The sequence below is a fragment of the Phragmites australis genome, chromosome 10 (assembly GCF_958298935.1).
Source record: "Phragmites australis chromosome 10, lpPhrAust1.1, whole genome shotgun sequence".
Taxonomy (NCBI): domain Eukaryota; kingdom Viridiplantae; phylum Streptophyta; class Magnoliopsida; order Poales; family Poaceae; genus Phragmites; species Phragmites australis.
Genome location: NC_084930.1, coordinates 10,922,353 through 10,994,441, shown reverse-complemented (window position 1 = coordinate 10,994,441; position 72,089 = coordinate 10,922,353). Strand labels below are relative to the sequence as shown.

The following is a 72,089-nucleotide window of genomic DNA, read 5'->3' as shown; positions in this document are numbered from 1 at the left end:
CTTTTTTAGGCTTGAGACAGCAACAAATACCTCTCTGTGTGATGTCACTGCCCACCATACTACTGCATCCTTTATTTCAAAACGATTGGGGAACACCTGATTTAGGTGAACCATACTTGAACCATATTCCCAAGGGAAGTCACGGTTCTCCATAACTTTCATCCTCGCTTTGTCAGGCAAGTTCCATTCATCTGGGATGACAGTATTAGAGTAGTCATCGTCTTCATCATCCTCATCATCACCATCATCTTCATCTATATTTACAAATTCCAATAAAGCTTCTTCCTCATGAATTGCGTTACGGTCCACATTCTCGAGCTCCACAATGATTTCTTCAATTTCCTCCCCTGTATCAGCCTGATCCTCCTCAACCTCTGTCGCACGCCTATGTACAACAACATCTACCTCAGTCATCTGCATTTGTTCAACTTCCTCCATCGACACTGCATGCCCACGTGTATCCTCTTCTTCCACTGGAGTTGTTGCACTACTACTATCATCTGCTTCTCTTGGACATGGTTGCACTAGGATATTGAACTCAGCCTGACGCCGTCTGCACCACTCCAACTATTTCAACCATTTGTTCATTCGATGCACCAGCTTTAACTCCCAACAAACTGGATTTAACATACGAGTCCACATGCATTGCACCGTAACAGAATAAATCTGAGGGTCAAGCTGAAAGTATTGGGTGAACCACATTTTCATCTCCTTCATCCTTGTACCCTCAGGGTTTGGGTGCTCAAGGATGGTAAATGGAAAATTGCTCAAATCAACACTTGCTGGACCGTTACGGATTTGACCATTTCTATAGAATACTCTAAAATTTATAGAGTTTGACATAACTATCACCTAAAAAATATATCAATTAAAAATAAAAATCAATTACATTCATACATTACGATTACCTTAAAATTGACTAACGCAATAGCCATGCCGACACAACATTGCTTGTCCTACAATGAAAAATACTATAGTCTTCGTTGCCTAAAATATAATCCATATTACTGTCCTAAATCTACATTGGAGATATCATTATTAAATAAACATATTACTAGTACCAACAAATTTAATATAATTAATTCATAACAACTTATTAATTAATACCATTTGATATTAGGAGTCTTGCGAATTTTCAAAAATATAATGTTCATTGAATTTTAAAATTTTAACACAAATACTTCGGTGCTGCATTGCTTTTTGGATCCTCAATTTGTTTTTGTAGCGAAAATAGCCCTATTAGGTTATGATTGTGATTTTGGTGATTAATGACAACATAGTCATTGGGACTAACATGTTTGTCAAGTATATGCTTTAGTAGGTCTCATGGATGCAACAAAAGAGAAGTCGCCGAAGCCGGAACAAAGAGAGGAATGAATTAGACTTGTTCTATGAATTTTGATGTGATCAAATGGAATATATTTCTGTATAATCTTGTAGAGATCTTCACAAGCTTTCCATAGAGCCAAAGATCATCAAAATTGGAGTTCGGAGCGAAAAGTTATGCCCAAAATGCATAACGATATTTTGCTGAAATTTGCCTCACAGGATGATCCGGTGCTCACATAAAAATTAGTTCGGTGCATTTGTCCGGTGTTCAGTGAGCCATCACAGGATAATTCGGTGTTCACAGAGACTTGAGTGGGGGTTCCAACGGCTAGTTTGTGAGAGTGTACTCACCGAATGATCCGGTGTTAGTACTACTGTTCTCACCGGATCATCCGGTGTTAACAGTTTTTTAGAGCCGTTGGGTTAACGGCTAGTGCGCAAGTTTGAGGCTATAAATACCCCTCCACTCAGTCATTTAAGAGTGCTGGAGTCTAGAGAAGTTGACAAACACCTGAGAAGACATCCAAGTCACCAAAGTGCTTAAAGTGATCATCCAAGGCGATCAAGCACAAGATTAGTGAGTGATTAGTGCTTATAGGCCTAGAGAGTTAGTTGCTAGGTGATTGCTGCCTAGAGAGTGGATTAAGGAGTGATTCAACAGTGTACCTCTTGGTACGTCGGCACCTTGGAGTCTTGGTGACTCGCCGGCAAGCTTGTTGACCCTCCGACTTGGTGTGGAGCGGCGGTAAGGCGATTGTGCGGGGACGCGGAGACCCTTGTCTTTGTGGCTCAAGCTCCGAAGTGATCACGGCGGCAAGGAACCGGAAGAGAGGCTAGTGGTGAGATCTTGCCTTGGTGGCTTGGTGGCTCATCCAGGGGAGGCCTTGTCTTTGTGACTTGGTGGCTGAAAGGCCGTGACCGGGTGCCGACCGGGAGCATATCCTTTGTGGAGCTCCAACGTGGACTAGGGGTGGCATTCATACCATCGATACCACGGGAAAAATCCTTGTACCGAGTTTGCTCTCTCTACCTTATTTGTGTTTCCGCATTTACTTACTTGCAATTTACATTCTTAGATAGGTTGCAAGCGCTTTGATCGGTAGAGTAGACACACTAGATAAACCTAGAGCACATTTAGATAGAAATTGATATAGGTTTATGTTGTGTTGTTTTTGGAGCTAAAAATAGTTTTAGATGTCCTAATTCACCCCCCTCTTAGGACATCACCAATCCTTACAGTTTTATTGTTTTTTGTTGCAAACCACTAGTTCTAATTTACAAATAGTTCAATAAATATCGTACTTTAGTGTAACGCATAATAATACAATCCTACAATATAATCTTGCATACATCATCTTAACTAGAGTACCGATATCTAATTTTTTACGCACATAAATTTTTTTCTTAACCTAATACTAAAATAATTAATACAAAGATTTCTACCTAAAATAAATATTTACAAACTCCAAATTATTTTTCTAGTCTCTAATTCAATCTAAATAAAAATAGATCGATAGACATACATCTAAAAACACATTAAACAAGAAAAAAATTACCTTAACGATTATTTTTCCTCCTCCTCCTCCTTCTTTTCCTACCTCCTCCCTTCCTCCTCTCTTCTTTCTCTTTTCTCTTTTCTCTTCTCCTCTCTGCTAGCGTGCTCCTCTCCGCGCGTTCGCAGATGAGATGTCGCAAGAGCAAATGAGATGGCGCGGTGTACGGGCGCAGGGCCACAGTTATATCCGAAATTCTCGTCGTCCCGAACGGTGAAAATACAATTTTCACCATACGGTTTGGCAAAAACTAATTTTCGCCGAACCGTATAGCGAAAATTGTCTAGTAACTACAGCCATACACCCCAGTGCTGCCGCTGGTGCCACGTCAGCAATTTTTGCCATACCGTACGGCGAAAATAGTGTTTTCATCGTACGATATGGCGAAAATAGTGTTTTTACCGTACGATATGATGAAACAAGATTTCATCATACGGTAGGGCAAATAGGTATTATTTTTAAAATTTTCTCATTTTTGGTACTATTTCTGTAATATCCGTACAAATATGTAATATTAAAAAAAATTCGAGAAAAGCCTAATCAACTAGGCCTTACTCTTCTTGCTTAAAGCTGTCTTCCCTGGCAATACTTTATTTTATTTATTTATAGCAGGGGTTGGATCTGGTGCATCTTATGCTTTTTCTTGCTGGGAGGCGGATATGCCAAATATGAATAAGGATAGGGTGCTTTTGATTACGAATGCATGATTAATATAAATTAAATTAAATATGATAACGGATATGTAGCTAGATAATGTGTAAAAAGGCATAAAGCATAAATTAGATCACAGGCTTGTAGCACTCATCAACCATCCCCCAACGTAGTCGCGAAAAGAAAAGAAAAAAAAAAGCACCATGCTCCTTGCGTGTCAGAAAAACAACTCAAGCTCCTCAACCATAGCAACTCCAATCACGTATTCAGGCCGCAATCTTAAAGAACCCAGCAAATTAATCGCCACAGATATTTGATTTTCCTGACTCCGGATTTGGACGAAGAAGATGATAAGCAATAAAGATATCAAATATATTGATCCCAGGTTATCCGGTAGTTTGGAGCTATTCGAGGTTTCCCGTTGATACATCTCTCCACAGATATTTGTCGAAAACTAACGACCCTTATTCCAAATCCGACAAATGATCGAAATAAAAACTGTTCAACGTAACTTTCTGAATCATCTTTCTCCCACCACAGGGCATGTCCATCAGATCATCAACCACCATTAATTATTGCTATTCCGCTGCAATTAACACTTCGTCGTGCCTACCACTCCTAACTTAAGACGAAGAAGCACAGAAGAGTGCACTACGCCCTTTTATTGTTAGTTTCTTGAAGAAAGGAGATTACCTCGATAGCTAAGTAGTACGAATGGTTACAGTGTATACATATTTTAATGTATTCCCTTCTATCCTAAATATAAGTTGGTTAGGGCATTGACACGTTCCAATATACTATTTTGATTAATAATATCTATTAAAAAAATTATTTTAAATGTGAAGAGTTACATATTATGATAGTTTTTTTCATGATGAATATAGTAACATTAATCTTCTGTTGCCAATCTATATGATATTTTTTATATTAATAGTTGAAGCTTAAAAATATTTGACTTAGGACAAACCTAAATGGACAGTACATTATTAGAATGATGTTATTGGATTGTCTAAAGCAAACTAGACTTACACAAATGCTATGCTTATCAGCTGGAACCTCTATAAATAGATAACTGAATATTACAGTACTCTGTTTATGTTTTCCAGGGCAGCACCGTGTTTATCTGATAATGTTACTACTAGAGTAGATAAACATATTTGCAGACAAAAAACTGATCCCACTTTGCAAGGAGTACTGCATTGTCAGGTCCATTCCACCCTGCAGAAAGTTGCCAATTATTGTCCTAGCAGCTCCTTTCATCAGTGGCTCACGGCTGAAACGAGTGTGTTATCCAGACCAGAATTTATGGCGTCTGGTCTAACCACAGAGCAGTGATTAAGCCTTGACCTTGACTACAGAATCGTGCAATCAAACATTGACACTCCACATGGGATTTCATTGGTTGACGACCAATCGCCATATGATACAAGTACTGGTATTAAAAATTAAAATGCATCAGCTTGTAAACCTTTACTTGAAGAATTAGCTGTAAGAAAATTCAAATTTTCTGAAGGAATAACTTGCACATTGATTTTGCCACGCTAAAATTTCTAATAAAGGGGTGAATGAAACACTCAGTGACAACGTTTTCATTAGTATGATACGCTCGGTTACGATAACTTGATTTTGAACTGCATTATGTGTTAATCCGCTACCTAGCATACAATATTTTTTGGCGTTTCAAATGATCGACAACATCGAAAGTATAGGTAAAAAAACTGTAAATTATCAAAATAAAACCAAAATGTCGCGAGAACAAACTCCTCAGGAAATGCATTATGGAGTATACACCCATTTCATTGTTCTTGTGCTTGTCTTTTTCACAGTTTCCCAACCATGTTCTCCAACTGAATTGGCATGTGGAACCCACAATGACCAAAGAATAAAGAAAACTGAAGATATGGGGTCCAACTCACCACCAGATTGCATTTTTTGTTTCGTTTTCTTAGGACTCAAGAGTTCATATTGCATTAGGACAAGTACATAGGTGCCGTTTATATGTCACCTCATGTATTCATACGCAATATTGAGATAATTTAATAGATAAACTCTACAATAACTTGTCTTTTAGTTATCTCGTAGTAATATCATAATTCTTTAATTTGTGTAGGTAACAAATAACTGTTACGAGTTGCATAGCAATGCCAACTCGTACAATAATGTTGAAGTAGTCTTTTAATCTTAAATTTTAGCTTATTAGATTACTACTTCATGAAACAACGATATTTTTCTCGTTTCCTTTCTCTCTTCCATATTACTAAAATTCTATATGGTATTGTATGAGACGACCTGTGAGATGGCTGATATGTATGATGTACTTGTCGTAATTGATTGTTGGAAGCACTCAACTTGCAAGCCGTACTTTTCCATGCTAATCTGGCAACAATACTTAATTCTGGCCTGACTAATGGCCCTACACCTGTCCTTATCATTAAACCATGAACCAAACATTCTTCCAAACCAAGCAATCCTACGTGGATTTCTTGGGGAAATATTAATAGAGATGTTTTTTCAGTGCGGTTGTTACCTTATCACTTCATTTCAAAAGGAGCTTATCGTAGCATCAGTATATACTCCTTGGAGATGATAAAGGAGCAAAGTGAAAGCAGTGTGCAGTGATATTCCTTGCGGAAACCATGTGGTTGGGAAGTTTCCTGCCACCTTTTATTGGTTCGAATGGAACTCCCTGGGTTTAAAAGTGATGACTAAAGGGAAAAGATGGCATTGGTGCATGCCACCTTCTGACGGTAGGAATTTAGATGGAGTAAAATCTTAACCTACGAGAATTGTAGTGGTTTGATAAGATGGATTGATGTTTGATCACAGCTACAAATACTTCAAGAACGACAAAGTATCTTAGACTGGGCTTGTTTAGTTCACAAAATTAATATCATCAATGTTTGCTAACAATTTTGTCTGACTCTTCTAACTTCTGTCACAGGCTACGCCACAACTCATCTTGTCTGAAGGAATCTTGCCACAACGCCATGGTTATGTGATGCATGCCTCTTCGAAAGAAGCTTGTCACGCTAAGATGGTGTTTGGTTCTTGTGATTGTAACGTGACTTGATTGCAGAGGGTAACACATCATATTGCATGAGGTTTGTTTCGGCCCTCTTGTAATAGGATCACACTGTAATGAGATACGGGCCTTTACAAAGCCGTTACCATTCCCACTACAATGTAACGGGATATCATCTTCTTGGCTCAACATGGTGCCACAGGTCTGCCTTTGCTTGCGTGGCACTGGGAGCTACTTCGCTCGTCCGTGGCCAGGGACTAACTCGTCGCCTCTGCAACAGTGAGTCTCTTCAGTTGCTTCCTCTCTTATTTATCAGGAAAACCGTTCAAACAGTATTCTAGTTAATTATTAAAAGTATTATTATTTATAATCATAACCTCGATGATTAACAAGAATATCATTTCGGTAGTCCTGCACATATTTACTTCCAGATTAGAACAAATATCTTTACAATATATAGCATCACAACACAGCTTAAGCAAAAGCAACTAATTAAATTACATTACAAATTCTTAAGGATTTAACAATTTATTACAATTTACAGCAAAAGAGAGTTAGGAGAAGACTAAAACCTACTCAACTCCTAACCTGCAAAAAAACTATGCAACGGAAGACTAAAACTATACAATAAAAGTAGGATGGAGCCACATACCCTTAGGCTCCATCACGAAAGCACGCCAATAAAATATAATGCACTACTCATATCCGTCACCATCCTCGGCAGACGTAAAGTAGCCAAAGACCAGCTCCTCCTCACCTGCAAAACCTGTAAAGCAGCTGAGCACGAAGGTACTCGTAAAACTTAATCCATAATGAACAACTTATAATTAGCCCGACTCTAATGATTATGCATTTAGATATTAGCAAGAAAACGACCATATGGTTAAGTAAAATTGACATAAAAAAACAATTTGATACATACATGTGTGAGCACCTAAACTTAATTAACAACAATACCGCTATACCCTGCAAAGACCAAATGTACATAATTGTAACTGGAACCATAACGAACATAAATGTAACACGAATCATCTCCACCATAACCAACCACAATCTACAACGAAACTCTACGATGGTGCGCATGGACAGAAGGCATATTCATGACCGAGAGGGTGGTATTTTGAAATATTTTTACACCCTATAGGGGATACTCCTTTACCCACATGACACGAGGATCATTGGGCTTGTGCCACCCGCTAAAGTGCACACAAGGGGATACTCGTGATAATATTTTCCAATAAGCCCCAACCATTTGATACATGCATCGCTCGGCGTGGAGATATCTAGAACTACTCCGGAGCAAACTAGATACCTCTTCCATGCTCGTCCGCTCACATTGTTGATGTTCAGGACTAAATGATCACAACTACAAATGTATTTGGCTTGACCATTAGATCGGTATGTGGTGAATACGGTAAGTGCTTAAGCCAACGACGACCAATGATCAGTGCTTAACCGATGCAAAGCGGTCTACGGTATCCGGGCTCCTTCCCCGAACTGCCCCGAGAACCTGCTTCAGGGCAGATGATACTCCTAACACCACTCACATCTTGTCTCATACCCACCACTCATCAACTCATTATCAATATCGTTGTGTAAGTAATTATTAAGCCTATGCTCGCGAACGATGAAACATTTCACCGCTCGATTTCTACCGTAAACCTATGCAATACTAAGTAACTCGTATCACATTTTAAGTTAGACATTAACATGATTATGCCCGGGCTATAAGGATATAGATCAACAACAATTGAAGAAAAAGATTATGCATCTACATAGGTTCTACCCACCATATTCTGATATCGACTAAAACTCATGCATACATACATAAGGTATATTTATCAATTTATACCATATAAGATCCAAAGTATTGGGATAAGTATACTTAAATGCTTACTTTGCTGCTCTGGAGTTTGCCTTATGCTACCCGCGCAACACTCGCAAAATTCGGGGATACGGGCGTCGTCTTCAATCACCGCCGGGTCACGCGCTGGTTCTCCGCTCACTAGAGAAGAACGCATGCAATGACGAGTATGATTGAAGGGCAACAATGCATGCCACAATATGCATAGAAACATGTTAGATGTGCAAGACACACGAATTAATGTCACACTAAGCGATCTAAATGGAGTCGGAAAAATATTAGGAGGTCGAAGTATCCGGGTTGACTCGGAGCCTCCGGGTTTTGGAGCCTCCGGGCCAACCTCCGGGAGAAGGTTCTCTGTTAGCCATTTTCGATTTAACCTAGAACCATTGGGCTTACCCGGATTATCCGGGTGGGGTAGACTTAGACATTCTAAAAAATTTCTCTCAGACGATGCAACTCGCATGACAGATCTATACTATATAAACATGTATATGCTCTATCCAAAGGATTCTAAACCCTAAACCCTAATGATTTTTTAATACAATTCAATGGGCTTTCTCTTGTTGAACCCAGAGTATCCGGGTTTACCCGGAGTATCCGGGCTGTCCAGAAACATCCGTTTTTTAGGGGATTTTAGGGTCGATTTAATTTGCGAGCCTCTCCAAGACTAAGGGAAACATGCTAGGGATAGTTCAAGGAGTCTGGAACTCACTCATCAACCTAGCAACACGACTTCATAGCTCAAATTCGTCCAAAACTATATTTTGCTCAAAAACTCAAGAACATCTAAAGAACTCAAGAACAACTCGCTTCCTCCATGAAAACGAAAACGAATTGGATAGATGAGTAGATCATGAGCTTGTGATCATGTGGATACCACATGCATACCTCAAATCCTTCTCTTAAGGTCGGATTTTAGAGAGAGGGAGAGAATGCTTGAGAAAGAGTGAGAGGGGGAGCTCCTCCCTTGCTTGGCTAGCTAGAGAGGGAGAGGGAGGCGTGGGGGAGTGAGGGAGAGAGGGAGGGAGCATGTGGCTGCTACCTCTCTAGGTGGTTAGGGTGGTGGGCTCACATGTTAGGCATATTGCATTAGCGTTTCGAAATAAATTTGCACAAAATTAAATATAATACTTAGGAAGTATAATTATGCTTAATTGCGTAATTAAGGATTTGGGACGTGACACCCATCTGCCTCTAAGCAAACCCTCTTTCCACATATTCCTAGATTTGAGGAGAAGACCAGTAAGAGCAGGATGAAGCAGACGATGGCGCCATCTGCAACAACGGTAAGGCCCTCTCCGTCTGCGTGGTGGTTCCCTTGTTTCCTCTAGCTTTGCTTGGATTCATGTTCCTTGATCTTGCTATTGTTGGATGTTGCTGGCTATAGAGATTGGGGATTTTTTTGTTGTTGTGTTTCATCATGTATGTACTTATTGATTTTTTTCCACAATTACCAGATTAGTTTCTCTTGACATTGGATCGGTGCTTCCTTTCAAATCTGGATCTTTTCTTGTTCAACATTTTGTATCCCAGTTCTTTTTCGTTTTGCAAAATGAAACAAAGCATGTATCTAATATCGTTACCGAGTGCAACCAAACAAGAGGGTAATCATCCATTATGCTAGCAAAACATCGCAATCTGATTCTATTTGCGTTTATATAACTGTTCTTGTATTACCATGATTACAAGTAAATGAATGTGCAACAAAAATTGGGTGAGCATTGTTCCTCGGTTAGGTCATTCTTGTGGCCTCTGAGGTGGTACTGCTCCTGATAAGTTACACACAAACAATAGAACATAAATATATAACATAAAATGCAAGAAGGTAAATTTTGAAAACACATAACATGGTGTTTAATTCAAACAAGCAAAAAAATAATCATACTTACCACTCAATCCATTTCGAAATACTTGTTTATATAGTCTGTATGGAATGTATCAAATTTCACATGAAACAATTCAAATCCTGCAGGACTCAGAAAAATTCCTAAACTCTAAATAGTGCCTTATTTTATTAGGACTTGTAATTGCACATGTGTTTTACACACGTGAAATCAATTTAAGATATAGTAATCTGAAGAAATAAAAAAAACATAGCATAAAAAAAGAGATTTGCATATTGGATTTTCTAAAAACACATGTGTGTGGTTGTTAAAAAGAGAGTACAATTACTGTTAATTCCTTTGATCCGGGGACAACGAGATTAAAAGTATTTTTAGAAAGAGGAACGGAGTTCAACTTTACACTATGATCATTTGATCAACTCGGATGAACTATAAAGATCATTCGGATAACTCGTCAATTTTATAGGAGTACAATATTATTTCAAAACAGTTGTCCATAGAGAATTAGTGGTTTCCTATCCCATGAGTTTTAATTACGCGAAAGAGATCGAGGGGTTGAAAAAAAACTGAAAATGCCTCATGTGATAGGGTAAGTATGATCAGTTTTCAAACCCTTTTCTAGATTCTATGCCGAGGCAACTTCATGCTTGTCCTATTTTGAATTGAAGGATGTATACTAGTGAAGTCCTTTAGAAACAACACCAATTTTGTAAAGAGCAAAAGGTACCATGACCTGTATTTACGAAGCATTATCATTTTATATCTATTTTATTTATCCCTTTCAAACTCTTCAGTTTGGTGTTTCGAAAAGACTCCCTTTACACACTATATCATGTTGTCGTTTTTATCTCTTCTTACAACTTTATTTAATAGGGTTTTAGCTCTCAATTTCACATCAGATATTGAATTTGTAGGTTAAAGTAAAATGATTAAATCTATATTTTAAACTAAAATAGAATCAAAATGACTCATTTAAATGCTTTTGATATAGCCATAGCTCCATAAACTTCCAAGTAAGAAATACTCAACTCTAAGAATATTTAAAGCTAAATCTCTGCTAAATAAAATCTTAATGGACTGCTTGTTTTGGTCTAATTTACAGGTACAACAACAATTACGTATGCGTTCTCACGTGTATACGTGCCCCTTGCGGTCGCTGTGCTCCTACCTGCCGCTTCCTCCACGTGCACACGCCTCGTTTCACCGTATAGACGTGCAACGACTGCACCGCACATGGACTAGCGAGGGTTTTGCTTTGCTTAGACGGAGGCAACACGTGCACGTATTTTACAGCAAAATATTATCCAATTTAATTTAATCATACTATACTGGCACAAGTGTTAAAAAATACAAGTATTGAAAAGAAAAAATATATTTACAAACAAATTAGCGAATACGTGTGGAGGGCGTCTTGTAAAGCGCACCCACGGTAAATAAATATGGTTAAATTAACTACAATATGGCAGGTTTAAATTAATCAGAAATTAGATTAATTTAATCTCTCTCAGCACCTCCCCTGATCTAAATCCTCTTATTTCACTCCGGTGAAATCCGGTGTGAACAATATTACTGTTTATATACTACTATAGTAATAACAGTATTATCAAATTTTAAGTATTCACCTATGATCCAGCATTTAAGGTGAAATGAAATCACCTGGCTTCACGGTTCCCTCCCCCTCTTCTCGCTAGTCGCTCCCCACCTCGTTACCTCCCCTCCCTCCTCGCTCCCGCCACCATCCCCACGCCCACACGCGTCGCCGGCCGCCGCGCGCGAATCCCGAGGCCGGGATCGAACCGCCGCCTGCTCGCCGGAATCGCCGCCCCGCCTCGGCCCCTCTCCCTCTCTATTTCCCCCACAAGGTAGGTGGGCCCCGCCGGCTCGAGTAATGCATCAACCAGTTCTTGGTCCTCTGTGTTCCCCTCTCCACTCTAATATTTGCTTCTGCGCGTTTGCTCGCGTCTCGAAGTTTTTCCCGTTCCCTTCTGGTCTGTGTTCTTTTTTGGGCCTGTAATCTTTTTGTTTTTTGTTTTGTTTCTGCTGTTATTTCCATGGGTGAATTCGCGATGCCAAATGCGGGTGAAATGTGTGCATTCTTTCTCCCCGCGTTTTGCGGGATTCCAGATGTCGTTGTCGTGATATTTCTCTATTTATTCTGGTTGAGTTCTTGTTATATTTGTTCTTTCGGCTCGCAAGATCACGGCCTGGTTCCCAATCTGCAGGTTCAATTCGCCCGGGCGGCGCAGGAGCCCCCACCAATCTTGGAAAGATTCGATCGACGACCGGCAATGCCGCGCTCCGCGTAGCCAGAATCGGGCACGGTCACCGCGCGCCGAGGGGCCGCCGAGATGGGCCGTGCCGGCGGGCGGCGGCGCGACCGCCTGCGGTGGAGCAAGCTCTACACCTTCTCCTGCTTCCGCGCCCCTGCCACCGACGAGGCTGTCGGCCCCTCCAGCGCGGGCGGCGCCGTCGGCGGGCCGGGGTTCTCGCGCGTCGTGCACTGCAACAACCCGGCGATCCACCGCCGGAAGCCGCTCAAGTACCCCACCAACTACATCTCCACCACCAAGTACAACATCATCACCTTCCTCCCCAAGGCCATCTTCGAGCAGTTCCGCCGCGTCGCAAACCTCTACTTCCTCCTCACCGCCATCCTCTCGCTCACCCCGGTCTGCCCCTTCTCTGCTGTCAGCATGATCGCGCCGCTGGCCTTCGTCGTCGGGCTCAGCATGATCAAGGAGGGGGTGGAGGACTGGCGGCGCTTCATCCAGGACATGAAGGTGAACAACCGCAAGGTTGCTGTGCACAAGGGTGATGGCCAATTCGAGTACAAACACTGGGAAGACCTTTGTGTTGGCGATGTGGTCAAAGTCGAAAAGGATCAGTTCTTCCCCGCTGATTTACTGCTGCTGTCCTCGAGCTATGAGGATGGCATTTGCTACGTTGAGACAATGAACCTGGATGGCGAGACGAACCTCAAGGTCAAGAGGTCACTTGAGGTTACGCTGCCATTGGAAGAGGACGAGTCCTTTAAGGATTTCCGGGCAGTGATACGCTGTGAGGATCCAAACCCGAGCCTGTACACATTCGTTGGCAACTTTGAGTATGAGAGGCAGGTGTACGCCATCGATCCGTTTCAGATACTTCTCAGGGACTCAAAGCTGAGGAATACAGCCTTTATCTATGGAGTGGTCATTTTTACTGGGCATGACAGTAAGGTAATGCAGAATTCAACTGAGTCACCATCCAAGAGGAGCAGGATTGAGAGGAAGATGGATTTGATCATATACATTCTGTTCACTGTGCTTGTGTTGATATCGCTCATCAGTTCAATTGGTTTTGCTGTGAGAATCAAGTTAGACCTGCCCCACTGGTGGTACTTGCAGCCACAGAACTCTAATAAATTGGATGATCCATCACGCCCTGCTCTTTCTGGGATATTCCATCTCATCACAGCACTCATTCTTTATGGGTATTTGATTCCAATTTCGCTGTATGTCTCGATTGAACTTGTGAAGGTATTGCAAGCACATTTCATCAACCAGGACATTCATATGTTCGATGAGGAGACTGGCAATACTGCTCAGGCTCGTACATCAAACTTGAATGAGGAGCTTGGCCAGGTTCACACAATTTTGTCGGATAAAACTGGCACTTTGACCTGCAATCAGATGGACTTCTTGAAGTGTTCAATTGCTGGAATTTCATATGGTGTGGGTTCAAGCGAAGTTGAACTTGCTGCCGCAAAGCAGATGGCCTCAGGTGCTGATGACCAAGATATCCCTTTACGAGATGTATGGGAGGAGAGCAATGCGGATGGAATTCAGTTGGTAGAAGGTGTTACCTTTAGTGTTGGAAATAACCGAAAGGCCTCCATAAAAGGCTTCAGTTTTCAGGATGACCGTCTAATGCAAGGGAACTGGACCAAGGAACCAAATTCTTCCACAATTCTCCTGTTCTTCAGGATCCTTGGTCTTTGTCACACAGCGATTCCTGAGATAAATGAGGCAACTGGTTCTATTACCTATGAAGCAGAATCACCTGATGAGGGGGCCTTTCTTGTGGCAGCCAGAGAGTTTGGGTTCGAATTTTTCAAGAGAACACAATCAAGCGTCTTTGTCAGGGAGAAACACACTTCATCAAAGGGCACAACTGAGAGGTTGCATATTAGTATTTTTATTGCATTTACCCTTAGTTGTTTGTGTTCCTTATCACTCATTTTTCTTAATACTTGAGTGTGATTTTAGGGAGTTCAAGATTCTCAACTTATTGGAATTCAACAGCAAAAGAAAGCGAATGTCCGTAATTCTGAAGGATGAAGATGGTCAAATTCTTCTTTTTTGCAAAGGAGCAGATAGGTAGGACTTTCTGCAAAATATTTTCTTTGCTGATGCTTATGTTTCAATTTTTTCACTAAGTTTGTGCCATCAAGCCATGTGCATTCAGATTGTGACATTATGGCATTTTCTTAGTCAAAATGATAACTTAAAAGTGTTTCTTAAGGAGAAACTTTTACACTTGATTACTTACTAGGTTCTACTGCCAGCACGCTTGGGTTGTTCGTTCTATCCTTGCCACCATTTTTTATTTTATTTTTTTGCTTCAGCTTGACTATCCTTCGTTGTTCTTTGTTCCCAACCGAGCAGCATCATATTTGATAGACTGGCCAAAAATGGACGGATGTATGAAGCTGATACGAGTAAGCATCTGAATGATTATGGTGAGACAGGCTTGCGAACTTTGGCCCTATCATACAGGTTGCTTGAGGAATCAGAATATTCTTCTTGGAGTTCTGAGTTTCTTAAGGCAAAGACCACTATTGGGCCTGATAGAGAGTTGCAACTGGAGCGAGTCTCTGATTTGATCGAAAGAGAGCTGATCCTTGTTGGTGCAACTGCAGTAGAGGACAAATTACAAAAAGGGGTAAAAATTACTGATTGATTTTCGGATGGTTAAGATATGGTTAAGATATGCTGTTGGGTCGTGCTGCCATGCTAGTAACTGTTTGAACTTGTTCTATCTTCTAAGTCATGTCTTGTGCTCTATCAGGTTCCTCAGTGCATAGATCGTTTGGCGCAAGCAGGTCTCAAGATCTGGGTTCTGACTGGTGATAAGATGGAAACTGCAATTAACATCGGGTATGCTGTTGCCAAATGGAACCTTTTGATACCTAAAAGTAATAATTGTGATTGATATTTTATGATATTTCTATTTCTTTGCAGATATGCATGCAGTTTACTGAGGCAAGGCATGAAACGGATATGTTTGTCCATACCTACCGGTGACCAAGTAGCCCAGGATGCAAAAAAGGTACCTTTGCACATCATTTTTCTCTGGTACTGTAGACAGCTTTAATCTACACAGTAATTCTCTTTATGGTAGGCTTTGCTTTCATCTTTGACAACTAAGCAGGCTGCAAAAGAGAGTCTCATGTTGCAAATCGCCAATGGGTCACAAATGGTCAAGCTGGAGAAGGATCCTGATGCCGCATTTGCTCTGGTTATTGATGGAAAAGCTCTGGCATTTGCTTTGGAGGATGACATGAAGCATATGTTTTTGAATCTGGCAACAGAGTGTGCTTCTGTCATATGTTGCCGAGTGTCTCCAAAGCAAAAAGCGCTGGTAACTTTGCTTATCACCAATCGACCATCTGTACTTGCTACATAGAGCAATGCTGAGTTTGCTCCTCTTCATTTTGTAGGTGACCCGACTCGTCAAAGAAGGTATTGGGCAAACCACTTTAGCAATAGGTGATGGTGCAAATGATGTAGGCATGATTCAAGAAGCAGATATTGGAGTTGGCATAAGTGGGGTGGAGGGCATGCAGGTCGGCTGTTCAGATTTATTATAATTCACCCCCAAATCTAATGTAGTGCTACTTTTAGATACCACAGTAGTGATTCAGTGATTATGTTATGGCTAACAGTGGTTCTTTTCCTTCACCAGGCGGTGATGGCTAGTGATTTTTCAATTTCCCAGTTTCGGTTCCTTGAGCGACTCCTTGTTGTCCATGGCCATTGGTGCTACAAGAGAATCGCTCAAATGGTGCATGCTTGAAGCACTTCTTTTATTTGTGACATTCTACCTAGTCAGATTCTTTTATATTTTCAACATTGTGTTTAACAAGTTTTCTTTTATTGAATCGCAGATCTGCTACTTCTTTTACAAGAATATTGCTTTTGGCCTTACAATATTTTACTTTGAGGCATTTGCTGGATTTTCTGGGCAATCTGTATATGATGATTGGTTTATGCTGCTTTTCAATGTTGTTCTCACCTCGCTTCCTGTTATATCACTTGGAGTATTTGAGCAAGACGTTTCATCCGAAATCTGCTTACAGGTATATGATAAAACATCATACTTATTTTTAACCATACGGGTTATGAGCAATTTAACATGTTTAGAATGGGAATTAAGGAATAGTTCTATAATGTGGTGTGTGCTGTAGTGCTAGAAGATTTTTTTTGTTGTATCCATATCACTATGCTTCCGCGAAAGAAACTAGTAAATTAGCTTATATCCAAAAGATCTTTTGTCAAACCTTATTTCTTGAGAAGCACTACAGTTCCATGGAGGCCACAAAAATCTATTAGCAACTAGGTGTATTTGAGATCACCATATTGTACTAAAATGTTTATCAAGTCTTCCGTCTGGGTCTAGATTGCATTTGCATGGCACCAAGTATAACAACACTACAATTTGATATGGCTATGCATGCACAAGAGAACTAGCAAATCATATATCTCAGCTTACCAGTATGCATTTGTTTATGCTAATCTGATTCCCATGTGTTTGGGTTATGCATAAACTCATGTGTATGAATCAGCAGATTCTAGCCATTGACAGAAAACCACGGAATCTGAGATGGTTAGGTGTGCATTGAATACTATTTCCCTCATTCTATATTCGATTGAATGCTGTCTCAGCTGTTAGATTATCTGGTTCAGATATTCATTCATCCAAATCAAAGGCACAAGCCACTCAATGATGCATACATGGATACCTGCCACTGTAAAAATACAAATGAAAAACCTTATAAGAAAGGGTACTCGTTTTCTCTTCAACATGTATTTGAACCGTCCCATGAATTGAGTTTCTGGTCCGATACTTCTCTTCAAGCAGTTTACCTGGCACAGCATCTATAATATTTAAGACAAGTAGCTTAAGGAACAAAGCTAAGCAGATTAAAGACCACACATCCATGTCAGGACAGTTGTGCCTATTGTTTATATTTTCATTTTTTTGGTTTTAGTACTTCTCGTGGTAAGGTTATATTTACACCTAAATTATAATCTGACTGAAGTTTAAGGGAAATGCAAATGCACGTAAGTTTGATTCTTAGCACCATTATGTTTATACGGCGCCTAGATCAAATCAGTCATGTCTGGGCTGGGGGATGAGTAGTTACATGTTGCAAAGTAAACTTCTATGCCAAGTTACTGTTCTCTGATCTTGTTGGGTGATACTAGAAGGTTCATGATGGGATCACCTACGCAGTCTTATCTGATTGCCCATCAAATGCTACTAATCCTTCATATTATCTACTAATCCTTCGTATTATCAATATACCGACATAGCGTGACTTGCATTTTGCAGTTTCCAGCATTATATCAGCAAGGGCCAAAGAACCTTTTCTTTGATTGGTACCGGATCCTAGGATGGATGGGGAATGGCCTCTACTCATCTCTGGCTATATTCTTCCTCAACCTCTGTATATTCTATGATCAAGCAATCCGTGCTGGGGGACAGACTGCAGACATGGCTGCAGTGGGAACTACCATGTTCACCTGCATCATCTGGGCTGTTAACATGCAGATTGCTCTAACAATGAACCATTTCACATGGATTCAACATCTCTTTGTGTGGGGCAGCATAACAACTTGGTATCTCTTCATCCTCGCCTACGGGATGACTTTGAGGTCCCGCGACAACTACCAAATTCTGTTGGAAGTCCTTGGGCCAACTCCCTTGTACTGGGTGGCGACGCTTCTGGTGACTGCTGCTTGCAGTATCCCCTACCTAATTCACATATCTTACCAGAGATCGTGCAATCCACTTGATCACCATGTGATTCAAGAGATCAAGTACCTACGGAAAGACGTCGAGGACCAGACAATGTGGAAGAGGGAGCGGTCAAAGGCCAGGCAGAAGACAAAGATTGGTTTCACCGCAAGGGTGGATGCGAAGATTAAGCAGATTAGGGGGAAATTGCATAAGAAAGGCCCATCTTTAACCATTCATACTGTATCCTAAAATTCTTTGTCACGTGACAGGCTCGTCGACAGTGGTTGCCACCTTGTTTGCTCCTGCAAGGCTGTGGTTTTTAGCTACTCTGAGCAATATAGCGAAATTCTTTTCTTGTTTCTCTACTTTTTTATTTTTTGGATTTTTTTTTCACCGTTTGTGTAAGAATGTTGGGGTGTACTCGGTGGTCTTCACCCTAGTAGAAGTTACAGAGCCAGCCGTGTAAAAAGTATAGCTCCTTCCAGTTGGATAAACAACCTATCGAGATAGCTGACAACATATGTATATCTGCAATTTTGCTTGTTGCCTTCTATTGTAATTATTTGACATTGTTATCTACAGTGGTCATAGTACCAGCTGTTTCCTTCTGTATGAGAGGGCGAGGCACTCTACAATCTACATGTGAGTTCTGTTTCCGTCGAGCTCCAAAATTGACAATGTTCTGTGCTGGGTTGTAAACATACAGGAATCAGCATAAACGCGTGTCACTTGGTCCCAAAACATCTCAAATCGTAAACCGGGACTGAGGACATGCTGTAAAACATATATATTTAAAAAAATCATCTAGGATCTAACAGTGGAGTTGGTCCTGCAGTTCATTTTCAAGTTGAAGTTTTGAGTATGCATTGTAACAATTGCTCCCGTAGCAATCGTACTGTCTAGCCCCCCTGTAACGGAGGGTAGCAAGTAATACCAACGTGAGCACCTTGACCACTCAAGTTCAAGTTTTTCGAAATCGAGTTGAATCGAAATTTGAAGTCCAACTCTGAGAATTCAATTCAAATTATGGTATGGTTGTTTTGAAAGTTGTGTTCTCTTCATTTGGAAGGTAGGATTCTCTTTACTTAAAAGTTGGACGTGTGGATTTCAAAGTTAAATTCTCTCCCCATACAAGTTAGTTGTGCGATACGATTTACTATTCACAGTATTTTTATCCGAAAAGGTGGTTTTATTCAAAAATCCAAAAAACGGGGAAAACTAGCTTGAAGATGCAAGAAAGAAAAGGAAGGGCATATGCTTTCTCAGACTTTCTTGATGTCTGCACGAATCACGGTGTGCATCCAACCAGGGCCGGTCCTGATATTTTAGTGGTCCGGGATGAGATTAAAAATGGGGCCTATTAAATATAAATTTTGAAATATTTATGTACCACAGTGGCTCAAAGCAATAGTGGTATTTTTTATATCAAACAAATAGCAGTTGTATGTATCATATGGAAAAACTAGCATATCCCGGTACACAATAACATAAACAGATAAAACAAGATGTAGACGAAAACATATGACTATATGATAGGGTAAAATAAAGACATACTTCTCAGTCAAGTCTCTGTATTTATCAGCACCAAAATTAGCAATCACAACTCCATCACCCAACTTGAAAACAGAAGCTAGCTTATCATAAATCTAAAAAAAATATAAGAATATGATTATACATGTTAGACATAATGAATGTAGCTAAACTTACAAAGTAAAATTGCATATGAATATAACTTTACCTGTAGAGATCATCTGAAACAATTTCTTCTAACATTTACAGAAGCGAAGTCACTAATGATGGTATCAACATCAATCTCATCTAGTAAATTTTTCTCAATGCATAAGGTCGCCAAAACCAGTTAGCCTTTCTTGAGACATTACTGACCTCAAATAGTTCTTCAATAACTTCAACTTTGAAAAGCTTCTTTCAGCCGATGCCACAGTCACAGGTACAGTAAATAAGATTCGATAAGCAATAGAAACATTAGGATAGCAGTCAACTTCTCTAACAAATTCAAAAACTTCCATAGCAGACATTGTTCTATCCGGCAAAGTCAATTGCATAACCCTTAATTCAGATATTAGATCATTTAACTCCACATCAGATGAACCATCCAGATAGAAAGTTTTTGCAAATTTAGTGCAGCAATCTATTAGTTCAATATTATTCAGTGACTTCAAGGCGTTTGAACTCAGTAAAAACCCGAATATACCTTGAAACACTTGGAGTTCTTCAAATCTATTTTTCAATGAAGTTGTTGCCATATCAACCATAACCAAAAAGTAATTAACTTCAAATGCCTTCTCGGCTTGCAGTATTTCTTCATTGCAATCAATTTCATCAAATTGTTTCTTTCTAAGAGTCCGACGTTTTACTGGAAACGATGGCTCAACACCCATTTCAGATGCAAGGTCTTTGGCAATGTTCAAACTAGATCCAATGCGCCCCGCCAACCCATCTTTATCTGACTGGGATCCTCTGTAGGGAAGAGTTACTGCAGAGGATATACAGTAATTTGTAGTAGCGGCAAATCTCGGACCTCCGATCTGCAACATCATTCTGGATCAATCGGCGTAGAAATGCTACAGTACAAAATGACCGTACAGATTATTGAATAACTATAGCACATGTATTAATGATTAATCAATACAATTTTACTATACAAACAGTAATCCTTTGCACTAATCTATCCTTAATGTAGAGAATCCTTTATCCCATTAGCCCATCTATCGTGTTAATGTAGTATTTGTTTCGTGAGACCGGATGAGACAGAGTAAATCTATCTCATTTTTGAGCTATTTGTATAGAGAGCAATGGGATAAAATGATTCATAATCAGTAAATATTCTTTAAAGATTCAGAACAGGATCATTTAAAAAAAAGGTGAAACATAGCTGTCCCACTTCAATATAACACTGACGACGAGTCTGAGATACTTAAAATATAATCATTCTATCCCATCTATTAAATAAATATTTATATATTAATAAAATTATCTCATCTTCGAATATAAATAAAATCATGGAAACGTTACTCCAACCAAAAGATAACTAAAAAAAATCTGCCGAGCCAATCCCTCATGTCTTCTCTCTCCCGACTCTGCCCTCGCCACCAGCTCCTACCCCCCCCCCCCCTCCCTCCACAGCCTCCCCACGCGCCCACGCACGCCCACTCCCGAAGCGGCGCCGCTAGGGTTTGCTCCTCCAGCCGCGAACCCTAAATCCTTTTCTTCCTCGCATTCGCACAGCTCGGGCTCCTCCTGCTAGACGAATTCCCACGCCGCGGCTGCGCTTCGATCGGGAGCTAGGGTTCTGCAAGCTGCGCCCTGGTGGTCGGCGCGGCATGGCGGGGTACGGTGAGAACCAGGACGCGATGAACGGATACGAGGAGGAGGAGGAGGAGGAAGAGGTGGAGGAGGTCGAGGAGGAGGTGGACGAGGAAGAGGTGTACGAGGAGGAAGAGGAGGGGCACGAGGAGGCTGGGGCGGCGGCTGCGGAGAGGAGGAGAGGCGGAGGCGGAGGGGAGGGCTTAGAGAATGGAGAGGCCGGTGGCGACGAAGGAAGGGGCGCGGACGCAGGGGGTGGTGGCGCATCGGGGTGAGTTTTCCTTAGGCTCCACGGTTCGGTTTGGTTTAGTCTGTTGGATTGGATTAGGCTTAGCTGACAGTTTTGGTTTCGTGCATCCTTGTATGTGCTTTTGCAGGAAAATTTTCGTAGGGGGTGTAGCCTGGGAGACCACTGAAGGTAGAGAGCAGGAATTCTTTTGGGGGATCTACGAAATTTTAGTCTAATCTAATTATATCAAGTGAAATGTTAAAGCCAGCCACAGATTATGAAAAATTAATTAGTAGCTGTAGGTGAACATATAGGAAAATCCACTGTAACATGATGCACGAAAAGATGCAGGCGTCTTTATGTTAACTTTTTTGTGTAAGATTGCCTGATTCATGAGCATGAGCACAATTTCACCTATGCTAATGTATAGAAAAGTCACTCTGTGTTGGGAGTTATCATCTTCTCATATCGTAGTAAGCAAGGCTTTACTTTGTTTCTCATCAGCATATCTTGAATAATTAATACGAAAATAAAATTTTAATGATTTGATCAACTATTGTCTGATTATCAAGTTAGTTCTGTGATTTGTGTGACACTTCATCCATTTCTTGCTGACCAGCTACTTATTCTTATGAAGCATCTGCTTTTTGCCACCTCATCTAAAAAAAGCTAGTTATTCCAATGAAATACCAGTTTCTTGCTTATCAGTTTTCTGCATTGACGTTTCAAGAACATGTGAACATCTGAATGATAGAATTATTGTAACTGGGGTGTGTGTGTGTTGATTCCTCCTGTTTAGGAAGCTAAGATGCATACATTATATATGGTTTGAACTGGAAAAGAGGACATTACTTTTATTTGAATGATATTTAAGCTATGCATCTCTTGTGGCGTATTTTTCTGATAGATTGATAATTTATTTGCATTGATTGATATTCTAAAGTTCTGATAGCTCATTTTGTGCCGTTATGCTGTTATTTGAGTCTAAGGGCCTGTTTGTTTAGGCTTTTGTTCTGGCTTTTCTGCTGCCAGAAGCTAGAAGCCCAAACAAACAGGATTGCTGAAAATTGGCTTCTGGAGAAGCCAGAAGCCCAAACAAACAGGATTGCTGAAAATTGGCTTCTGGAGAAGCTAGAAGCCTGCTTCTGAGGAAATAAACTAGAAACTGAGAAGTTAGCTGAGAGTAGTTTTTTCTGAAAAGTCGTGTACTGAGAAGATAAAAATTTGTTGTAAAAACCAACAACTATAATCCGAAAGTAGCTTTTCAGAAAAGCCAAAAGCAGAAGACCAAACAAACAGACCCTAACTTATAATGTATGCCTGTATCTCACCTTAAAATTATCAGTTAATGTGCTCTGATCATAGCAGTATCAGGGTCTTAATGTGATATTCTTGGTTTTCACTCTCCTAGAGCCCCTGTGCTGTTGTTTTTAACTAGAGTTATATCCAAGATGAAACTTTCCCATTAATGATTCTTCAAATCTGCTGCGATGTTGTTTGAGTATCTTATTAGGCATGAAAAAGTCTACTCATGTTATTTCAAACATTTTTACTGTTGAGGGAAGCCTACTAATCAACGACAGTAAAAAGTGAACTAAAATTTGAAAGGCTGATTTCATTATGAAATTAGAAACTCATAGATCCTACTTCTCTGTATGACTGTATGTTTTTTTGCCTTCCCTGTGGAACTCATTTCTTTCACGTGGCTTATGTTTCGTTTGTTTTTATGCAGAAACATTCACTAAGCATTTCCAGAAGTATGGTGCTATAACTGATTCTGTGATCATGAAGGACAAACATACTAGGATGCCACGTGGATTTGGATTTGTTACATTTTCCGATCCATCTGTGATTGACAGGGTTCTGGAGGATGAACATGTTATAGATGGAAGAACGGTAAGGCATCTATGCTCGACATACAAAAGTTGTGAGCTTGAATTAGGTTATGTTCTCACTTACAATTATTTGTCTATTAAGGTTGAAGTTAAAAGGACTGTCCCAAGAGAGGAAATGTCATCGAAAGATAGTCATGGTCCTAAGACAAGAAAGATCTTTGTTGGTGGTATTCCACCATCTCTCACTGAAGGTTGTTATCAACTCAACACATTTTTATTTTGCGAGCCAAGTGTTGTGAAGTCTAGATTACATACACAAAATATTAAGTAATAACCCTTCAATTCTCCAACAATTACAAATACTATGTCTTGAATATATTTTTGTTTCGTGTGCAAAAAACATGACGGATCTGAACCTTCCAGATAAGCTAAAGGAGCACTTCTCCTCGTATGGGAAGGTGGCTGAGCATCAGATTATGCTTGACCATAGCACTGGGCGTTCACGAGGCTTTGGCTTCGTTACTTTCGAAAGTGAAGATGCTGTTGAAAGGGTTATGTCAGAGGGAAGAATGCATGATCTTGGAGGAAAACAGGTTACTTGCTTTCTCCTGGTTTCGTGTTTTCCATGCTAGTCTATATTGCAAACTTGCTTGCAGTTGTTAGCTTCAGTTAGCATATGTTATAACGGCGTAAAATATTGTTATTGGTTACTTAATTTGATTAGTAGCCTGATGACCTGATTTTCTATTGCAATGTTCAACTCGTGCATTTAAAGTTTGATTTTCCTCATGTTTGTTGAGTACATGCTGAACCATGTAAGTTAAGATCTGAACTGTCTGGTAGCAAGCACATAGTATTCTTTTCGTTGACTATTGTGCTCATTCTGCATATAAATGTGTCTAGTATTGTTGAAATTGATACCTTTTCATGGCATTCTTTTGGAGATACTGTTATGTCTGTTAAGAAAGGGTCATGAGTTATTCCAGATTACTCTAGGTAGCACCTCCGCACTGAATTAGTTGTGTTTGCAAACACATGATTTTGATTTATACTATATAGATAAATTTCTGTGAGGTGTTTGCGTAACCTATTGAAAAGTTTAAATATGAGCATATTCCTTTCGATATATCAGCAAGAATAAAATCATATGACTCGAAGGAGTAGCAAGAATAAAATCATATGACTCGAAGGAGTAGCTGCTCTTCTCAGTGTGCAATTTCTGCCCCTTCTGTTGCAAGAGGTTTCAGATTTCGAATTTATAGTTTTTTTTAATCTTGCTTAATATAATCGCCTAGAAATTAATTTCAAATATTCTCTCCCCCCCCCCCCCCCCCCGGCCCCCTATTTCGTATGACTTCTGATTTTGATGTAAAAGAACTTACATAAGGCAAGTTATGGTGCATTATTGTAAAAGACTGCCCACTAACAAGCAACATGGCGCTGAGATTTTGTGATCTGAGGTGTGAGATAAATGATCCAGTTCATTATGACATTTGATCTGCTAAAATGATGTGCCTCGAGTACATATTATAATGTTATGCTGTCTCATTGAACTTCTGGGATGATGGCTTTTGCCTATTGAACTTACCTGATTTTAGGTGGTATGTCTTGATTTTTATCCACCTGTTTTGTATTTTTGTCAGGTTGAAATAAAGAAAGCTGAACCAAAGAAACCTGGTGGGGGTGATTCAAGCTCTAATGGGAGATATAGTCATGGGAGTGGTGGTTACCGTGGTTCTCACCGCGGTAGTGGTGGAGGCAGTGGCAGTGGCAGCTCTGGGAGCAGCGGTGGTAGTGGCTATCGATCAGGTGCTGCAGCCTATTATGGTAGCACGGCCTATGCTGGCTATGGCAGAGGGTACGGATATGGAGGTAATGCTGGCTATGGGTCAGGTTTTGGTGCTGGTTATGGTGGTTCCATGTATGGAGGTCCATATGGTGCCTACGGGGGATATGGCAGTGCCTATGGAGGTGGTGCATATGGTGCACCAGGAGGCTATGGTGCAGGAGGATATGGTGCGTACGGTGGTGCAAGGGGATATGGTGCGTATGGCGGTGCAGGAGGAATGGGTGGTGGGAGCACCGGTGGCCGGGGCTCGAGCAGATACCATCCGTATGGAAAATGAGCTTGGAGTCATACCTTCATTTGTGCTCACCTAGTCGAACCAACGGCATCAGAACATTTTTTTCGATACCTTGCATTGTGTTGTATCTCGCAACAAAGAGTGTAGATTTGTAGTCGCTGAACCTTGAACCACCCTGAGCTTTCTGTAGAAGCTACAGCTAAAACTCCTGTTATATTCTCTTTAGTTCACTATGAAGCCTTAGAAACCTTGAACCCTTTGTGGTAGTAACAATATGGTGTGATGGAACAATGTATTTGGATGTAACATTCTCTCACCAATCAGGTGGCGGTTGCCTTCCCTGCTTAGGGACGCACGCCTCAAAGGATTGGACTAATGCTTCTAATTGGATAGTTTGGCATCTTGATTGCATTCCTGATCTGCACGTATGTGTACGGTCGTCGTAGTGCAGTGGGGCTCACACAAGATGGTCAATGTTTCAGATGCCATCAGTTTTTAATTTCTAATTTTCTACCATCTATCTGTTATATTAGTATAATAAAGTTAAAATCTCCTTTGCTCTCAGCGCCTATAAATTCTGACATTAATAGATGAAAAAAGATAAAAATCTATACAATCTATTTCAATTTCAATGGATTAGATTATAATGGTGTAGATTTGATCTACAGGTTGGTAACAAATTATGGAATATACTTTTCGAGTGATATACTAGATAGATACAGAAATCAGGTCCCCTGTTAGATACAGGTTCTCTAGACACGTAACTTAAGTGAATACAACTCTACGTCTCTACCAAGTATAATGTATTGGCTTTGAAAAAAAATCGTCTATGCATTAGTCAAACCAGCCAGAGGTCCAAGCGGATGCCACTTCGGCCGATCGATTTGGGTTGTCTGAGCTCGATATCGTCTATGCACGGGGTTCGATTTCGCAGTGTGAAGATTTCGTAGTCTGAGCATAGGAGAGATGAGGAGGGCATTGGAAACCGATTTTGGTGATCACTGGTGGCAGGCAGCAAGGATTCATGGCGGCGGCGAGGCATGCGAGAGGAAGCAGAAAGAAGCATCTTCGTCGACAGGACCTGTGATCGAGTGTCACCGTAGCTAGCTCTTATTACTATAGTATAAAAGGATAGATAAGTGGATAAAGTGAAGATGAAGCTGATATAAAAGAGAATTTTATAGAGTCAACTTTTAAAGAAGAGGAAATAAGAGATAGTTTTAAGTATTATAACAGTTATCTTTTATTGTTGAAGATGTCCTCACTGTGGCAGCCTAAGAACCTCCAGCTGGCGAACGAGCAGAGCTGCGCCGGATTGGAATCGTGCGCCCGTGGACGAGCGTGACTGCGACGGCCTTGGAACCGCACGCTGGCGGACGAGCACGCATGGAATCAACTTGGCAAACGTCCGCGGCGGCAGCGGCCCGGAAATCGCCCTTTTGCTCGGTCAATTTGATCGTGAACGGAGAAGAGAAATGGGAGATGAAGAAAGAGCACAGGCTGCAACACTGCAATGCCGCCGAGCTTGCCGATGTCGTCCGCCAAAGCTGAGTTTGGTGCTGGCTCCTAATTTGAAGGCTGCCTCTTTCCACCTGTCCTTCCCAAGAATTACGAGGCCAAACCACCTCGAAAGAAACGGAGCTACGCAAGCAGCAGGAAGTTTACAAAGCTTAGCCAGTCCATTTGGGTTCACTTTGTCTACGATTCGTGTGGTCCCGGGCTCCCGGCAGCCGACCCGGCAGGGTGTTCATTTTGCCCTGATTCGGTTTCGTTTTGGCTGCGAGCTGTGAGGCAGGGCTTTGATTTGCGCAGCAAGGCTTCCTTTGTCTTTGTCGCTACCGGAAAAATAAATAAAAGACATATAAAATTAATGACGACTCATAATATGATCTGACGGATTATAATTACGATCTATCACTTTTTACCAATCATAAATAACGATTATTCTAGATCAATTATAAGTGACAGACTAAATTATGACCTATCACTTATTACCAGTCATAAGTGACAGGTTAAATTATGACACATCACTAATAATTAGTTTAATAAAACAGAGTAGATGAAATAATTTTAATTAATCAATCATTAGATGTATTAGTCAATCAATTTTTTATCACAACTTAATTTTTTTTCTTATATAGTATGTAGTAAATATGTATATTGCATGATACTATTTTTTATTTTTCTCTTATTTTCTCACCTCAGTAGTACTAGAATATGAACTATTGTACATTTTTATTCAATTTTGATATAAGAGATGGTGGCTATGCACATAAATACGTGTTTCCATAACAATGCAGAAGCTTCAAGGAGCGAGACTCAATCTTTTAGACTATTTTTGACCTTGAAAAATTCATCGAACCCAATAAAATCAGAGAGAAATGAATGTAACTTTTCATATATATGCCCATAGAGTAAAAAACATTGAAATTAGAATCGATATGCAAAAGCTATATCTATTTTACCGAACATCACTTTGGGTCACCTATCAAATTACAATTAAAAAAATAATCTCTTAAACCTATTTTACCGAAGGTCACTCTGAGTCACCAATCAAATTACAATTCAACAAAAAATCAGTCGTAACTGACTGATCACAGTTATGATAGAAAATATTAAAAAGATAAAATATCTGGATTCCTTCAAAACGCATGTGGGGGTGAGGTGGTAAGGGGTAACGTACGCGAGCGGAGTTCGCGAGTTCGATTCCTACATAATGCAGTGTATAAAAATAGTGTAAAAATAGCATGTGACAGATGGCAAGTGATGATGGCTCGGGTAAAAAAGATATTTTTTTTGACTTTTTTCATATCCGAAAAACATGAAAAACATTCATTATGTGATGGGTCATAACTGTGACCATCACTTATAACTTTTGATAAATAACGAGCAACCGTTATGACTCGTTACATATGGCTTTCATTAGTGACGGGTTAAATTGTGACTTGCTACTTATGACTAGTTAGTGACGGGTCACTTATGACTTTCATGAATACCACCATTAGTTCACGTTGAAACTCCATCGAAAATATGCTCCTGGTAGGTATTCGATCACGACTCTTGAGCTACCAAGACACTGTGTTAAGTCGGATGAGCTGCTAAGCCACCAAAACAAGACCTCACCACTAACCTCTCTTCCGGTCATTTGCCGCCGTGACCACTTTGGAGTTTGAGCCACCAAGACAAGGGTATCTGCGCCCTCGTACACGTGTCTTACTGCCACTTTACATCAAGTCGAAGGGTCAACAAGCTTGAGTAACTACAGCTTAAGTTGCCGGCGAGTTATCAAGATTCCAAAACGTTGATGTACCATTTGGTACAAGCTAGGATCACTTATTGATCCACTTTCTAGGCAGCTATCACCTAGCAACACTCTCTTTAGGCCTATAAGCATTAATCATTCTCTAATTATGTGCTTAATCACCTTGGATGATCACATTAAGCACTATAGTGACTTAGATATCTTTTCAAGTGTCTATGTGTTTCTCTTAACTCCAACAGTAGTACTATGAGTGAGGGAGTATTTATATCCTCAAACCCGCCAACTAGCCATTTTCCCAATAGCTCAGAAAAGCTGTTAACACCAGATGATCTGGTAAGAACAATACTACTAACACCAGATTATCCGATGAGTACATCTTCAGAAACTAGCGGTTGGAATCCCACAAAAAGTCATCCTGAACACTGGATACTATGGTGTATACTTTATCTCCATCATCGGACAATCCGATGAGTTATCCTGAGCCAGACCGCGCCACTTATTCTCTGTGCAGAACACTCCGGTGTAAGCCTCTGGTGCACTTCCTCTTGACACTGGACCATCCGATAAGTTCGTCTTCATTCTTTGTCACTTGGAATTGCCTCTGCAAGAAATGCTCTGGTAAAGCCTCTGGTGCACTCACTTTTCATCACCGGACCTTCCGGTCTGTTATTCTTTGATCTTCAACACCTGCAACCCTCCTTGTAAGAATTTCTCCGATGTATATCTTCCACTGATCATCAGACCTTCCGTTGAGTTCACCTTCTTCTGTCTCGAGCCCAAATACTCCGGTGTGCACCATCTTCATCAACACCGGACTATCCAGTGGCTTCTTCAGTTATGCTCTTCTTTGTAGATAAAGCTCCGGTGCTATACCTTGCAAAGCACCAGACTATCCAGTGAAGTCTTCAGGCTCCTCTCCCCCTCTGTCAGAGATGCTTCAGTGAGTTCAACACACAGAGCACCAGACTATCCGATGATAACAATTCTCATGGGACTTCTCCAATTCAGTCAATTTTTGTCGTGGCTACAGTGACTCCTTTATATATTGCACCCATAGGACATACTAAAGCATATACTTGACAATCATATTAGTCTCAATAACTATATTGTCATTAATCACCAAAATTACAATCATGACATAATAGGGAAATTTTTGCTACAACCTCCCCGTTTTGGTGATTGATGACAATACAACTAAAACAAGTAGTAAATAATAAATGATACAAATTGTAGAGAGCATAAAGTCTTAACACATTACTTGGATGCATGTTATTACCACTTAGTCTCCCTTTTATTGTGGCTCACCCTTTCTCTATTGCCACTATTTTCCTTGATGGACCCATGTAAGAGCTTCTTCATTGCATATTTTTGATACCAAATGTAGATGAGTTTTCCTTTGTCAACATTAGTATTTTGCTTATTCGCCACTAGACATGCCTCTTGCTTTGGTCGTCAAACTTCTTCCCCTTTGTCAACAATATCAAAAAGTGCTACAAATACATGTTGAACTTGAGGAAGAACATTAGAGCACATGAGAGAGAGCTCTATAAATCATGATCCAGTAAAATGATACCAATTGAAAGGATATACCAATTGTATGGGTAATATTTCAAGAATATGATACCAATTGAAATAAAAGCACATAGATCACAATTCATGAAACTCGCATAATATGATTTAAACTCCCCCTATATTTATGCATATATATGATAAGAGAGAGACATATGCACAACTAGATAATATATCAAGATAAATATTTAAGGCATATTATGCATAGAGGTAGCTTAAATAAACAAATGAATTGATAATGATATCAATTATAGCTTTTAAGTATTGTATATTTCCAGGGATTTTTTGATAGCTCCATGAGACTCCAAAAGATACATTTAGCAACACATGTTAGTCTCAAAATCATAACTTATAGGATATGCTTCCATAAATATGTGCATACAAGTATTGAATACTTGTGAGATATATACTTATTATTGATAATTATAAGGAATTTACCCTATAAATTGGACACATGGCACATAAATGATATCAAATGTAAGACTAGTGCCATAAAAGGAATCTATCACTAATAAACTATGTAGGTTGCTCATGGATAACAATGGAGAATTTATTACATAGATTGGACTCATGACACATAAATGATATCAAATATAAGAATAGTGTCATGAAAGAAATCTACCACTAATAAATCATATAGGTTGCTCATAGGTTAGAGGGAAGCACAAGCAACCTACCATATGAAAGACCCACACTAGACATTGCAATAACTTGAAATATGCATATGCAATCCTAGACAAGGCAAAGTAACTAGATGCAACACAAAATGCATGAATAAGAATTTAGCTACTATTATCTCTTTTACCTTTAGATGAAGGATGTTAGGTATATGATGATCATGATCTTTATTAATATGTCCAAACTTATACACTTGACTTGTTTGCTTGAATCTTCACCTCATTTTATGTGCCAAGTCTCCAACTCCCTTGAGCCAACCCTTGGGCTTCAAGTCTTCTTTGGAACCCAAACCGACTGGAGCCCTTTCATGTTGATGATGACTTTCTTGGGCACCTAAATAGGTTGGTTCCACCTCTGATCCTTTCTCCCAACTACATGTGCAATCACCTTGCTATTTCCTTTCTTCTTGAGCTTGTAATGGTTGATTTTGATCTTGTTCTTGTAGTTGAGCTTAGTGTAGATGTTAGAGATCTTGTTGGAGAAGTTTGTCATCTTCTTTTTTTGTCTCCTTCTTGACTTGCTTGCATTGGAAGGACTTGTGACCTTCTTGATGGCACTTGAAGTATATTACGGTGGACTCCTCTACAAACTTCTTCATCATGATAGCATAGTTATCTTGAGAAAGTTGGATATGATTCTTGCCCTTTAATATTACCAATTTCTTCTTATGCTTCTCCATTTCTTGCTTGAGCTTATTATTCTCTTATGCAATGGGTTTATTAGATAGTTCTACAACAACATTCTCAATGTATGTCTCATTATAAAGGGGTGAGCTAGATAAATCAAATAAATTTTCACAAGAAGTGAAAGTATCTACCTTAGGCTTGAAATTAAAGAGTGAGGTAGATTGCTTCAAATAGGCATTAGGTTGAGATTCAATACACTTAAATTTAGCTTTAATCTCTTCATGCTCCTTATTTAGCAAATTTAATTTGCTCATTAATTATTCATAATTAGAAATAAAGGTACCATGAATGTCATTAAGTACATTAATTTTTTTAAGATCTTTTGATTGTTTCTTAAGAACCCTTTATTGCTCATTGATCAAATGAATGAGTTCTTCTTGAGAGGGTGAATACTCATCAAATTCATCATCATTTACATCGCTATCTATAGCTTTGACTATGTGACACTTATGAGATGATTTGTGCGATGACGACCATGAGGAAGAGCTTCTCTTGGAGGGGAGGATGATGAGGTTTTATCACTTGAACTCAATTGTTTACCATCGCCCACCCATCTTCTTATGCTTGCGAATGTTTTGGCTCTTCCTCTTATCTCCCTCTTATTTGTGGTCTTATTTTTCTTCTTGATATGATCAATTATGTTGACCAAGTCTTCAGTGGAGATTGGATAATCAATCTTGACATTAATCCTCTTCATATTCTTCTCTAATTTTAAGATGAGCTTGGTGATCTTGGAATCAATTTCTTCATCACTTGATGTGCTTTGATCATCCTCTTTATTGCTCTCTTCATCTTGATCACCATCATCTTAGTTTGAGCTTGACTCTTGCTCTTGTCTCCTAATCTTTGCCTTCATGTATTGACATTTAGCTTATTTGCTTTTGAGAGCAAGTTTCTTGGTGTCAAATGGGGAAGAAACTTTCACACTCATGTTCATGGTCATCTCATGGGCGGTGATCTTGCTGAGCACTTAACTTGGAGTCATTTTCTTAATGTCATTGCTATCGTAGATGATGGAGACTATCAACTTGTACCTTGGAAGAAGATCTTGAAATATTCTTCTCACCACTTGATCATCGTCAATTTGCGCAAACCTAGCCTATTGATCTCATTGACAAGAATATTCAAACATGAGTATATGTCATTAGCACTTTCATGGGATAGTTGTTTGATGCCATTGAGGTTAGTAACTAACACATGATATTTCTCATTGCGCATATCCTTTGTGCCTTCATATATTTCAATGAGACTGGTCCAAATATCATGTGCATTGATGAGAGGATAAACATAATTAAATGCATCAATATTTAAAGATGATAAAATGATATTTTTCGCTAATGCATCTAATTGCCTCTCCTTGTTAGTGATGCGAGGTCTCATCCCTTCCTTGGTGATCCTCCAAACATCTAAACATCGGGCTTGCAAATAACAAGACATTAGAACTTTCCAACGGGGGAAATTAGTGCTGTTGAAATATGGAGTGTTTTGGGTATCCATCCCAACCCCGAATATCACAACTCACTAGGCGGTGAAACATAACTGATCAAAATGAGACTAAGACTCAAATGCCATTAGAATTGGTAAAACCTTGTGAAAGGTGTGAGGATCTAACACCAAATGTAGAGAAAATATGAGCCTACCTCTAGTACCACTTGTAAAGGATCGGTAACGTCATAAGAGAGAGGGGGTGAATTAGGATATTTAAAAACTAATGGCTCTAAAGAACTTCACAAGATAAACCTATCTTAATTTCTATCTAAATGTGCTCTAGGTTTATCTAGTATGTCTACTCTACCACTCAATAGTATTGCAACCTACTCTAGCAAGATAAATTGCAAGAATATAAATGCAGAAATATAAATAAGATAGAGAGACAAACTCTTCACAAGAGATTTTTATCCCGTGGTATCAATGGCATAGATGCCACCTCTAGTCCACGTTAGAACTCCACCAAAGATATGCTCCCGGTCGGCACCCGGTCACAGCTCTTGAGCTATAAAGCCACTAAGCCAAGGCCTCAAGCCGGATGAGCTGCCAAGCCACCAAGATAAGGTCTCACCACTACCCTCTCTTCCAGTCACTTGCTGCCCTGATCACTTCAGAGTTTAAGCCACCAAGGAAAGGATCTTCATGTCCCTATACACGTATCTTGCCGCCACTGCACACCAATTAGGAGGGTCAACACGCTTAAACAACTCCGGCTCAAGTTATTAGCTAGTCACCAAGACTCTAAGGCGTCAACGTACTTCTTGGTACAAGGTAAGATCACTCCTTAATCCACTCTCTAGACAGCTATCGCCTAACAACACTCTCTCTAGGCCTATAAGCACTAACCACTCTCTAATTATGTGCTTAATCATCTTGTATGATCACATTAAGCACTATAGTGACTTGGATGTCTTCTCAAGTGTCTATGTGTTTCTTTGGACTCTAGCAACATGCCACTACTTCAAATGATTGAGTGGAGGAGTAATTATAACTTCAAACCCGCCAAGAGCCGTTTTCCCAATAGCTCAGAAAAATTGTTAACACATGATGATCCGGTGAGAATAATAGTACTAACACCGGATCATCTGGTGAGTATATCTTCATAAACTAGCCGTTGGACTCTCACTCAAAGTCATCGTGAACACCGGATACTACGGTGTATACTTCATCTTTATCACCGGATAATCCGATGAGTTATATTGAGCTAGACCGTGTCACTTCTTCTCTGCGTAAAACACTCTGGTGTAAACCTCCGGTGCACTTCCTCTTAACACCGGACCATCCGGTCAGTTCATCTTTGTTCTTCGTCACTTGGAATAACCTCTGTAAGAAAATGTTCCGATAAAGCCTCCGGTGCACTTACTTCCCATCACCGGACCTTTCGATCTATTGTTCTTCGATCTTCAACACCTACAACCCTCTCTGTAAGAATTGCTCCGGTTTATATCTTTCACTGATCACTGGACCTTTCGATGAGTTCAACTTATTCTGTCCCAAGCCAAAATACTCTGGTGTGCACTTTCTTCATCAACACCGGACTATCCGGTGGCTTATTCAGTTCTACTTTTCTCTGTAGATAAAGCTCTGATGCTATACCTTGTAGAGCACCGAACTATCTAGTGAAGTCTTTAGATTTCTCTCCCCCTTTGTCAGAGATGATCCAGTGAGTTCAACACATAGAGCACTAGACCATCTGGTGAGAGTAATTCTCTTGGGACTTCTCCAATTCAATCAATTTTTGTCCCGACTTTGGTTACTTCTTTATATATTGCATCTATGAGACCTACTAAAATATATAGATGATAAACATGTTAGTCCGAATAACTATATTGTCATTAATCACAAAAATTACAATCATTATTTAATATGACTAATTTTGCTACACCGTCACCCATAACCGTTATCGTTCACCACTTATGATCTTTTTTTATGTAGTGCGTGTGAGTACCTTTCTAAAGATTCGGTACCATCATCACTTAAAGATAAAGACATGGTACATCTTCTATACGTGATCTAGTTTTTATAACTCGCACCAATCACACCTGCTTCACTGTTGCAAAGTCGTCGAGGACTCTGAGATCCTCCGATCCACATGACTATAGACGGAGGGAGCAGCAGTCACTACTATAAAAACTATTTTTTGAGACACCTAAAGTACCTTTTCACATACGGTTCATTTGAAAACCGCCTGAACAGTTGGCGAGGGTCTCATGCGGTTACGGACCATCTGTGAAAATAAATTTTCACAGGCGGTTCACATAAGTAACAGCCTGTGAAAATAGTCATTTCTAGAGACGGTTCACAAAAGGAACCGCCTGTAGAAATGACTGTCCATTAAAAAATTTATAACTTTTTCATGTCAAGTAGGATGATGAAAAACTCTATATAAAAATTGTAGCCCTCGATAAGATCTACAACCTTGTAGTTGACATTTTTTTATTTAAAGTTATTTAGAGGTCCAAATAATCGTTTTAAGTTTCAAATAATTATTTAGACATCTAAATGACTTTAAATGAAAAAAAATCAACTACAAAGTTGTAGATCTCGTCGAGAGCTACAATTTTCATATAGAGTTTATACTCATTCAACTTTGTATGAAAAAATTATGAATTTTTTAAGATAAATTGTCACCTATTTCTACAAGAGGTTTCTTATGTGAACCGTCTGTAATAATTGATGGTTATTTTTATAGTCGGTTAATTAGGTAAACTACCTGTGAAAATAGGTGCCAGCTTATTTTAAAATATTTATAACTTTTTCATATGAAGTTGGATGAGGACGACCTTTATATGAAAATTGTAGCCCTCGACGAGATCTACAACTTTATAGTTGAATTTTTTTTTTCATTTGAAGTCATTTAGATGTCCAAATAATCATTTGAAATTTCGGATAAAAGATATCAAAAGAATTACATATGCTAAAATGGTCGGTAGTAGTTCTGTAGTGGGATGGTGAGAAGGTTTCGCGCGAGCTGAGATGTTTCGAGTTCGAGTGCCAAAACCACGTAGCGCGCGTATTTCGCGCGAAACAACACGTGACTTGTGACTTGCGATCGCGGGGGTGCCTGGTCGGTAAATTTTTTTTTTGCTTTTTTTGTCAAAAAATATCGATTCGGTCAAGAAATAAATTTTCCACAGACGGTCTGCTTAAGAAACCGTCTATGGTAATAGATTTTCACAGACGATCTTTTTTGCGCTTGTGAAAATCGTTTATTTCTATAGGCCTTTGATCACAAACGGGTGCGCTAAATGTTTGTGAAAACGAGTTATTACCCGTCTCTAGAAATAATTTTTTAAGTAGTGAGTGAGATCAAGAGGAGAAAGGGAATCAACATGAGCTCGGGACGCATGACTTTCTAATCTCTTAGTTCATCAAATTATACTTATGCAACTTGCAGATTGTGTCATCTTATACAGCGTTTCATGGCCTACTTTATTCAGTTATATGATATTCCCTTTTTAATATACTCGATTAGCTTCATACATGTAGAACAAAGTCTAACACACTATTTGCTTACATAACCCACCCATATTTACTGCATGATACGAACACAAGCAATTAATAAGTGTTATAAGGTAATATATATATCACGATTAATAAGCAACCAATAGGAACAGTAATAGAAAATATATGCACTTGAGCCAAGGGGATATTGTCGTGATCAACTTCAAAGAAGGCATTATTTGTTTCACATTTGAGACTAGCGTGCTAATTAGAGAGCCAAATTCTATATTTCATGCAAAGTTTGAATGTACTTATGATGTTGATCAAAGAGATTAAGATGAAAAGGCATATATTACAGTGAGTCTAACCGTGCTATTTACACGGACCACTTACTAGTTGCCTACGTTCTATTGTCAGTATTCTTGAGTTGTTACTTTGGATAACAGGAATAAGGAATTATAGATGATTTGGACTCGTTCCTGGTGCCAAGTAGACATGTAATAAATAAATAAGTATGAAAGGTGCTAGCATGCGTAAGCGTGGATGCCAATTTTAGCCGCGTATAGAATTGGTGCATCCATATTTTTTTGAGTTTTGAACATTGGCCCCGGATGCGTACGAGGACGTCGAATCAAGGGTATGCACAGATTAGGCCGTGGGAGTTTCATGGAATTTTCGCAGGAAATTAAGAAGAAACAGCTTAATTTGTGTGTACAGGAGATTCCTGAGTTTGGTGTTATGACAGTGCAAATTAATACTCCTACTTGGTAATGTACTTGTAGTAGAAGATTTTGATTAACCTTTTTTTTAGATTCCAAGACACGCCAGAGAGGCAACACAAGAGGTCTGCTCTCCTGTCTCGCCTGGTCGTGAAACAACTCATCTCTCCTTCCATGCGCAGCCCTCACCATGGTGTCGACATCGTTGCTTCATGCTCGGAGACGCACACCTCATACAATCGTCTTGACTTCACGGAATTTACTGTACCGTGAACCGTTAGATTCGATACAGATGGATAGATTGCCATCGGATGATACAGTAAATTGGAGAACATCAGAAACATACATCTCTGCTGCTACAGTAGATACGCTACAAGATCGACTTTAAAGAACTATTTATCTCTTCATAAAATACTGTTCCCATTAAGTGAGAGGATTTTGATCCTCTAGCCGCTGAGTCCCGGCCCCGTTTCCTCCCGTCAGAAGCCGGGCCCACCCCTGTGCTGACCACCGCCCACCGTACGACCGGATCCGTTGCGGCGGACGCGGCGGGATGACGACATCCTCCGACGGGCGGGAGACGTGGGGGCGCCTGTGTCTGCCTGTTGCTCCCCTCGAGGTACGTGATGTAGTATAAGTTATCCCCAGCGCAGGATCGGAGGAATCGACTGTTCGAGAGACGAAGGGAAGGGTCGCAGCAGCAGTGGCCAGCGATGATGGCGTTCTTCGAGGTGAGCACCACCTGCTCCCCTCCCCTGATCCTCTCCGAGCTCGTGGCGCGACTCCTAGTTCGCCGCGTTTACGTGCCCGCCGCGGTCTTTTGCGCCGTCATTTGCTTCCGATCCTGGCTTATATCTTGCTGCTGCAATTCTTTCTTCCCCTTTTTCCCTTCGAAATTTCGCAGTTTTTTCTTGATTTTTCCCTCACTAACAAGAGGCACCGTCGAATTGCGAATACTAATCGCTATCTTTATTGAAGATTCCGGTTTCTTGCGTTGCTGTGATCGCAGGAAATGGAGTCGTCGTACGCCCCTTACCTCCGCACCCACCTCCAGCTGATAGCAGGTAGGCGCAGCGAGGCACCAACAAGTTCCTTTTTTTTTTTGGCGCTGAACCCCTCATGGTGGTGGGAGCTTGTAATTCTTACGCGGCATGCACCGCTCGGTAATGGCAGCGTCGGTCTCCACGGCGAGCTGCGGCGCGGCGGGCAGCGATGACGAGGATTGCCGCGACGAGGCGGTGGCGCTGCGGCTCAAGATGGTGGCCGTCGTGGCGATACTAGCGGCGGGCGCGGCTGGCGTCGCGATCCCCCTCGTCGGCCGCGCCCGTGCCGGGGCGGCGTCGGCGTCCTCGTCCGGCGGGGCGTTCGTGCTCGCAAAGGCGTTCGCCGCGGGGGTGATCCTGGCCACGGGGTTCGTGCACATGCTGCACAACGCGCAGGAGGCGCTCACGAGCCCCTGCCTCCCGGCCGCGCCGTGGCGGCGGTTCCCGTTCCCGGGGTTCGTCGCCATGCTCGCCGCGCTCGGGACGCTAGTCATCGACTTCGTCGGCATGCACCTGTACGAGCGCAAGCACCGCAGCGAGGAGGACGCCGCCGCAGCAGCCCTTGCCAGCGTCCAAGAGGAGACCGTGGCGCTGCTCGAGGACGGTGCTGCGCTCACGGGTATCACGGCGGCTTATGGCGGCGACGACGAAGGGAGGGACGGGGGAGGCCAGGACGCCATGCACATTGTCGGGTTGCGGGCGCACGCCGCTGCCCACAGGCACAGCCAAACTCATGGGCATGGCGCGGGCGATGGAGGAGCGGTGTATCAGTATGACAGCCACGGACATCGCCGTGGACATGGACACGACGAGGAGCCGTCCCAAGCTCGTCACGTCGTTGTCTCACAGGTGCGTGTTAACATTGCTCGTGTGGCATGAAAGTGATGATACTTTCTTAATGCTTGAATGCTACTTAGAGTGGCATGCCTATATATGAAGGTGACCCGCCTCTTGCTCCCCTATTGTTGATGCATCAATTGATGTTTCAACGATTAATTAGTAGAACTACATTCATTCATGTCCCTTTTTACGCCAAAACACCTCATCAGTACTTAGTTCTAAAACTTCATCATTGCTGGTTTCAAAACCGGTACTCCATAAGTGATACTGATGGTCAGAGACCATCAGTGTTGGCACTGATGAGGTTTTCCACAAACAAAAAAAAGAAAAAAGGGCAGGCATACGAGCTACCTCGATGCATTGAGCCAAGCCTACTGCCAACCCCACATGACGAGCTCATCGTCATCAAGGATGCCGCCATCGCAGATCCTTGTTCCGTCCTGCACAAAACACGGGGCACAAAGGCCGTCGCCATAGAAACTGCAGGGCACGAAGGCCGCCGCCAAAGAAACCGCTGAAGCCCTTGGTGGCTGTCGTCGGCGTCGCTCCTGCTCCTGCTTGGCCGCGCTCAGCCACGAACGTGCGACGCCGCTGCTCGGCCGCGTGCAGCCTCTCAGCCCTGGGCCACCGACGAACTCGGCCCATCCCCTCTGGCTGGTCTCTCTCCCTGGCTCCTCTCTCGCCTCCTCCGCCGCTCTCTCCATCTCCGTAAGCCAGCCCGGCCCCCTCTCTCCGCAGCTCCTCTCTCGCCTCCTTCGCCCATCTCTCCATCTCTACGAGCCAGGAGGCTCGGGGCCCTCCACCCCCACCCCCCTCTCCCTGACTCCTCTCTCGCCTCCTCCGCCCCTCTCTCCATCTCCATGAGCCAGGTGGCCCGGGGCTCTCCGAGTCGGAAGAGATAAGGCCACGCTAAAACCGAAAGAGAGATGGAGAGGAGGAAGAGATAAGATATAGAGAGGGAGGGGATCGATGAGAGCTACGCAAGTGCAATGAACTCGAGCCGGATGAGCCAAAATTACCGTCCATAAATATTTCGGGTCCGATCCTTATCCGTGCCAGTTGTAGATGGAACCGGTACTGAAACACGTACTATCAGTACCGGTTCTTACACTACATGAAAAAGCTCAAATATGACGGGTCATAATAGTGACAGGTAAGAATTCGTCACTAATGATGTCATTGGTGACGGGTCAAAACTTGACCTATCACTTATTAAGGTTATAAGTGACGGATCACAACTGTGACCCATCACTTATTACAAGTCATAAGTGACGGACCACAGTTGTGACCCGTCACTTATGACTGACGAACATTTTCTTGTTTTTTGACACAAAAAGTCAAAAAAAATATTTTTTTTCACTCGAGAGCCACCCTAATACAGGGTCCATCGTTTATGCCCAATACACATCATTTCAAACATATTTTGGTCTTTGTATTTCATGGGACTCGAACCCATGCCCAGTGCCTCGCGCGCGACTCCCTTACCACCTCATCTATCACATGTTTGTGATAGAAACCGGATATGCTATCCTTTTAACCGTCGCTACCAAAGCTCATAGGTGACGGTTCATAATTATGACCCGTCACTTATGCAATTCATAAGTGATGGGTCATAATTATGACCCGTCACCAATGACGTTTTTCCTGAAATATTGATCCGAAGTGTGTTTAGTAAAAATAGCATAACTTTTGTATACGGACTCTGATTTCGACATTTTTTGACTCCACAGACATCTAAATAAAAAGTTACATCCGTTTCTCCCTGACTATGTCAGGTTTGGAGAATTTTTTGAGGCCAAAAACGGCTTGGAAGATTGAGTTCTCGCTCACGGAAGTTTCTGTACCGTATTCGGAACGCGCGTTTGTGTACATAGCTGTCACCCCTTACATCAAACTTGAGCAAAATTGTACAATAATTCCTAGTCTAGTGCTGCTGAGGTGAGAAAAAATAAGAGAAAATAAAAGAAAAATAATTTTTTTAGCATCATATATTATATATACACCCCTGATAAATAGAGAAAAATAACATAGAATACACATATATATGAGTATATATTCATACTACTATACATATACATATATATATATATACATACATATATATATGTATATATATATACATGCACATGATATAAATTAGGAGTACATGTACTTTTGCACCACATGAAATGATATCTCTATATATCGATCATGTACATCTATAAAAATATCTATAATATTGTCTATATATATCTACATAAACCTAAATATATGAATATCTAGGGGTATATATACACACAATACATAAAATGATAGCTCTATGTATTGATCAAGTCATTGGTGACGGGTCATAATTTGATCCGTCACTAATTACTGGTTAGAAAGACCCATCACTGATGAGTTAGTCATTGATGACGGGTCAAGTTGTGACCTGTCATCAATGGCTGGTAATGATGACTTGTCACTTATGAGTCGTAATAGGTGACGGGTCACAACTACGATCTGTCACCTATGACTGACCTAGGATGATCTATCACTTATCATCAGTGACGGATCACAACTATAACCCGTCACTTTTATCATCAGTGACGGGTCATGTTACGGCTCATCACTCATTTTGCGTCTTCTTTGTCTATTTTTCACGTAGTGTTAGCGGCTTACTCATTTTTCGCACGTGGGAGATTAAGAATCGGCATTATACATATTCAATCGTGAGTTTTGCATAACCGACACTAATATGGTGCTACTTATGGCTTGTTCTGTGGTTGTATTGGTTCATTATATGCTACTTTATGAACTGAGGAATAGCTCAGTTGGTAGAGTCCGGTCGAGAGGTGGCCCATCCGGTCTCGAACCCGGATGCTCGGAGGTTGCATGAGTACCTCCCTATAGAGTTTGATGGTCGAGTTTTTTCATTGAGTGCAACTTTTATTATTGTGCTAAATTTGAATGTCTCCGTAGGATTTCTTGTTACTCTTACGAAGAGCGCAGAGACATGAAATGTGATACTTTGTGTCGCTGTTAATAGCTGTAAATCTCTGCAAATATGGTGAATGATGATCTGCTCTATTGTTGACAAGATTCTCGAGCTTGGGATTATATCGCACTCGGTGATCATCGGGCTATCGTTGGGCGTCTCTAATAGCCCATGTACCATCAAACCTCTGGTTGCTGCTCTCTCCTTCCACCAGTTGTTTGAGGGTTTTGCATTGGGTGGCTGCATTTCTGAGGTTAATATCTACTTTCCTTGGTGATGTGGCCTAACTGTTTCTCACTTGAAGTAAATATGATTGTGAGTTGTGACTTGGTGTTCGTTTTCTGACTAAACGCAGGCTCAGTTCAATAATTTCTCTGCACTCCTGATGGCCTTCTTCTTTGCCATCACGGCACCTGCTGGGATTACCGTGGGGGCGGGCATCGCATCGTTCTACAACCCCAACAGCCCTAGGGCTCTGGTGGTGGAGGGCATGCTGGATTCGATGTCCGCCGGTATACTGATCTACATGGCCTTAGTGGATCTCATTGCTGCTGATTTCCTCAGCAAGAGGATGAGCTGCAACCTGAGGCTTCAAGTTGGCTCGTATATCGCCTTGTTCCTGGGTGCCATGGCCATGTCATCTCTGGCCATCTGGGCTTAGTGAGAAGGCTGGAAGTAAGGCAAAGGCTTGAGAGAAGCTGCTTTCCTCTCATTGCAGGAGTTGCTCTCAAGCTCCTTGTAAGTTGTTTTCTTTTCTTGATAAAGATTGGGGGGGGGGGGGGGGTGATTTTCTTTCCTTCTGTTTTTTGTTCTTGTTTTTCGGTGGTGGGCCATGTATGTCCCTCTTTTGGGCATGCAAAACAAAGCTCCTCTTTGGGATACATTGTGATGGATAGAGGAATAGGGATGAATACAGTTCTGGGAATAAAGAGTTCTTGGGTTCCAACAGTCTTTGCAGATGTATATTAAATCCTGGGTGTTAGATCAGAGAACACTTTCCAATCTTTGGAAACGTAATGCACGAATGTGGATCCTGGAAACTGAATTGTCGGAATAATGTTGCCTATGTTTGCTTTGACCTCTAGGTTGAGTATCAGGTGTGTTCTCAAATGAGAATGATTTCCCCTCTGTTGCTTCTACTCTCTTTATTTTGAGTTAACAGAATATGTATATATAATCTTTCTTGACTTGCATTCAGATCTGATGAATATGTATGTTAGCAAACATTACTTTTTGGTTTGGTGACTGTTCGCTAGAATTGACTTGCCATTTTTCAGTCACTTGGTGGAGCGAGGCATTTTGTTTGCTATTGCTGTGGCTGGACAACAAATTCAAGTACACATCAACAGCGCTTGGCGCTGGCCAGGACAATCGAAGGAAAGATGTGTTCTAGTTTCTTCCTCCTGCCTTGGACAATGGAGACGTGGCTCACATGTGTTGCTCCCAAACAATTTGCAGATATATTTGTCGGAAATTTCGAGCAGATCACACTCAAACACACGAACACAAACTTGTTTTTTTTTTTGCTGCGCTAAGACTGCTTTATTTATAAGCCAAACAACAAGCTCTAACAGCCATGTAAAAACAGCTAAGCTGAAGAAACCGCTAATTAAAAACTCTAAAAACTCCTACATGCAGAAACGGATACACTAACTGCATGCAAACATAAACTAAAATGCATGACCATTAACTACATGCAAACAGAAACTGAAATGCATGACCACTGACTGCTCAGGATTAGTAATCATGCAACAAACTCTCCCTAATCCTGATGTAGTCCTTGGGTGTTGATGATGCCAACTTCACGCGGAGCTCCATGTACTTGATGCGTCTAAGAGGTTTTGCGAGAATGTCTGCTAGCTGCTTCTCGCCGTTGATGGACTTGATGTTATTTTTTTGCTCTCTCGATGCATTCTCGAATGAAATGATACCGGGTATCTGTATGCTTTCTCTTGTCATGGAACACTAGGTTCTTGTACAGAGAGATGACTCCTTTGTTGTCCACATCCAGCGCTATTGCTTCGGGCTTGCCACTGCCAATGTTGTTTAGCAGACGGGCAAGCCAAATAGTCTGGCACGTCGCAGTGGAGGTGGCGATGTACTCTCTCTCACAGGAAGAGAGAGCCACCACTCTTTGCTTTTGCGATAGCCAGCTAATTGGGCTCTGGCTGAGGAAGAAGCGCACGCCTGTGGTACTCTTTTGCTATATCCAGCTAATTGTGATAGCCAGCTAATATTCAACTCAAACCTTTTAGCAATCAGAATGTGCGAAAGGATGTTCGACTTCTGCATCTTGATTGTTATTTTCTTCTTCATCATACCAGTAGCTGGGACTGGTTGTGTCAAAGGGATGACCTGGGAGTCCGATGAAGCTAAGAAAGCAATTACTTGCAAAAAAAATATGTCCACAAGGACTCATCATCATTTTGGATTTATCGAGCGAATCCTTAGAAGAATGACCAACATGAGGGGGGACAACTTGATACGAGTTGCCTCTCCTACCGAGTTATCAGGCACGATAGTCACTCAATGGGGTGATTGAGGGAGAGCTCTAGTTGTTCCCTATAGAAAGGCCACCCATATAGACCAAATGTCAGTTGGCATGTGATCATTTAAAGGCTCGATTTCAGTACTAGTAAACTTTTCCCCCTCATGAGCTTGCAGGGCGGTGGGTTGGATGGTGAGAACGATCTCTTGGATCGAGGAGACCCTTCGGCCTCTTGATAAGATGGCATTTTACCATTGTTGCTGGCGCTAGAGGAGGAAGTATCCTTTTGGTGGATGGCTGGAACCTGGAATCAAAAAGATGAATTAGGTAAACAGGTAATAATCAGTAGTACTTTCTTAATCCAAGTAAATTCTCAATGGTCGAGGATTCATGAGGGAGTAGGGTTGAACAGTACATGGTTGAGCCTCTTTAGCAAACAATTTTCTCAATCGAGCAGCAGTGTCTTGTAGAGACAAGGCTAAAGAAAGAAGTCACTCGAAAGAGTTCAACTACAACTATAGAAGTAGTAAAATGCTAACTAAATCTTACATCCGATCGCTTCTCGGGAGCTATCATCATCTCCAGCACATTCCCAAGCAAAGCGATCCCGCGCTTTCATGGGGCTCGACCTTCGACTAATGAAGTCTTTGGCCACATGCCAGCGGGTTAAGCCACTCTTCCTAAGTTTGCCAATGTTCTTGACGTAGTGTGCCGTGTAGTCGGATTCGTGGTGCTTCTTCGACCAGAACGGATTTGGGCGGGGATGAATGCCTTTATAAACTAAGGGAGAGTTGACTGTGTTAGGGATGGAAACGTAAAACCAATTTTTTTCCAATACTTTTGTCAGGAAGAGGTTAGCGTAATCGGGATATAGGATTTCTTCATCTCATTCCGCAGTTGGAAACCACAGTCTCCGACACATTTGTTTTCATTATTCCTTTTCAGATGACAGAAATACTGGAATAAATTTAAGCTAAGTGCAATACTAAGGAAGGCTTCACACATATGCACAAACACGCTAAGCATGGTGATTGAATTTGGGTTCACATGGTGAAGCTCGATTTTGTAGTAGTTAAGTATGGTGAGAAGAAATTTGGAAGGGGGACATTAAAACCGTAGCAGAAAAACAAATCAAATATCACAATCTCATGATCAAATCGGCAAGATGGGAATTCCTCACTCGATGCTGACCTCCAGTTGGCTAGCTCATGAGGAGGAATGATTCCTTTGCCTTCAAGTTCTTAGAGCTTTGACTCCTGCATCGTCGAGATCACCTAGACATCGGTTAGGAGCTTCATCTCATCCAGTTGCTTGGGAGAAGAGTCAGCAGCCTTCAAGTCAGATTCCTTCTTATGCGAGGAAGGAGAGGCGACGTTTGCAGAAGGGTTAGAGGCCATGGAGCAAGATTGCTGTGCTGCGGCACACGCTTGAGCAAAGAAAGGCAAAAACTTGAAGCAGGTGAATGGTGGCGAGAGGATGAAGAATAGCTATAGTCTAGGTTTGTACGAATAAAAAGCTTGATACTTAATGTTTCTTTGGTAACCACTCCCGTTACTATGGCGCCTTGTTTGGTGCAAAAGGTGGGGTGATGGCATCATGCGAATCTTTGCACACACATCCAGATGCATTAAATGCGCTTATACCCAATGGTTTATATTTTGGATATTTCTTTTTAACTCTACTTAGAGTCGGGTGTTGATAAGTTAAATTTTTAAGCCTTTCTTGAGATTTGAGTGCGGACAATGACAGGGCACTTTACCTAATTTCTTTTTCACTCGGTACTCGGAACAAGACCCTTCTTGTTCGATTATTTCGACTACAAGCTTGATCCACCTTTACGTGACCAAGCTAGATTTGACGGTACTCGAGTGGGCGCTTTTGGAAGGCCTCCCTAGTGAGTAGAGTTAGGGGGGCTATATTGAATATCTAATTATAGGGTATATATGTATAATGAGTACACCATATATTGACAGGGTACATCGCACACATGTTTAACAACTCTAGATATTGCAGACCAGAATCTGCGGGATCCAATATACTCGGGGGTTTCAAAAACCTATACTAGGAAGTTCTTGATCAGGTTAACCGACTTGAGTACGACTAGTATTCAGGTTGGATTCGATTGCCTTGCCTTGGCCGACAAGACAAATGACTCCCTATCAACTAAGGCTGCATCCAGCGCAACTCCAGGACCCTTATATAAGGCGGAGACTCATACCCCCCAGAAGAGACCAATGCATATGCAACTCGATGTAAGCAACATCTAGACCAATACTTAGCAACTTCAACCATATATTAGCTTAGATCCAATATGCTCCATTTTAATAGGTTTTGCCACATTACTTATACTCGAAAAAAATCAGTATACAGTAATATCCACACAGGACATAGGGTATTACTTCAATCGAAGGCCCGAACCTGTATACACCGTGTGTCTTGTTTCTTGCTCGATCCCTTATCTCAAAGGTACAATTGTTTAATTACGGATATATTGTTGGAAACTAATCTTTGACAGATCCAACGTAAGAGAGGCACTCGGGGACGACTTGCAAGAACTTCTTGATGATCTCCCGGTCGGTGATGTCATTGCTGAGGACTTGAAGGTTGTTTGCAAAACTCAAGATCCTCATGGTGAACTCGTCAATGGACTTGCCATCCTTGAACGCGATCTTGCTGAGTTCATGCTGCAAGCTGCTGTGCATTATCATCTCTAACACGCTCGACACTGACGCACATCGTCTTGATGGCGTCCTAGGTGGCCTTCTCAGTATCCTTGACGACGAGGGTCGATAGCATGTCAGGTGACATGACGCGGAGGATAGCTGAAACGCCAGCTAATCGTCGCGATAATCTCCACTGCCGAACTTGATTGTGCCCCAGAGTCCTTGAGCTTGCAAGTTCACGTGCATAACCAAAGTCTAATCAGTGTAATTGGACTGGATGAGAGTGGGGTAGACCATGGAGCCTACCGCCTCCTTGACATCGCACTGCACAACTAGTTCACAACAACCGTTGTCACGGTGTCGCGGTTGACATAGAGGAGGTGATGGTGATCCACGGCGGCCTTGGCGCCCCGTCGTCGTGATAGTTCACGAAAACCGTCGTCACGGTGTCGCGGTTGACGTGGATGAGGCAATGGTGATCCACGACGGCCTTGGCGCAGGGGTGATAGTTCACGAAAACTGTTGGATCACTCTCAACTCTCCAATCTCTCTATGTTTCTGCACTCGCAGCAAGCCTGACGAGTTTCAGGTGGTTTCCCGATTTGCTACAGTGCTCTGAATGTATTAAGACGGACAATGCTGAACTCAGGTGTTTGGTGCTGCGGAACTTGGCATCGTTTTCCATTGTATTGCTGTTCTATTTAAAGTACATAACAGACTAACAACCGAACTAACAAACATGCCATGATGGCCGGACAATCTGCAGCACGAAAAGGGTGATCGTGTGCCATCCCACACGCCACTTTCTCCTGTCGTGCTGCCAAGTAACTAAACTACTTGAACCTGAACTCAGAACAGAAAAACGTAACTAACTGACGCCCGAACAGAATGGGCTCAACTGACTGAGCACGCAAGTTTATTCAACAATGTTCAAGGCAAAAAAAGGGCTGGCCAGCTCGCTGGTCAGTTGTTGCCCATGGAGGAATATTTGCTACCTGTGAAAGTGAAACATGGCAGTGTTCGTCAGTAGGAGATATGGCAGCCAGCCATCATGAACACCAAGGACAATGGAGGCTGGAGCCTCGAGTTGCTTGAGAGCCACATGGTGCTTGTAAGCTGCAGAGATTTCTGATGGATGCTAGGAGTGCTGAAGCCTGCAACGTGAACTTGTTTGCTCCTGCAATTTGAGGGGTTTAGGCATTGCGGAAGAATGTCCAGGGGCGGACCTACTTATTTTTATTGGTTTAATAGACTGTACCCCTACTTATTTTTGTTGATTTAGTGAACTGTAAAACCAACTTTACTGTAGCTAGCAGCCCCTACTTGATTTTTGAGCTGGGTTCGCCCCTGATAATGTCAATCAGTTCAAGTGTGCTCACGGGGCTACTGAGCTGCATCAATGCATTGTTCACCGGATAGGACGATGGAGAGGAGAGATCTGTGGGTTCTGAGGTGACATGGCCAGCTAAGTGCATTTGACATCTGCAGCAGAAGCAGGTGCTTCAGTTCAGTGTGCTCGAATGTAGAGCAACTCAACATTGTCCGGCACTCAGTTGATGCGATCCAAAGTTGCAATGAGTGGCAGAACTCAGGTTGTCGGGACTTTGAATCCAAGTGCTCCATGGAGAGCATATTAGGCCCCAAATCTCAACAGAAAATATTTTCTTCTTATTGCTGAACATACTGCACTTTCTGAAGATTCTAGTTCCGAACAAGGTCTGGAAATATATTGAGACATGTCTCCTACAGGCTGCAGTGTACCCTGGTTCTTCATGAAGTTATTCTATGGTTTGGAGAGAAAAAAAAAGTGTGCCTGTTATGAGAAAATAATACGACTTCTGAAAAAAAACGCGTGCCGCGTGTTGGCAAGAGGCATCAGGTATTTAACTATTTATCAATCAGATGAGCGCTGTAGCATAGCTGGTCGCTGCAATGTCGAGCTGTAGTTTTATCAAACATGGTACAATTGCCTTGCTAGTTCTACGCCAATGAATTATTTGCCTAGGCTGATCGACCTATGCAGCTTGGACGTATAGTATGGTATGCGGCGAGCAACTGCGTTCAGATCGAGGCAGCACGTTGCAGCCTTTGTATGTACACGTGAAAATGCTGCATCTTCCCATTTTTTATTTTAAAATCGTGCTGTCAAACTAGGTTAAAAGGGTTTTCATGTTAATACGTCTAAAACTCTACGAAATGCTTTGGTAACATTATAATGTTAGTGCTAGAACACCTTAATACAAATTTGTAAAGACTAATGATAAAATTACATCTCAGAGACCACGAGGTTTAGAAAATGTCAAAGAAAAAAAGGAGTAATGTTAGAGATAGATTCTTCTTCACGAAATGTTAGTGATTTCTTGCTTGGGGTGCAACGTACGGGACGTTGGGATGAGGGTCAGCCGAATGGGTTATTTGGAAGAAAGGGCAGTATTCGATGAAGTGACAGTATTTGACGAGTAGTTGCTCGTCGTTCTTCTCTCCTCTCTCTTACACGGGAGGAACCAGTCTAAAGTCAAGTCCTGGGTTAATTCATTCAAGTTTAAGCTGAGCCTAAAAAACCTATAATTTGTACAATAAAATTCAATAAAAATTTAAATCGAAGCTCCACGCTCAAGTCCAGACCACCATATCCCTGGTTTCACCCCTGCTCTTTTACCCTGTTCCCCTCTCTCACCTTGTTCAGCTATTCTTTCTTCTCCTATTGTCATGAGTCAAAATCTAGCCTATGACCCAATAAGACCGGCAGGCCCAAAAGCCACTCATGGTACTTTTTACGCCTGTGGACAGTACTACGGGTACAATAGCGGCAATCAGGTCTATATTGTTTCTTGGTCGTTAAGTAGATTAAAATTTTTTAGAACTTTCTACTTAGATCAAGTTAGTCTTTCTATATAAAGAGAGGTAAACAAGAATTAGAAAAAAAATCCTTCTTCTTATCCTCTAGGCGCCTGACGCCTAGCCGACTCTCACTTTCTCTCTCTCATGTCGCCACCTCTACGCGCTCAACCCCTAGCTGCCGACGAACTCCATGGTCGCCATCCCCTTCCTCTCCTCCCTTCAATAAACAACCACTATTACATCGTGAGAAACTAAGTTGAAATATGACTTGGTTTGCATATGATAAGTCATTGACAACGGTGGATTTGAAATGATTTTGGTTGTCATGAGCTTATGTGTGTAAGATCTTATTTATAGCTAACCAAAGTTTAAATTGGAGTAGACTGTTTTAGAGTTCAAGAAATTATGCCTCACCGGAACATCTAGTTTTTGACCACACTGGATACTTCGATGTTACAATGAAGTGAGCACCATAGCATTTTCAATGCTGAAGCAAAAATGAAAGCAAACATTGGATGGTCCGGTGATGGACTTTGAGAGCGCCAGAGTATTTTCTGCAGAGAGGAAATTTTTGACGCCAAGTTTGATTATGTACACCGGATAGTCCGATGCTGAGATTGTGAACACCGGAGAATGCACCGGACCTTCTATTACAGAGAGGTTGCAGAAGGGTCGTTCGCTGGATTGGCACACACTGGATTATCCGGTGATGGACATGAGATCACTGAAAGCTTTCACCGGACATTTTCTTGCAGAGAGCAAAAATTTTCTGAAACAGATAGTGTTACACTCATAGGATGGTCCGGTGTTCAGGAGCAGAACACACCAGAATATCCGGTGTTCACATTTTCTGCGGGATGTGCTCCAAGTTAAAGTTTTTTTTATTTTGTGCTAACCTGGAGATATTTTGGAGTGTGGAGAAATGTGTTTGCTTGTTTCAAGGTGTGGGGGGACAGATGCAACTTGGCTTTCGACAGCGGGTGATCAGAGCTAAGCAGGTGCTTAGTGCCGGACGATCAAGGAGGGCCGAGCGGAGTCAAGGGTGATCTTAGCTGTACACATGAAGGTCAAGCAAAGCATGAAACAAATGATGAAGATGACATATTGACAAAGTCAAACGAAGGGGATGCCGGTACAAGTGACAAGGCGTCCCGAGGGATCGAGTGAGGGAGAGACTTACCGGTGGTCAAGATCGCACGACGGATTACATGCATCATCATTAGAGCGTTTACTTCAGGTGGAAGCAAGTGACAACTAGTCATGCTTTGAGAAATGAGCTAGGGTTTCACGGTTTGGCCTCAAAACCATAGGAGGACTGAAGGAGTACATGACATCATCGCGAAGCTTGCATTGAGGCAAAGTTATGTCGTAAAAGCGCTGCGGCCATTCGATGAATGAAGAATAAAATGGACTAAAATGCCCTTGGTAGTTGTAGAAGTGTATTACAAGAGAGGGGTATTTTGGGAAAAAGCTAGAAAACTTGGGGGGTCAAAATTTTTAGGCTTATAAATAGACGGGTAGGGCTATGGGAGAGGTTGAACCAGCCATTTGAGCCCCTTGTGGAACCTATATGAGAGCATTGTGCTAGGATTTTAGTGCAGAGGAAGATGAGTGCGTAGCCTATGTAATATGTGAGAGTTTTGAGAGGAAAATCTTTGTAATCCGCCTAAAATACGACTGACCTTTTTGAGTAATGAAGTTTATTTTGTTTCATATTATTGAATTCCCCTCATTCTAGTTTCCCCCTCTTGGTTCCCTTGCCTTGTGTGCAAGTTTTTTCTTTCCGATTTTGTTTTTTGTTTTTGTTTTTAGGATGAAATTCCAGCACCATGTGAGGTCATTCTTCTGGTTGCTAGAAGCATTAAATTCACATACACACGCTTATGTGATGGGGTCTTGAATTCCCTTGTTTCTAGACAATTAACTTAAAAAAATTTGTTTCTCGGTGTTCATCTTTTCTTGTTTTTTTGCTAGTTGTGATCTTTCGAGTGCTAAGACATATGGATTGATCTTAAATAAAACCTATGGTTCATATACCATCCGTGGTGTCGTGTTGTCTCGATTTTCTCTTGTTAAAACTTCACTCGATTTTTTCTTCCGCTTGAGTTTTGATGTGCGTTGGGTGATCCAAATAGAAGAAGACCATCGATTTTTGTAAGAAATTTCTTGAGGTGCCTATTCACTCCCCTCTAGTCGTCAATCTTATTCCTACACATCGGGTATCAGAGATCACTCTTATGTCATGGATTTCGTTAGAAGGATCGATCCTGTAGTCAACTCAAGATCTACATACATAGATGCGATTGTGAAGGAGTGCATTGACCTCCACAACAAAAAATACGGGCCAATTCCTCACATGAACAATACCGTGGTACTGCTCATCATGTAAACAGTACCCACGTCACTGTTCCATCCATGAACAATACATATGGCGCTTTGATTTCCTCCAATCTTCATGCTCCACTCGTCGCCGATCCAACGCCTTCATCACGGGATCTTTGCAGGCAATTTGAGGAATTTCATCATGAATGCCGACAATGTGTCGATGAGTTGTTTACCGTCCTGAACATTCCTTGGGGTCCAAAGGAGGCACCTAAGCTTTCTTCCCTTACCGTGCTGACCGCCAGCCTTAGATGCATGTTCCAACAAGGATGATCTGCAGCAGGCATCTTCACAGCTGACAACTGTCATCCTCCCAGATGACATTGTCCCATGATCAGTAGCTTCACCGGAGGTCACGACCAACACTTCTCGACGACCATCAGCAGATGAACACTCCTACAAGATCGCCTACACATCGAACATCAGCGTTCCCTCTACGTTGGTCTTCTACCCTATCTCGATGCTAGGAGGTGCTGCCCATGTCTCCCTAGGTGTGCCTGATGACTCCTCCGCCGACATCGATATTGTCCTCCATGACATTTTCTCTAGCATGCACGATGTCGTCTCATTTGCTTCTCAAACATGCTTGACGCTGTCTCCCCCAGTGATATGTTGTTTCCTATGTTTGCCATTTGTGATCATATGAAAATAGCAAGTATTATTGTCTCCTTGGAGGATATCATTGACTTTGGCATGCTGGTACAATTTAGTCTCCTCTTCTCAAAGAAGTTTGACCAATTTTTTCATTTGATTGATTCTTTATAGTAATCTCACTATCCGTTAGACATCGAAGCTTAGACATTTTGTTGAGTTCATCAATTATTGCCAGGATACATTTCTTTTGTTGTTTATATGACCCATTAGTGTGAGCGGCCCATCCTTTAAGGTGCCCCTTTAGTGAGCTAAGTTTGTTTGACCACCTTTGTGCAGAAATTTTTCCCATCAATAGCCAATTCCATAATCCTTAACCCGGTCCGCAAACCCCTCATGAGCAAGCCAACCTAGCTCGAACTTGAAAGGTCTTTGACCTCCAAATGGAGTTGAGTCTCCAGTATCTACCATGACAAGGGTGTGGTCAAAAAGTGTAGTCCGCTCGAGGGCCTGGATGGCTACCAGCAGGTATTTTAATTCCCACTTTGTAGTCGCTAGGATTCGGTCAAGTTTCTGAATGGTAGGATTGTCAAGGCTGTTTGACCAGGTATATCTTGTCCTCGAAAGCTCGATCTCTCTTAGGTTTAAGCTGTCGATGACTGTGTTGAACAAGAAAGGCCACCAATTCATGAACCTGTCATTGTTTTTCTCCTAACTGAACCTTAAGATGTTGAAAATCCTACCAATCAATATCGGGTATGGATTATCATGGCATAAATTAACCAGCTCTTCTAGGAATTTGGATTTATGTTCCCCTTGAGCTGGACCGTATACAACTATAAGCGTGCAAATGAACGTATCTGACTTGTTTTGGAGATGGCATTCACCAAAAATTCCCCATCCGAGACTTCAATGATTTTAAAAGAAGCTGTATTTATCCCAAGGAGGATTCCACCCGATCTGCCATGGGGGGGCGGGGGGGGGGGGGAGGCAATGCCAATATAGGTCCAAACCGCCAGATAAGCGTCATGAGCCTGGCTTATGCCTTTTTTCCCCATTTCTTGCATGACGATGAAATCCAAACAAAGGTTACTAGCACTTTCATTGATGAACCAAAATTTAGCCAAGTCACTAAGACCCATGATGTTCTAGAAAATCCCTTTCATTTGACTATGGTTGTTGCTTTTTTGGGTTTTAACTGTAGGCCGATTTGCATGTCCTTTTTTCTTTGAGGAAGTCGACTTGGATTTTTGAGGGGTAGCCTTAAAGTTGAATAATAAGCTTCCAAGGTCCACCTCATACATGTCATGTTCACTAAATTCTTGTACTAAGCGGGATAAGAGAGGGCTGTCCCACAAGGACTCTGTCTCATCTTCACTCGAGACAAGATAGTCAACAATAGTTACTTTTTATTAGATTGTTTAGAGCTTTTAGGTTGAACCCTCACCCTATCAACAACCATGCATTTTAGCGATTTAATAGAAAAATCAATCTCTTTGTCATTGGTGCCCAACTAGATCCCAATAGAGTTAATTTTAGATGAAATAGAACATGAAGTGCAATGTGGTGTACCTAAAGAGGAAGTGGTGGTGTGCCAGTCATGACATATTGGAGAGTTTATTTTGAGCACTACTCTGTAGTTCTTAGTCTCCACACGGTTCATCGCTTTAGCCATGAAGTCGATGTCTGACATCGGAACACAATTTATGTCAGGCAACTCCTAGAGGCGTGAGTTGCTACAGCTATATCCTTTTGGTTTGACCGCTATAGGAGGGGATACCAGTGAGAACGGCTTTTCTGAAGTCATCCCCTTTGCGTAGTTGGAGTAGGTGGCAACGGTTCAGTTCCCACACTAGGCCGAGGCATAGTGGGCGGTGTGGGCACCGTTGTGCCACCTGGGGAGGTAGCCAGCTGTAACATCTCAGTTTTCAGCTAAAATTTAAATCAAAATTAAATTCAAAATCAATAACTAATTTCAAAACCTTTTCATTTCCCTCCCTCTCCTTGGGCTCAATCCAATCTGACTCATCTTTCCAGCCCATTTCTTTTCTTTCTTGCGGCCTGTCTCTCCCTCACTCCTCTCTTTTCTTTTTCTCCCTAGGCCAACCTTACTTCCTCTCCTTTCTAGCCTTCTCCTCCCTCTCCTTTCTCTCCCACGCTTCAAACCAGCCCCGCAGACCGCCTCCTTTCTTCCTCCTCTCGCTGCACTCATGCACGCGCGCCCAAGTGCATCTAACAGCTGAACCCCACTTGTCGTGCCGCCTCCACAACCCTGCTACCCCCTGCTCTCCACGCCTGAGCACCAACAGCCACTACCGCCTCGGCAAGTTGTTGTGCTGCCCCCATCGCCTTTTCTCCCCTCTCCACTCTATGCGGTCACCGGGCATAGAGTCAGCGACAAGCGCACAACCCGCGCGCGGACCGTGCAGCGTACGACCAAGTCACCGCAACCCCCTTTGTGCTCACACGTGTGCACACTGGTGCAAGTTGACACCGACCACACCCTTGCCTGAGTCGCACGCCATGGCCGGCACCCGCCATGATTGCCGGCAATGCCGTGGCTATCCTCTCTCCTCCGCCTATATAAAGCCTAGCTGAGCCACTGCCATCCCCAGCCCGTTGGCTTCCTTGAGCAAGGTAGCTGCTCCCTCTCTCTCTCTCTCTCTCTCTCTCTCTCTCTCTCTCTCTCTCTCTCTCTCTTCCCCACCACTAAGCTTCGAGCCCCCTCTCTGTTGATATCTGTGAGGAACCGTCCAAACAGTATTCTAATGAATAATTAAGTAGATCATTTACATAGTCACGACTTCAACAATTAACCAAAATACTATCTCGGTAGTCCCGGCACGTGTTTTGTGTCTAAGATCGGAACACATGCCTTTCCAGCATAAGCAATCGCAACAAAGCTTAATAAAAAGCGAGTAATTAAATTATATTACAAGTTCTTAAGCATTAAAAAGTTTAACAATTTACAGCAAAAGAGATCTAGAAGGAAACTAAAGCTGATCAACTCCTAGCCAAAAGAGAACTACGCAGTGGAAACAAAAGCTATAGACCACAAAAGGTGGGTGAAGCCATATGCCCTTAGGATTCACCCCAAAAGCGTGATCACTGAGTAGTTGCCTACTCATGCCCACCACCCTCGGTAGGTGTGAAGTAGCCAAACACCGCATCTTCCTTACCTGCAAAACCTGTAGAGCAGCTGAGTACGAAGGTACTCGCAAGACTTAATCCATATAAGGTATATATAAATAACCCGACTCTAAGGATCATACATTGAGCTATTAGCAAGAAAAATGCCACAAGGTTTAGTACATTAATATTCTTAAGCAACCTAAACATATATGTTTGAGGACCTATGCTTAACCAGCATACCCTGTAACCAACAACTTGCACATAAATATAAATGGAAATATAGAAATACATGAATAGCCAACATCAACATTTCCCAACAGACCATTCATACAAACATCCCACACTCGTAACTCTAAGACTGATGCGGATGGACAGAAGCATAGTCATGACAGAGAGCACGGCAATTCAAATTGTTTTTACACCCTACAGGGGGTACTCTTTTACCTACACGACTTGAGGACAATAAGGCTCACGTACCCACATAGGCCTATGCAAGGGGGGTACTTGACTCAACCTTTCCCAATAAGTTTCAACCATTTGCTCATGCACCGATAGGTGCGGGGGTCATCCAGAACTACTCTCGGAACAAATTGGATACCCCTACAAGCCCGCCCGCTCACACCATCAAGTCGCATGCCAAAAGGCCATAGCTACAAAGTTATTTAGCTTGTCGTTCCCATAATGCGGCATGCAGTAAGTACGGAAAGTGCTAAAGCTAACGACACTGACGGACGATGCTTAAACAATGCAAAGCAGTCTATGGTGCCTGGGCTCCTCTCTCGAACTACCTTGAGGAACTCCTCCAGGGCAGAAGACACCCTAACACCTCCCACATCTCATCTCATCCTCACAACTCATCCAACCAACATCATCAATATGGTCATAGTGAACCGTAATTAAACCTATAGCTCGTGAGCGATGGAACATTCCACCACTCGACTTCTACTGGTGACATATGTATCGCTAAGCATTTCGAATGACCTTGTAAATTAGACATCAACAATATCGCCAAGGCTAAAAGGATGCGGATATTTAACAACTCAAGATAGAGGTAATGCAATCAGCATAGATTCTACCCACATAAACCCGACATCGACTCACTGCACATTCAAACATACATAGAGCATATCTTATCAATTTTAGACTCTACACTTCAATTCATAGGGTGCAATATACTTAAATGCTTGCCTTGTTGCTCTGGTAGTTGTCTGATACTCTCTGCACAACACTCAAAAAACTCTGGGAGGTTGGTGTCGCCTTCAACCATGATCGTGCCATGCTCTGGTTCTTCGTTCACTAAAGAGGAACGCGTGCAATGATGAGCATGAATAAAGTGCAACAATGCATGCTACAATATGTATGTGATGAAATGCCATAAAATATGCTTTATAATGTATGAAAATATTTTCCTAGCTAGAACAAGTCATAAGAAGACTAGCAAAATCAGTTTCACATTTTTTGGACTTGTAAATAATTAACAGTGAATTAATGAAGCATCAACCTAATTAATTTATCTCAGAAATTGAATTAATTATTTCATAGCTGGGGATATTTTTAATTGGTAGATTAGGGTATTATGAAACCAACAAAATTGGTTTCATAAGTTTGGACCTACGAAAAATTTATTATGAATTTTACAAGTTTCAGCAAATAGTGAACTACACTGAAACGGTACTGTCTGAGTTGACCGCGGTCAGACCGTTGATTGGGGCGGTCAGACCGCAAGGAGTGGCAGTCAAACCATGGGAAAATGTGGTCATACTGCCAGCATGTAGAGAGATTTGGGGTTTGGTAGTTAGACCGCTATAAAACGCGGTCAGATCGCTGTGCTCGACGGGGAAACTTGGTGAGCTCACTGATGATGATTCTGGTGGCTTTTGGGTAGGGATTTTGGACCTAAAGCGTCATCTTGACCTTCTCTACCGTGTAGGATAACATGCACACGCAAAAAACGACCGAAACTCAGTTATTGCCTCTAATACCGGTGGAGGCAATTGTTGAGCTCGATGAGCTCAAATCTGGTCAATCTATCCATGGTGAATGAATGGGAGGGGGTTTAAGGTTATCACCACATCCTAACACACATGTGGTCCGATCGTGGAGGTTAGGGAATGGTCAGAGCTCAAAATCACCGACGAGGAGGTGGTGGACTGCTTGAGGAGGAAGAAGACGTTACCGAGGAGCTCAGGCTCAATGGGGAAGACCACCTCCGGTGGGGGAGCCCGCCGGGGACCTCCTCCTTGGCCTCCCCTCCTTGCTCCTCCTCTCCTTGGCTTGGTTGGGGAAAGAAAGGAGCAGTAGCTCCTGGTGCTTGGCGTGGGAGAGGGAGAGAGTGTGGGAGAGTGTGCACGTAGGGGAGAGATAGCAAATGAGATAGTGGGAGAGTGAAAGAGACAATCGACCACCTTAAGTCGAGCCTCTGTGTGCTGGTGGTCAGACAGCGACTAGCTCTGGTCAGACCGCGGGAAATCCATGTGGCATCCCATGTGGCAGCGTACCAAGCGGTGACACCAGGGGTGATCCCGGTCAGACCGTGAGGGGGTTCTTTTGCTGAAATTTTTCCGAGTCTCCCCTCATCAACCTCCTTCTATTCTTTTCCTTCTCTAAGGTATTTAAGGATTCTCCAAAGCGCTCTAAACCATCTCTAAGATATTTGAAACATGTTTAACTAGTCTTTGATAGGCAAACACGTGTAAGCACATATGATAACAATTACACATGCTTCATTATGAAATTAGCATTTTTGGGACGTGACAATATCCATCATCGGCTCAAATTCGCTACTATTAAGCTACCCAGAGCACCCCCTCAGCCTCCTCCACCCACTCCCTCGCTTCTCTCCTTCTCCTTCACCCCCTACCTAGCTCCCCATGTGCTCGGTAGACTGTAGCCATGGCGGCTCTCTACCAGCCCTCCCTGTCCCCTCTTCCACCAGGCACCGCTCAAAACAGAATCATCATGCTCCCATCTCTTGCCCAATGTTTTAGGCTATTTCGGTGAGTCTCGGGTGAGCTCGCCGCCGCAGGCTGTAGGCCAAGCGGTGGCTTCACCCGATGCCGTTTCGGCCGTTGGCATAGTCCTCCGTCATCTCCCTATCATCAGCTCCCTTGGGTCAAGCTAGGCCGCCTCAGCCCAATAGCAGTCCAGCCATGAACCATCAACCCAAGCCAGCCCAGTAGCACATTTTCGACCCTTACGAATAGTGCCAACACATTACCTTTTTCCTTTTTCCTAGTATTAATTTTTTGGAAACCCGTTTTCCCTCTGTTTCAACTCCAATTTTGATGATTCTTCCACTAATATTCACTAAATTCAAATCATATCCTTCTCCATTAGTTTCATATTTATTTCAAATTTATTTGTATTTTGTTTGTGTTTAATAGTGTGCTTGTATTGTTTGTGTGCCCGCGTTTTTTAAACCGGAGAGGAGGAGGAGCCGGAAACGCAAGATTTCAAGCAGGACCCCCTTGAGGAGTTCAACGGAGGCAAGTTCCAATCTATTTCCCTCGTTGATCATATTGAACCTAGTTTTATCGCCACAACCCGTAGCAGCCATTTTCCATCAAATAATTTAATGAACTACCAGTTATCAGCACAATTAAAACTATTGATCTAGTTATGACCTAATGTAGAATGGCTAGTCGAATTGTTCTGACTTGATTATAACCTTGGTAAACCTAGGACATTCATCTCAGCCACTCAATTCACGCCAAGATGATCACCTTACTACTACTATGCTTAGGATTGCGTGTCTTACTAATAATTCATGCTTAATCACAATTAGGTTTGCAAAATATGTAAAACTTGGTTCTTGGTGTTGTGTGAGTTGTTGGGATGAGAATATTTTTCAGATAATGATAACCAATGAGAACTTGTTAAGAGCTGGGGCAAATTAGGGTTCCCGACGGGAATGCTTTGGGAGTTTAAATGCTACCTATGTGACAGGCTTAGTGTGGAGATGTTTGCCTTGGCTCGATTAAGGTCCGAGTTGATGTGACATCCTACCTAGTCACCATTGTACAACCACTCGACCCTGTATGTGGTAGGACTTAATCTAAACCCCGCCAACTAATCTACTGGTCGTCTGGAGGCAGGAGTGCAATAGGAGATCATGGAGTAGGTGCAGGCTTGTTGACCCAGTTGGAGGCCTAGTAATAGTCAGAAACCCCTGGTTAGCTCCCGTAGGTGACTAGCGGGATGATGCTGTGGTGGGTAATGACTTTGTTGAGTTGCACTGCCATGACAGTGGTTTGTTTCCAAACTCAACTTGTGGGTAAAGTGTACCACTCTGCAGAGGTAAAACTATTCGAATACCTGTGTCCACGGTCATAGACGAACTATGGTTCGGTCACAACAACTAGCATGGGTTGCGTGTGTTTCCTTGGATTGTGAGTGGGTAGGGTGTGCTTGTTTTGGGAAATTGGTTCGACAATTTGCTGTGGGTTGCTCAAGATGAAGTGTCCAACAATATTAAAACTTGGGCCTTGGTTACTTTCCACCACGGCTGAAACCCCTTTCATTTAATATTAATGATATGATGTTTTCACAAAACTTGCCTTATGAAAATGAACCTTTGCATGTGTAAACTTGGCTTTCCACAAAAGTTAACCTTAAAGCTCTACCCTTATTATACCATATGCATGTGTTTATACCCCTTGATGTAGGGCAAGGGTGGAGACTTATTGAGTATGTTTATACTCACCCTTGTTTGTGTTTTCAGAGGAAGACCCGGATTTCACCGATACCGATGGTGAGGCTAACGAGTAGGTCTCGGTCGCGTCTGCACTGAGTTGCGTGTGGAGTGGTGTGTTCACCATGTTGGCTCTTTTATGCACGCTGATGTCGTAGACTGTATTTCTCACAGGCCTTAACATAATCATTTATGTATTATTATCTTCGAGTTGCCTGTGGAGTGGCGTGTTCACCATGTTGGCTCTTTTATGCACGTTGATATCGTAGACTGTATTTCTCACAGGCCTTAATATAATCATTTATGTTTTATTATCTTGGTGGAGTTATTTCCCCTTATGGAGAGACATCGCCCCACTTGGACGGCCCGGATGCAGACCTTGGAAGGCCTAGGGATGCGTGAAAGCAACCCGACCATGGTAGCTATGACACGCTACCTCTTGGCCCTAGATGAGCTGTATGACCAGCGGGCAGCAGTGTTAAGAAGATGCATCTGTCGAGCCGAAGAAGCGGAAACATGAGGGTCCTTACATGTCCAACTCGCCAAAGCCATAGCACAAGCTGCAGAATCTGAAAGCCACACCGTGATAGCTGAAGAAGTAGCAAAGGTTGTAGAGGAATGCCACAACAGGTTGATTGGTGAAGCCTACCCCATTGGTTGTGCCAATAGGAGGACCCTCTACCTCCCCGGAGTGGGAAGACGCCCGTTGCTTGAAGGAATCACTACGTGAAAAAAGTCATTAGTGACGGGTGATAACCGGTATTAGTGATGGGTCTTGTACCCGTCACTCTTATCGCATCACTAATGATAGGCCATTAGTAACGAGTGATGACATGTCACTAATGTTCAGTCAATAGTGACAGGTCACGGTTACGACCCACTAATAACTGAACATTACTGACGGATCACAGTTATGATCCGTCACTAATGACCGATGAACATTTTTTTATTTTTTTATACAAAAAAGTTAAAAAAAAAATATTTTCACCACAGCCATCCCAATGCAGGTCCATCCCATATGCCTCACAAGCCACACTTTTTTACATAAAGTTTGTGTTCCATGGAATCGAACCCGCGACCTCCTCCTCACATGTGTAACCACCTTACCATCTCTACTATCACATAGTTGTGATAAAAACCGGATATTTTATCCTTTTAACCTTCTTTGCCGAAGGTCGTTAGTGACGCGTCATAACCATTACTCTCCACTAATTACTGATTTTACCAAATTTCGTCGAGGGTTATAATTTGATAGGTGACCCAGAGTGCATTAGGTAAAATAGGCATAACTTTTGCATACGGACTCCGATTTTGATGTTTTTGGCTCTACGAACATCTAAAAAAAAGGCTAGATCCATTTCTCCCCCACTTCATCAGGTTTGGAGAATTTTTCGAGGCCAAAAACATCTTGGAAGGTTGATTTGTCACCCCCGGAAGTTTCTGCACCATTTTCGGAATAGACGTTTGTGTCCATAGCCGCCACACCTTACGTCAAACTTGAGCAGAAATGTAAAATGATTCATATTCTAGTGCTGCTGAGGTGAGAAAAATAAGAGAAAAATAAAATAAAAGTAAAAAATAACTGGCCTATGATGACTCGTCACTAATGAGTGAATCATATGACAACCCGTTACTAATGAGTGAATCATTAGTGATGGGTAAAGTTGTGACCCGTCAGTAATGACTGGCCTATGATGACCCGTCACTGATAACCTTATCATTAGTGACGGGTCACAATTTGACCCGCCACTAATAACTGGTCTAGGAAGACCCATTACTGATGACCTTATCATTAATGATGGGTCACAACTTGACCCGTTACTAGTGACTGGCATAAGACGACCCGTCACTGATAACCTAGTAATTAGTGATGGGTCACAACTTGACATGTCACTATTATTGTCAGTGACGGGTCATGTTACGACCTGTCACTAATGACTACTCATTAGTGACGGGTCTATATCTGGTCCCGATCAGAAGGGATATTAGTGACATGTCCTTATTGGATCCGTCACTAATAGGATATTAGTGACGCGTATTGAGGAGCCGTCACTAATGTGATGTCTCCTTTGCTGGTTTTTTATATAGTGAATCCCTATCTGCCCCATTAGAAGCATCAAAGGAAGTTCTCGGAGGTTGTTCCTACTACACCACCGCCCTCATTTCGCGAGGCTACCGACAAAGAAGAACCTCTCCCTCTGACCTAGCAATCCCTCGGCGTGAAAGAAGATGAAGAATACACCCCTCTCACTCTACCAGGAAATCCTTCCGTCAAGGAGGACGAAGACGCCACCATAGCCGAGGAAGCCTAGAGCTCCGTCAAAGAGGGATGAAGCATCTTGGTTCGACCCTAGTACGAGTAGACTTATGTACCCCCTCTATGTATTGTAGTGTGGTCACGTGTAGTAATCGCCAGCGTTGTACCCTTCCCCGCCATTGTATCGAGCTTGTTGTGCTACTATGCTTGTGTGTTTTGCCGTTGAGTGTGTTTTCCCTTGTGTGTGCAAGCAAAGCTTCAAGCCTTGTGATCTTTTCTAAAAAGCGTAGCATTTTAAGCCCCCCTAGCCTCTGCTCTTAGTTTATGCTTCCCTTTTCCCCTCTCAAAACAAATGGCACCTAAGCGCTCCAACATGATCCAGCAATGTTGCCAACGTCAGGCAGTTAATCATAGGGAAGAAGAGGAAAATCAAGGGGAAAGTGAAGCAAAAAATCAAGGAGGAAATGGTAATGAACAAGAATTGCCTAAGCCTCCTGCTAATGACTTGGTAGCAATCATGGTGTAGCAGACCCATCTGCTAGCCCCCTTAGCATGAGGAATCAACCAACCCCGACAGCAAGCACCAGGACTTCCCAACAATATGGCTGAGTTTGTCAGGATTAAACCACCCACCTTTGAAGGGTCAGAAAATCCCATGGATGCTGATTATTGGTTAAGGGATATTCAAAGGAAGTCGAATGCTATCAACCACATGGGAAGAGACAGAGTTCTCTTTGTATCCCACCAACTCATTGATACAACCTTAGCTTGGTGGGATAACTACTGTGAAGCTGTAGACAATGTTGCAGCAATCACTTGTGAAGAGTTTGTGGAAGAGTTCTGTCGGTATCACATCCCGGAGGGAACCATGGATCTTAAAGCAGATGAGTTTAGAAGGATGAAGCAAGACAACATGAGTGTGAATGACTACATTTGCAAGAAGTCTCCACCGACAAGAAGAAATAGAACATGATCAAGAAAGGGCTAGAAAGCAACTTGAAGGCTCAGTTGACTCCTCACATCTACCCAGACTTTAACACCTTGATGAACATGACCATACTGTTGGAAGAAGCTAGGGAAAAATTGTACAAGGATAAGAATTGCAAGTTTGCTACTCATAAGGCTCAACAACAGGAAAGGTTCCAGAGGTTCAAGTGTCCTGCCTTCTCCGAGCAAAAGGCTTAGACTACCATGCAATTCAGGACTCCAACCTCTACTTTGCACCAGCCCAGCCCTTCGTACCATAGCCAGAGCAATGTTAAGACTCAATAGAGTAGTGATGGCCAAGTGACCAACCCAAGCAAGGCATGTATCAACTGTTGTGAGACTTGGCACTTCATCGCCAACTGCCCATGCAAGGCCAAGCAAGCAGCATTTGTCCAATCCAACACTATGAATGAACCTTGGCCTGTGATGTCTGGGGCTAGCCGTGGAACGTCACATGCCCCATACCAGCCAGTAAGGTCACAACAGTCCTTCGGGCGAGCTCGCGTCAACCACATCCATCTGCAGGAAGCTCAGGATGCACTTGGAGTTGTGCTTGGTGAGTTTTTAGTTGAATCTATACTAGCAACAACACTATTTGATTCTGGAGTATTACACTCTTTCGTATCATCAAGCTCTGTATCAAAGCATGCTATACCTAGAGTGTTACTTAAAAATCCCCTGATAACCAGATCACCTGGAGCTAACATTAAGTGTTAATTGGGATGCTCTCGGGTAAGGATCATTCTAAGTAGGGTAGTATTCCTAGCGTAATTAGTAGTGCTTAGATCCAAAGGGATAAATGTAATTCTTGAAATGGACTGGTTAACCCAACATGATGGCACCATAGCCTGTGTAGCTAGGATAGTCACCCTGACCAATCATGAATGGACACAGTTAACCTGTCATACCCTTGGGTGCAAACCTGATGCATGTTTTCCTGATCTTTCGAAGGTAATATGATAAGTCGATTGGTGGAGTTTCGACGTTAATGATTCGGAGGCTCTGAAAAGACAGATCGAGAACCCTCGCAACCACTACACCACTACTCAGTGATTATCAACTGTGCCAAGGCGCGGTTGACCTCGCCAAGAAGGCTTTTCCTGCAAGTGAATTAAGAACATAAGCAAGAACAGGTAGATACAATCTGAATATTGCTAATTACCAATGAAGTGCTTGAGTTGGGGTTCCACAAATCGAACAAGCGGTGAAACTGTATAAAGCAGAATAATCTAAGCAAAACCCAAGCCTAAACTACGATGACTACTATGTATATATAGTGGGGACATGAGGAGGTCGACCTAGGGTTGTGCAGCCATGGAAAGAGGCGTACACAACCTGGACTCCGACCCCGACACGATTACAAGACCCAACTAGGTCCACAACAGTGGTACAGGGTCTTATTTCTTTTACTCTAACTAAACTATAAGGAATATTTGGTTAAGCTCATATCCATTGGAAAGGGCTTGTCGTTATCTTTCCAGAATATCCAAGATTGCCTAAAACGGACTTCGTATGAGAGAGTTATGCCCGTTTTACTGACGTGTTGTCTTGCGACATGACTACGACCATGACTTCGACCACGACCACGACCAGAGCTCAGCCTCGAGTCCGAGTAGACTTGGCCTTCGAGGGGTGACGTCTGGGTAAGGTTGTGGTGCTTCTCCCATGTTCCTAAGGAATAAAACATCACAACAATTTAGTAGGAATCCATCCAAGGAAGCATGAACAGCCAGAAACGAGTTCACCTGGTGGTCTAATTGTCGTGCACGTGCTCTTGTAATTGGACCTTGTATGATTTGAGAATTATTAGAGGTATTGATCATATCCGAAGGAGACATGGGCTCATCAAAACCAGACACCATGGTATATAGTCTAGAGGCTAAGACCCTAGTTGAAGTACCAGTGGTGAATGAATATCCTAATGCGAGATGGCAAGGTAGTAGCATATGCCTCTGTAGCGAACATGGCCCTCTTAGGGAATGTATGTGATTTTGGTGATTAATGATAACATAGTCAATGAGACTAACATGTTTGTCAAGTATATTCTTTAGTAAGTCTCATGGATGCAATACATGAAAAAGCCACCGAAATAGGGACAAAGTTTGATTGAATTAGAGAAGTCCCAAATAAATTGTTCTCATCGGAAGGTCCAATACAGAGGAGTTTGTACACACCAGAGCATTTCAGCTCATGGCAACTATACATGCCAGAAGGTTTGGTGTTCGGTGTTGTACACACCAGAGTATTCATCGGAGTATTTGTTCTGCAGAGAAGGTTCCAAGTGTTGAAGAACGAAGATCAATGTGCTAGATGGTCCAACACCCTGAAGATGAACACATCTGAGCATTTCCTGCAGAAAGGATTGCAGACGTTGAAGAATGAGGATCAACACACCGGATGGGCCGATGCTATGAAGATGAACATGCGATGTATTTTGTGCACAGAGGAAGTGGCTCGGTCTGGCTCGAGTCTACATGTCAGAAGGTCCAACGATGGAGTTAAAGATCACACCGGAATATCCAGTGTTCACAGTGGGTTTAAGTGGGGATCCAATGGCTAGTTTCTACTTCTGTACACGCTAGATGGTCCAGCATTGGTACTGCTGTTATCGCCGGATCATCCAGCATATGCAGTAAAGTTGAGATGTTGGGGCAACGACTAGTTGGCAGGTTTGAGAATATAAATACCCCTCCACTCGGCCATTTGAAGGTGCTAAAGTCCAATGAAACATAGGGACACTTAAGATGACATCCAAGCCACCATAGTGCTTAAAGTGATCATCCAAGGCAATTAAGCATAAGATTATAGAGTAATTAGTGCTAATAGTCATAGAGAGAGTTATTGCTAGGTGTTGCTGCCTAGAGAGTGGATTAAGGAATGATCCTACCATGTACCTAGAGGTACGCTGGTACCTTGGAGTCTTGATGACTCGTCAACACCATGAGCCTTGGTGGCTCATACTTGTTGACCCTCCAACTTGGTGCAGAGCAGCGACAAGAAGCTTGTATGGAGATACGAAGACCTTTGCCTTGGTGGCTCAAGCTGCAAAGTAAAGACGACAGCTAGTGATCGGAAGAGAGGCTTGGAGTGAGCCTTGCCTTTGTGGCTTGATGGCTCAAGAGTCGTGGTCGTATGAGTCTTGGCGACCGGGAGCATATCCTTGGTGGATCTCCAACGTGGACTAGGGGTGGCATTCATGCCATCGATACTACAGGAAAAATCACTTGTGCCGAGTTTTCTCTCTCTACCTTGTTTACATTTTTGCATTTACATAGTTGCAATTTACCTTCCTAGATAGGTTGGAATATCTTTTGAACAGTAGAGTAGACACACTAGATAAACCTAGAGCATATTTAGATAGAAATTGATATTAGTTTATCTTGTGAAGTTTTTGGAGCAGATTAGGTTTTATGTGTCCTAATTCATCCCCCTCTAGGATGTCACCGATCCCAATAGCCTCTCAATAGCTCAAGCCCTATGAGTAGAACTACCCGACACATGACTTGGAGCTAGCAGTAGTAGTGTATGACCTTAACATTTGGAGGCACTACCTGATTAGAAATGAGTGTGAAATATATACGGACCATAAGAGTTTGAAATACATCTTCACTCAACCAGACTTGAATCTAAGGCGAAAAAAATGGTTGGAATTAATTAAGGATTATGATCTAGAGATGTATTATCACCCAGGCAAGGCTAACATTGTGGTAGATGCCTTAAGCCAAAATTACTACCATCAACTACAGGCCCAAAGTGCCGCACTGCAAATAGAAATACAGAGGCTGAATCTACAGATAGTACCTCAAGCATATCTCCATAATTTGAGTGTACAACCTACTCTGAATGAACAAGTCAAGCAGGCCCAACACAAGGATCAAGAACTGATGAAAATCTGATAGAATACAAGGGAAAATAAGGCCCCTAATTTTAGAGTAGATGAAGATAGGCTTTCTGTGCCCCTAATCTTATGGTATAAAGATAGGCTTTGTGTGCCCCAGGAAGGGAAATTCCAGAAAGTAATCCTAGGTGAAGCCCACAACTCAGCATACTCTCTCCACCCCGATGCCACAAATATGTACATGGACCTAAAAGGAAAATACTGGCAGAATGGAATGAAGTTAGACATAGCCAAGTTTGTTGCCCAATGCGACACCTGCTAGAGAGTCAAGGAAGAACATCAGAAATCTACCTGTTTGCTTCAACCCCTAGCAATCCTTGTGTGGAAATGGGATGAAGTAGGCATGGATTTCGTAGTCGGACTCCCCAAGACAAATAAGGGAAATACCTCAGTATGGGTAATATTGGATCGCCTCACGAAGCTTGTTCACTTCATACCTGTATGAACCAACTATGGTGGAGATAAGCTAGCACAATTGTACATTGATAACATAGTGAAGCTACATGGAATCTCAAGCAGTATTGTCTCTGACAGAGGTACTCAGTTTACCTCAAGGTTCTGAAAGAGCTTACATGCAGCCATGGGAACCAAGCTAGACTTCAGCATCGCCTATCATCTGTAGATTGACGACCAAACTGAAAGGGTCTACCAGATTCTTGAAGACATGTTAAGAGCCTACGCCCTGACCTGTGGAAAGGATTGGGAGAAAAGCCAAGTCTATGCAGAGTTCCCATACAATAACAGCTACCAAGCCAGCTTAAAGATGTCCCCTTTTGAGGCTCTTTATGGCTGAAAGTGTATAGCACCTTTAATGTGGTTTGAAATTGGAGAGTGTACCTTACTAGCACCTTCCCTCATTAAAGAGGTAGAAGACCGAGTCGCAGAAGTAAGAGAAGTTGAAGGCAGCTCAATCCCATCAGAAGAGCTATGCGAATAAAAGAAGAAGAGATCTAGGCTTCAAGGTTGGAGAGTATGTATACCTTAAGGTCTCACCAATACGTGGAACCTGGAGGATCTGAGTTCATGGAAAGTTGGCTCCCCGGTATATAGGACCTTACCAAATTCTGAGAAAAGTTGGTGCAGTGGCCTACCAGATACAGCTACTACGAGAGTTGGCAGATGTACACAATATCTTCCACGTCTCCTAGCTGAAGAAGTGTCTGAGGGTACCAGAAGAGCATATCACCATGGAAACGTTGGATCCACATGATGACCTCCAGTAGCACGAAGTTCCAGCGAAGATCTTGGATGTAGTCACCCGACAGACCAAAGGATCAATAGTACAAATGTGTCACGTACAATGGAGTCGGTACACCGAAGCACAAGCAACGTGGGAATAAGAAGATGCCTTAAGAAAAGAGTATCCCTTTCTGTTCTAGGAAGACCCCGAATCTTGAGGGCGAGGATCTTTTTAAGTGGGGTAGGTTTGTAACATCCCGGTTTTCAGCCAAGATTTAAATCAAAATTAATTTCAAAATCAAAAACTAATTTTAAAACCTTTTCATTTCCCTCCCCCTCCTTCGGCTCAATCCAATCCAACACATCTTTCCTGACCCATTTCTTTTCATTCCCTCCGCCCTACTCTCCCTCTCTCCTCTCTTTTCTTTTTCTCCCTGGGTCGGCCTTCCTTTCTCTCCATTCAGCCCGCTCCCCTCCTCCCTCTCCTTTCTCTCCTGTGTGTCAGCCCAGCCCAGCAGACCGTCTCCCTTCTTCCTCCTCTCACCGCAACCGCAAACACATGCCTGAGCGCGTCCGGTAGATGGACCCCACTCATCATGCCACCTTCGTCACCCTGCTACCTCCTGCTCTCCGCGCCTAAGCAATGACAGCCACTGGCGCCTTGGCATGTTGTCGTGCTACCCTCACTGCCTTGTCTCCCCTCCCAACTTTGTGTGGTCGCAGCGCACAGCACACGGACGGACTATGCAGCGTACGACGAAGTCATCGCAGCCCCCTTTGTGCTCGCACGCATGCGCACTGGGGCAAGTTGACGTCTGTCCCACCCTTGCCCGAGACACACGCCACGGTCGGCACCTGCCGTGATTGTTGACTGATGCCATGGCTATCCTCCCTCTGTCGCCTATATAAAGCCAAGCCGAGCCACCTCCAACCCCAGCCTGTTGGCTTCCCCGAGAAAGGTAGCCGCTCTTCCCCTTTCTCTCTCTTTCCCCCACCACCAAGCTCCGAGCCCCCTCTCCGCCGATCACCCTCACCGGCCCAAATTCGACACCGTCAAGCTACCCAGAGCACCCCCACAACCTCCTCCACCTACTCCCTTGCTTCTCTCCCTCTCCCTCACCCCGTACCGAGCTCCCCACAAGCTCGGTAGACCACAGCCATGGTGGCTCGTTGCTAGCCCTCCCCATCCCCTCTTATGCCCAGACATCACATAAAATAGAATCCCCGTGCTCCCCTCTCTCTCTCTTGGTGTTTTTACCATCGCGAATGGAGGTCGGGAAGGCTGTTCCGACGTGTCTCTGGCAAGCTCTCCACCGTGGGCAGGAGGCCGAGCCGTGGCACCACCCGCTGCCATTTGGCCATTGGCATTGCCCTCCGTCATCTCCTCGCCGTCATCTCCCTATCTCTGTATTAACCTAACAGGTGGGCCGAGCCATTGATGTCGTCTCCTCTCACCGTTGCCCCCTCCCTTCGGTTGAGCTAGGCGACCTTGGCCCAATAGCAGCCCAGCCGCGACTCATCAACCCAAGCCAGTCCAGTAGCACAGTTCTAGCCCTTACGAACAGTTCCATCACAATACCTTTTTCCTTTTTACCCAAATTAATTTTTCAAAAGCTCGTTTCCCCTCTGTTTTAACTCCAATTTCGACGATTCTTCCACCAATATTCATATAAATACAAATCTTATCCTTTTCCATTAGTTTCATATTTATTTCAAATTTATTAGTATTTTGTTTGTGTGTGTGCTTGTGTTGTTTGTGTGCCTGCATTTTAGAAGCTAGAGAGTTCAAAGAGGAGGAGACGGGAACACAAGATTTCGAGCAGGACTCCCTTGAGGACTTCAATAGAGGAAAGTTCTAATCTATTTCCCTTGTTGATCATATTGAACCCAGTTTCATCATCACACCCTGTAGCAGCCGTTATTCACCAAATAATTGCATAAATTACTAGTTATCAGCATAATTTAAACAATTGATCTAGTTGTGACCTAAAGTGGAATAGCTAGCCAAATTGCTCTAACTTGATTATATCCTTTGTAAACCTAGGACATTCGTCTCGGGCACTTAATTTACGCGAAGACGATCACCTTGCTACTATAATGCTTAGGATTGTGTGTCTTACTATTAATTCATGCTTAATCACAATTAAATTTGCGAAATGTGTAAAACTTGATGATTGGTGTTACGTGAGTTGTTGGGATGGAATATTTATTGGATAATGATAACCAATGAGAACCTATTAAGAGTTGGGGAAAATTAGCATTTCCAGCGGGAATGCTTTGGGGGTTAAAGTGTTGCCTATGTGGTAGACTTAGTGTGGAGATGCTTGTCTTTGCTTGATTAAGGAATGAGTTGGTGTGACATCCTACCTAGTCATCACCATACAGTCACTCGACCTTATATGTGGCAGGACTTAGTCTAAACACCGCCAACTAGTCTACTGGTCATCTTGTCGTCTGGAGGCAAGAGTGCAATAGAAGGTCCGGCGTGATGTCCTCTTTGAACGCTACAACATCCAGTGTGCATATGATGCAAACCGAACCATTTGCAACCTCT

General features: G+C 42.4%; 3 protein-coding genes across 7 annotated transcripts; all 3 read left to right on the top strand.

Moving 5' to 3' along the window:
- The first annotated feature begins 11,934 nt into the window (after positions 1 to 11,934).
- LOC133883566 (probable phospholipid-transporting ATPase 4) lies at positions 11,935 to 18,926 on the top strand. Of its 2 annotated transcripts, none has more exons than XM_062322916.1 (11): positions 11,935 to 12,128; positions 12,489 to 14,425; positions 14,514 to 14,624; positions 14,913 to 15,189; positions 15,316 to 15,404; positions 15,489 to 15,576; positions 15,679 to 15,888; positions 15,968 to 16,093; positions 16,213 to 16,311; positions 16,415 to 16,606; positions 17,863 to 18,926. In XM_062322916.1, the coding sequence occupies exons 2-11, from the start codon at positions 12,615 to 12,617 to the stop codon at positions 18,517 to 18,519; spliced, it is 3,660 nt and encodes a 1,219-aa protein (XP_062178900.1). In that variant the 5' UTR covers positions 11,935 to 12,128; positions 12,489 to 12,614; the 3' UTR covers positions 18,520 to 18,926. The 2 variants fall into 2 exon arrangements, with proteins under 2 accessions (XP_062178900.1, XP_062178899.1); XM_062322915.1 differs by having other exon boundaries at positions 15,649 to 15,888.
- Positions 18,927 to 21,353: 2,427 nt separating this feature from the next.
- On the top strand, positions 21,354 to 26,153 carry LOC133883567 (heterogeneous nuclear ribonucleoprotein 1-like). Of its 2 annotated transcripts, XM_062322917.1 has the most exons (6): positions 21,354 to 21,865; positions 21,972 to 22,012; positions 23,556 to 23,719; positions 23,801 to 23,909; positions 24,082 to 24,251; positions 25,302 to 26,153. In XM_062322917.1, the coding sequence occupies exons 1-6, from the start codon at positions 21,612 to 21,614 to the stop codon at positions 25,782 to 25,784; spliced, it is 1,221 nt and encodes a 406-aa protein (XP_062178901.1). In that variant the 5' UTR covers positions 21,354 to 21,611; the 3' UTR covers positions 25,785 to 26,153. The 2 variants fall into 2 exon arrangements, with proteins under 2 accessions (XP_062178901.1, XP_062178902.1); XM_062322918.1 differs by lacking the exon at positions 21,972 to 22,012 and having other exon boundaries at positions 21,677 to 21,865.
- Positions 26,154 to 38,071: 11,918 nt separating this feature from the next.
- On the top strand, positions 38,072 to 43,921 carry LOC133931140 (zinc transporter 10-like). Of its 3 annotated transcripts, none has more exons than XR_009911848.1 (6): positions 38,072 to 38,319; positions 38,567 to 38,652; positions 38,762 to 39,480; positions 42,531 to 42,680; positions 42,783 to 43,165; positions 43,705 to 43,921. XR_009911848.1 is itself a non-coding variant. In XM_062377947.1 (5 exons), exons 1-5 carry the CDS (start codon positions 38,302 to 38,304, stop codon positions 43,086 to 43,088), a joined length of 1,248 nt encoding a protein of 415 aa, XP_062233931.1. In that variant the 5' UTR covers positions 38,073 to 38,301; the 3' UTR covers positions 43,089 to 43,645. The 3 variants fall into 3 exon arrangements, 1 of the variants encoding a protein (XP_062233931.1); XR_009911847.1 differs by having other exon boundaries at positions 38,073 to 38,319; positions 38,598 to 38,652; XM_062377947.1 differs by lacking the exon at positions 43,705 to 43,921 and having other exon boundaries at positions 38,073 to 38,319; positions 38,598 to 38,652; positions 42,783 to 43,645.
- Positions 43,922 to 72,089: the final 28,168 nt, after the last annotated feature.

Bases quoted from the DNA above. Each gene is read 5' to 3' on its own strand.
- LOC133883566 (XM_062322915.1), top strand. From the start codon at position 12,615: ATGGGCCGTGCCGGCGGGCGGCGGCGCGACCGCCTGCGGTGGAGCAAG. The intron at 15,577-15,648 runs GTACCTTTGCAC...TCTTTATGGTAG, and splicing joins TAGCCCAGGATGCAAAAAAG to GCTTTGCTTTCATCTTTGAC. The intron at 15,889-15,967 runs GTAACTTTGCTT...TTCATTTTGTAG, and splicing joins CTCCAAAGCAAAAAGCGCTG to GTGACCCGACTCGTCAAAGA.
- LOC133883567 (XM_062322917.1), top strand. From the start codon at position 21,612: ATGGCGGGGTACGGTGAGAACCAGGACGCGATGAACGGATACGAGGAG. The intron at 22,013-23,555 runs GTAGAGAGCAGG...GTTTTTATGCAG, and splicing joins AGCCTGGGAGACCACTGAAG to AAACATTCACTAAGCATTTC. The intron at 23,720-23,800 runs GTAAGGCATCTA...TTGTCTATTAAG, and splicing joins ATGTTATAGATGGAAGAACG to GTTGAAGTTAAAAGGACTGT.
- LOC133931140 (XM_062377947.1), top strand. The intron at 38,653-38,761 runs GTAGGCGCAGCG...CGGTAATGGCAG, and splicing joins CCACCTCCAGCTGATAGCAG to CGTCGGTCTCCACGGCGAGC. The intron at 39,481-42,530 runs GTGCGTGTTAAC...ATTGTTGACAAG, and splicing joins GTCACGTCGTTGTCTCACAG to ATTCTCGAGCTTGGGATTAT.